The sequence below is a fragment of the Amia ocellicauda genome (genome assembly GCF_036373705.1).
Source record: "Amia ocellicauda isolate fAmiCal2 chromosome 11 unlocalized genomic scaffold, fAmiCal2.hap1 SUPER_11_unloc_6, whole genome shotgun sequence".
NCBI classification, from domain to species: Eukaryota; Metazoa; Chordata; class Actinopteri; order Amiiformes; family Amiidae; genus Amia; species Amia ocellicauda.
In genome coordinates this window covers 50,137-122,225 of record NW_027102664.1, presented here as the reverse complement: position 1 = coordinate 122,225, position 72,089 = coordinate 50,137, and the positions used below count along the sequence as shown (strand labels likewise).

General features: G+C 43.8%; 8 non-coding genes across 8 annotated transcripts; all 8 read right to left on the bottom strand.

Moving 5' to 3' along the window:
• Nucleotides 1–3,228: 3,228 nt before the first annotated feature.
• trnav-aac (transfer RNA valine (anticodon AAC)) lies at nucleotides 3,229–3,301 on the bottom strand. The gene has a single exon. It is a non-coding gene; the product is annotated as a tRNA-Val (tRNA).
• Nucleotides 3,302–19,184: 15,883 nt separating this feature from the next.
• Nucleotides 19,185–19,257, bottom strand: trnav-aac (transfer RNA valine (anticodon AAC)). The gene has a single exon. It is a non-coding gene; the product is annotated as a tRNA-Val (tRNA).
• A 15,876-nt stretch (nucleotides 19,258–35,133) lies between these two features.
• On the bottom strand, nucleotides 35,134–35,206 carry trnav-aac (transfer RNA valine (anticodon AAC)). The gene has a single exon. It is a non-coding gene; the product is annotated as a tRNA-Val (tRNA).
• Nucleotides 35,207–36,449: 1,243 nt separating this feature from the next.
• trnav-cac (transfer RNA valine (anticodon CAC)) lies at nucleotides 36,450–36,523 on the bottom strand. The gene has a single exon. It is a non-coding gene; the product is annotated as a tRNA-Val (tRNA).
• Nucleotides 36,524–37,092: 569 nt separating this feature from the next.
• Nucleotides 37,093–37,165, bottom strand: trnav-aac (transfer RNA valine (anticodon AAC)). The gene has a single exon. It is a non-coding gene; the product is annotated as a tRNA-Val (tRNA).
• A 15,913-nt stretch (nucleotides 37,166–53,078) lies between these two features.
• On the bottom strand, nucleotides 53,079–53,151 carry trnav-aac (transfer RNA valine (anticodon AAC)). Its single transcript has one exon. It is a non-coding gene; the product is annotated as a tRNA-Val (tRNA).
• A 6,595-nt stretch (nucleotides 53,152–59,746) lies between these two features.
• On the bottom strand, nucleotides 59,747–59,819 carry trnav-cac (transfer RNA valine (anticodon CAC)). The gene has a single exon. It is a non-coding gene; the product is annotated as a tRNA-Val (tRNA).
• Nucleotides 59,820–63,167: 3,348 nt separating this feature from the next.
• On the bottom strand, nucleotides 63,168–63,240 carry trnav-aac (transfer RNA valine (anticodon AAC)). Its single transcript has one exon. It is a non-coding gene; the product is annotated as a tRNA-Val (tRNA).
• Nucleotides 63,241–72,089: the final 8,849 nt, after the last annotated feature.

Sequence of the window (72,089 nt, the reverse complement as noted above, 5' to 3'; positions counted from 1 at the left end):
AGCGCTACCGGTGGGAGGTGGTTATTTAGATCATTGACCATCTGTAACAGGTCGGGGTTCACCGGTAAGTCTGTTAATTCACATTCTATCGGTGGTAATTGGGGGTTATTTAAATCATTTATCATTTGTAATAGTTCCAGGTTCATTGGGACATCAGAGGAGTTCACAACAGGGCCGGGGATGTTCTCTCGGGAAGGTCTTTTTGGGGCCCTAGCTTGTTCATAATCCTTTAGTTTGTGAGTTCTTTTACCAAGTCAGGACATTTTTTAATTTATTTTTTATTTTTCCAACAACCCACAATAGTAAGGCGTTTTGTGTCTATTAAAACATTAAATACGGTACAATTCGTTAGTAAGGGTATTAATAAGGGTGTTTTGGCTCTCTATCACCAGGTTTTGCCCCACTAACACAAGTCTTTGATTTTGTAACAAAGTATGTAGCAACTCATGCCGACCTTCAGGATGTAGCTCCGGGGGCTGGTGGCCTGGCTCAGCTTCAAAGGATGGTCGCTCCGGTAAATCTCGGTCGAAGGAGGCAGGGAGCGAGCGTATACTCATGGACGGAGACCAAGAAGGCCTTTGCGGTGACACCCTGGCCAAGCGCGGGGTACTGTTCCGCGTTTCTGTAGCCAAGAAACGGGTCTGGGGGGACGATGTTGAAACCAGGCCGTCGTTGGGTGGTGTGTCAGCCCTGACTGACGGCGACCCCTGAGGTTGTTGGATGCCTGTATTTGTTCCGCCTGACAATGCGGCAGGCTGAATCTGGGGTGTTGAATTACTCCCAGAAGGCTGTGGCCTGAGTAGATGTTGGGGGGTCTCCAAGACCACCGTGGGGGATCCTCTCGGTGATCTCACCGGGGAAGATGTTTGATCCCACTTAGACGGGGTAATTGTCCTCAATAGCTCATTCACAGAATGACTATCCCAAGAGTCTTGGGAAGAATAAAAATATACATTACATTTACATCTTTAAACGGCGACAGAAATCAAACTTAAAACAACATGTCCAGGACATTCAAAACCTTTAGCTTTTTTAGACCTTTGAAAATAGCCTTAGACATTCACTACAACGCCTTATTATTTACAGACAATATATTTATTAGGACTTGATAATAAATGTAAAACAGAGAAGCCGCTGTAAATAAACTGTTTCTTAAATGTTTCTTTAAAAACTGTAATATTGTTAATAAAACACACACACACACAACAACATTTCATTTTTAAACGAACCTTCCAAGTGTAAACGCTTCCTGATCCCGGGACTTCCTGTTTCACAAACGTTTTCACGATCTGTTTAAATATTAAATACAATGAACACCTTCAAGACTTTTCCTACAACCACTTTAAAACAGAAGTATAATAGCGGGATATAAGCCAAACAACTTACTAAACCCTTTCGGACGGCTTTACTTCCTAACCAGACGGTACAGCAATCGGTCATTTCTAAACACGTTCCCCAGAAACAAGCCTAGACCTGTCCGGACTTCTAAAGATCTTTCCCAGAACCCCCCGCCCTACAGGAAACGGTCACCCATCGCTTAAATATTAGCCCTCAACGGGCAAACAAAGCTCTTTTAAAAACATTAAAGTTTGAAAGATCTTACTTACCTCCACAGAATAATCGTTTCTTATGTTTTTCGGCTGGTTTAGCTTTTTGCACCGCTGTGAAGGTAAGAGACATGTTTAACCTTTAACCACACCGCTTTATAAAAAGCTTTAACCTCTTACAGGCTGCAGATATATACTCACAGCTATCAGATACCGGGGCTGACGGCCTTTCAGATTCTTGAAAGGTTACGGTTCTCGAAGGTAAAACGAAACAAGCCCTCGATGTGGAAGGCCTTTCGTTGTCTCGAACCACGTTTCTTAATACTGTTAGACAGGATAATTTTTTTAAATTAACAAAACTGGACTCAAACATCTTACAGAAACGTTATACAAACAAACAGGGGTTTAGTTCTTACCCGGTCGGCAGACAGCCTGTCTAGGGACAACCACTTCTCTTGGTCGATCCTCGGAGACATTAATCACAGGCCTTTCGATAGTTTCTGTGTAATTAAAGAGACCGGCATTATTATATATTAAAACGTTTTCATAACTCTAATGAGCCGCTTCAAAACCACACACACCCATACATAAGAACCCATGAGCGCAAACACAAAAATCTTACCGTCGTTGTTCCAGATGATCTCCTCAGCGTTGGGAATTAACTCCTGTTGACTGGCTGAAAAATAATTTTACAGAACTTAAAACAGATGTTATAGCCTTATTTACAATACATGCACACAACACGCTCTGAGTCAATGAAAATAATCTGAAGACTTGCCTAAAAACTCGTTTAAATCGAATCGCTGATGTTGTTTCCGGACATTGTTGATCTTTAGTCTTAAATCGAAAGGTCAGTGTGAGTCTGTCGAGCTGAAGACCAGACCTTCATACTTATAGTGATGGCCACATGCCGGATCTGCTTGTAAGGCATTGTTCTGGTCTGGCCTTTGTGCCACCCTGTTACCAATTAACATATCAAAACCAACCAATAAAATGACACTGCATCAAATTTCAAATAGAAACCAAGATGGAGACGATCTCTCTCCTCTCTACTCTAAACTTTTATTAGAACCTTTTGGTCTCTCAAAAAAACATTTTTAAGCATCAAGACCTATAGTCAACAACCACTAAGAATATTTCAGGCCTTTATAAGCGCTAAAAAACAACCTGAGCCTAGAAAATAACTATAAAGATCAAAAATAACTAGCGCTTTTACAGTGATTTTTTTATTTATTTTTTATAGCGATGCTTTGTTTGGTATTAAACAAGTCACAAACTACTCAGAACAGCGTTTATCCCCGCAAAAGAGATATTTGGGTTTATTTTACAAAGCTTATAAATTATATAGGTTAAAAGTATTCTGAATGTTTTGATATCACACGCCATACCTACTGTTGTCTTCTACACCTTACGGTAGCAACAAATCTAACTACTGCTTTACTTTAACAATAATAATGACGGCGACCACGATGACAACAAGAACAACAACAACAACATCATCATCATCATCATCATCAGATTTTAATTAAAAGTGGCTACACCAGCGTTTACAATTTCAACCTGTCGACGGACGGACGCTCTGAGAGCACCGATTTCGGGCACTCCAATGAAGAAAAGACACCCACCGCCTCCGGGGAACCACGAGGGCAAGCAGGACGAAAAGGGCCGGCCCAAAGCAGGCTGTTTCCACCCGGTTTCGAACCGGGGACCTTTCGCGCGTTAGGCAAATGTGATAACCGCTACACTACAGAAACTGACAACGCCGCCTCTTGCTTCAAACGGTTACCGTTGGAGCCTGCTGGTAAAACAGGCTCAGGCGTTTCAGGTCGGCTAGACTGTGAGATGGCGTCTGAAGTGCCGCGAAAGGATGCCATTTTCACAGACCTGTTTGGCATTGCTTAAGGGCACATCAGGACACTTCGGAAACTCTTTCAAAGGCAGGACGCCCTGCGCTCTGACAGTGCCTGCACTTAACCCAACAAGGTGATGCTGAATGGCTTGTTCAAACGGCTGGTGGTCTTCCGTCACCACCAGACTATGAGAGCTATACTGCGCCTTCAACTACATAAGAGTAGATAGTAGGGTTTTTTGGGCGCGGCCTATTTTGTTATGACGTATGCCCTAAGCTTATTAATATTCCTACGTCATAATTGGGGGGCGTGATTTTAGGTAGAGTTATTTCCTTAATTATTCCTACGTCATATCCGTCAGAAAGTGTGCACCCATAAAACCCTGAACAACAAGGCCACCCATAAATACCCCCACCCCTCTGAAGGCAACGCCCCGAAACTCTCCTCTCTATTTAAGAACCCGCGCTTCTTTTAGGCAATACCTCTTTAATTCTCAGCTTCTGAAACATCCCGCTTCTTCAACATGTCCAGCGACATCAACATGAAACCCCGCAAGAAACAATCCCGGGCAAGGGTTATTGTACTCACCAATTTGAAGATTGAACGCTCCTGGGTGTTGTTCTGGGGGGCTCGACGGGGTTACCGCTTTAAAAGGGATCCCAGCTATGTTGGAGTGGAGCTTCTTGCTTTGGGAGAGAAGGAGGGTACGTTGGAACCTTTTGAGACGGTAATTGAATACTCTTATGAGGACTGGTTGAAGGTGATGGCCTGGAGAGATCTGGGGCTTGTGGATAAGACTCTAGAAGGCTTGCAAGAGGGTCCAAGAGAATGCGAAATGGAGTCTCCGACTCAGGGTTTTGAAAGGTGTGAATGGGAAAGCTTGCAGAACTACGACAGACGACGTGTGGGGTTTTGGAGGGGGGTCTGACGGCTCAGGGGCTACTCTCTTCTAAGAGGGCGGTGTGTCGTGACGTAGTGAAGAGATAGGATAAAAGGTGCAACAATTCATTCATGGTTTAAAATTAAAGAGAATGTCTTACCCGAAAGCTGCGGACGTCGACAGGCTCTACAGGCCTCTTCAAACCCGGGATCACCCCTGGTTCTATTCCCCAGATTTTGTATACACTCTGGAACCCTTTGACTGTGGTTACTCTCCAAGACCTCAGACCCCGGTCCCTCAGGACGAAACAACATGCGGTGCGATGGATGTCCAAATGAGTCTCGGGGATCCCCAGCCTCTGGAGCTCATGGAGGGCCTCGATTTTGCCGAACTGTCTACCGTCTGTGCGTCTCAGGAGGGGGTCAGTCCAATGGATGGAGAAACACCCCACAAACCACCAGGCGACCCAATGAGCATCGGACTGTCCCGGGGGCGTGATGAAGACGCAGGATTTATGCCCGGGGTATGTGACCAAGTAAGCAGAGTGGTTAAAAGCACCCTGGTGTATATTCTGAGTGCTCTCATCGACCGAGCTCTGAAAGAAGTCTGTCGGGGGTGTGAAGTGAATCACCCCAGTCAGTTGAGACACAGTTGTTTGTTTGAACCAGACCGTTACTATTTCCTGTTCTATTTCAACGTGTTTTACAGAAGACTGAACAAACCGTGGCTGAAACCGGCACTAATCAAGGCGCTCTCTTACTCCCACATACATGTCACTGTGGGACAAGTCCAGAAAATCATAGATGAGATTTTGCTGGAGCTGAAAAAGGAGCCGTTTATAATAGAGAAACTTGGGCAGCTGCTCAATGACCTGGATGAGCCGAGTAGAAAAACCGCTGGCAAGCTAAAAGCTTATTTCTTCCGTAAAGAAGTTAAAGCTGGGGGCAGCGACGAAGAATTCGACATCTACGCCACTGATTCAGACTCTGACCTGAACTAAGGGACTTTGAACATGGGGAATGTTCTGGACTGGTTCTGCAACTGGTTCTGTCATCAACACTCTGCAGCTAACCTGAGAGCGCTATTACACCATGTGCTTGACAGAAAAGTAGCCAACGCGAGCCTTTTCTCTACAGATTTAACCATCGATGAGGATCAACTTTCAAACCTGGAAAAGTGAATGGCTGCTGTAACAAAGACCGGGGGGTACGAACACTGGGATGAAGGGCTCAAGGGGGCCAAGAATGATATTAGGCCATTTCATCAACATCTGTATGACCTTTTACTGAGCATGTTTAATACACCTCTGTTTAATTTTAAAATAGGTCATAATGTTGTTTTATTTACATATGTAACTGAGGTGTGTGCCTACAAGATAAAGAAACAGGTATATTTGTTGATATAGATCAAGTAACCAATCATCTGATTTCTTTTTGTCTGGACCGTAGAAAAAATTGTTGTGTATGTTATACTTTTCTCAAATGTCTTAAAAGGGGTATCTGCTCTCCTGAAGTTGAATAAAAAACCTTGTATAAAAACTTTGCGCATAGTGTGGGTCTGTGTGGTTATTTGACAGAATGACTCGGCAAGCTCCCCAAATGCAGGAACTATACTACAACCCAGCCAAGATTGGGGGTTTGGCGGGTAAGAAGGGTTTTCAAAGAGGACTCGCTGAGGCCGGAGTGAAGGTTAATGTTGTGGTTGTTTCAGAATGGTTACGGGAACAAGACGCCTATACCTTTCATAAACCTCTCAGGATTAAGTTTAAAAGAAACCGCGTATATGCAACTGACAGACTCACAATGGCAAATGGATCTAGTCGATATGTCAAATTTATCAAAACATAACAATGGTCACAAATTGATGTTGATGTGTATCGATGTGTTATCAAAATATGCCTGGGCTCGCATTCTACATAATAAAACAGGTCGGGCGGTCACAAGGGCCTTTGAGGATATATTGTCCAAGGGTCGATGTCCTAAAAAACTGCAGACTGATAAAGGAAAAGAGTTTCTCAACAGAGAATTTCAGAATCTACTGAAGAGACACAAAATACATCATTTCACCACCGGTAATGAGCTTAGGGCATCGGTAGTGGAGAGGTTTAACCGCACCATAAAGACCAAAATGTGGAGATATTTTACAGCGGTCAACACGTTCAAGTATTTTGATAAAGTTCAGGATTTTATCGATGCTTACAACCAAGGGTATCACACCAGTATTAAAATGAAGCCTATAGATGTTGATCAAAGTAATTCTTTTAAGGTCTATAAAAAATTATACGGACCATTTATTAAGAAGGGAAAAACTACTTATAAGTTCAACATCGGTGATGTGGTTCGCGTTTCAAAGCTAAGGAGTACTTTTGCCAATGGTTATGAAGAAACATTTTCTGACGAATATTTTACAGTTACCGAACAGTTGGCTAGAGACCCACCCGTGTACCGGTTAAAAGACTATGACGGGGAGAATATAGAAGGAACGTTTTACGAAGCTGAGTTACAAAAACTTATTGTGGGTAAAGACAGTGTATACAGAGTTGAAAAGATATTAGCTTAAAAAACCCAGAACCGGAAAAAATATGTGTTGATGAAATGGCTTGGATGGCCTGAAAAGTTCAATAGTTGGGTCCCGGAACAACAGGTTTGCGATATTCAATCCTTATAACAACTTGCCCGCGGGTGTGTTGTGGGCATTACTTTCGATACTCAAGATGGAATCAGGAGGCTTCTACGTGACTCTACCCAGTAACGCCTCTCTCGATATATACCCTAAAAATGAAATATCCAGTTACACGGTACAATTTGGAAAATCTATAGATCTAAGGGGGTCGTGGGAAGTGGGGTTGGCGGAAATACAGTATCCTTACACTTGGGCTGTTTTACAAGATAAGGATGCCACCTTCGCCATTTTTGATGATGTTAAAAAGAGTCAATGGACATTCACGATACAAGGAGGTTATTATGACAATGTGGATAAAATATTAGATGAGATGCATAAACAGTTCTCAGAAGGCACCCCCAACATCAAGCTATATTACAACCCTATTAAAAACAGAGTGTACAAGGTGTCAAAACCAGGTATTAGCATTCAAACCAGCGGCCAACTGGGGCGTATATTTGGGATCTATTCTGACACAGAGAGCAGGTTCTCAGAAGTGGTGGGGCGGCTTTTACACTCTTTATGTGTATACGGATATCATAACCCACCAGAGGGTCGGGGATAGTTATGTCCCCCTTTTGAGAAATGTACTTATTAAAGGTAAAAGCAATGACATGGTCACAATTACTTATGACAAGCCACACTACGTACCAGTCTCAAAGACCCAATTTGACAACATCACGATCGAAGTAAAATCGGATCAGAATATCAACGTACCCTTCCGCTTCAGTAAAGTTATTGTCAAACTACATTTTCGACCCCTGAAACAGTTTGTACATTATTAAAATGGCTACCTCGAGGGGTTATGTAGATCCTAGCGCCTATGTGGATTATTACAAGATGCAAGCCGGGAACGGCTTGCCCGGTTTTGTAGGAGCCCCCACAATGTATGGCGCCGGTCTAGGAGGACTCTTTCATGGTCTCTTTAGAATGGCCGTACCCCTGCTTAAGAGAGGCTTTGCTATAGCCAGACCCCACTTGAAATCAGCGGCTAAAAATATTGTTAGTGACGTGTTCACCAATGTTATGAACCGGGCAGCTAGCCATGAGCATCAGGAGGGTTCGGGTCTCATGGTAATGGCGAGGAGGGGGGGTAAAAGAAGAAACAGCATGTGTCCACCAGGGCGACGAAGATCCGTGGCTAACAAAAAACGAAGAATCTCTCATTCTCCAACATATCGTGGAAACACTCGGAGAAGGAAGCAGCACAAGAAAAAACCTGCAAAAAGAAAGTCTCAAAGAAAGAAAAATAGAGCCTCAGGATACATCTTTTAAACATGTCTTTTGTCCACAGTCTATCGGAAGAATGCGTCAAATCAGAACTGGATCTGTTTACAGTTCCATACACTCAAACGAGTATAGATAAGATCATATATGTAGAGATTCCCCCTCTTTCTGCAATTTCAGACATGGCCCCTCTGGAGTTTTTTATAGCTGGCAATGGCGAGGATTATATTGATTTGAAAAACACATTTATTTTAATTAACTGTAAAGTGACTGATTAGGATGGCGATGCAATCGAGAAGACGGCCAACGCTGGGGTCATCAATTTTCACAGGTGGATGTGACCCTGGGAGATCGGCTCATTAGTCAAAGCAGCAATACTTACCCCTATAGAGCCATGATGGAGTGTATCCTTAATTATAATGAGGAGACCCTAAGCAAACAGTTCAGCCTTTCTTCAAAGACATCCCGGAAGCTATGGACGACAAGGATCCAGAGGGACTCAATAAGGGTTTGCAAAAAAGAACGGCCTCTTCAACAGAAGGGAGGACCTTTGAGCTAATGGGGCATATCCATGCAGACATATTTTTCCAAGAAAAACTCATGCTCAACGGGGTAGACATTAAAATTAAAATGATCCGTAGTAAAAGTGCTTTTTGTCTGATGACCCCTGATACTGAAAAATATAAACTGACCATATTATCGGCCTCGCTGTTTGTGAAAAAAGTGTCCGTCTCCCCGGCGGTTAAACTAGGACACGCGCAGGCGTTAATGACGGCAAACGCCAAGTACCCGATCGAAAGAGTCTATATGAAAGTCCACAGTATCCCCGCAGGGACACGGGTGATGAACCAGGAAAATCTGTTTCTAGGACAGCTCCCAAAACAGGTTATTATAGGTCTCGAAGATAATGATGCATTTACCGGGGTTTACAACAAGAACCCCTTTAACTTTAAACATTATAACGCGGAATTTATAGCGTTGTACGTCGATGGTGTGCAGGTTCCATCCAGACCTTTTCAACCTGACTTTGAAAACGGCAATGCGGTTCGTGAATATGACAGTCTAGTACTGGCTACGGGTCGCCATCTCAAGGATCAAACTCTGCTGATCGATCGCCGGGAATACTGCAGCGGTTACACCCTGTACGGTTTCAACCTGACCCCTGACGAAGAGTGTGGACAACATTTTTCACTGATGAAGACGGGCAATATGCGTTTGGAGATGCGTTTCAAGCAGCCTCTACCACGCACTGTAAATATGGTCGTGTATGCAGTGTTTGACAACATTATTGAGGTGAATCAGAGGAGAAACGTTATGTATGATTATTATTAAAATGAACACCAGAGAGCTCAACCACATCATGAATGCCCTGGCCAGCTCACGGAAACTGTTTCAAGGAGTCTACACCTGCGATCAGCTGCCTAAATTTAAGATCAAGAATTTACCTGCAATGTACATAATCAACACACACCCTAAAAATATGCCCGGAGAACATTGGCTGGCTATTTATCTAAGGGAGGACCACCGTGGTGAATTTTTTGATTCCTATGCAAACCCCCCGGATTTCAGACCTTTCCCTCGGAAGATCAATAACTTTCTGCTCAACAACTGTCAAGAAACCATTTACAGCGGTCGTCAAGTACAAAGTCTTCAGACCTTCACTTGTGGTCAACACTGTGTGTTTTTCTTATATCATAGATCTAAAGGAAGGTCATACCCCGATATTATGGCCTTGTACAGTGAGGATTTAGGCCAAAATGATAAAAAAGTGGCAGAGTTTGTCAGGACACTGTGGACCCCCCCTTATAACACAATGACTTACGACCCTAGCCAGCCGTGTATACAGATGGGGTGTTCTTGTGAGGATTTTAAAAGATGTCATGCGTGTTAAGGTGAAAAAATAATGAAAACAGCCTTTGAATCATTAGTTTTGTTTTTATTCAACACAATTCTTATACAAAGCAGGGGTTATGGTATAAATAAATGTACAACATTTGAAAAATAAAAAATAAAAATAAAAAATTGTTTGTCGGGTCATTATTTACAGGGGAGACAAATAAAAACATGAGATTAATAAGCTTCCCAACGATGGATAGATCCTGAGGATGGTCGCTCAGCACGGACAGAGTAATGAGATATCGGAGTCAGATCAGGCTCCACCTCTTTACACAGACGGATTTTTTGTCGCGTTTCCTGGTTAGGAACTGTTGATTGGGGCATGTTCAGACAGGCCATCGCCTGTAGGAAAGCATTCCAGCCTACAGGTCGGCGACTATCGGGTACCTTATTAGTGCTAGTGACACTCTTCAACAAATCAAACATGTGTGAACCTTTGATCAGTTGTCCTTTAAAAACAAATTCACCCTGTTCATTCCAAGCCGTTACCCGCAGTTTCTGAACCATTTTGTGCAGGATATATTGTGCATGTCTTTTGCTTCTGGCCGGCATGTTTCTCAAAACATCCGTTACAACATCTCCCTCTGAACTCTCTACAGGTTCGGTCACCGCAACATCTTTATCAACCGTTCCCCCCGCATCAGCCCCAGAACCATTTTCTTGAGAGGCCATGGTTAAAGTTAAAATGTTTTGATCTTTTTCACCCTGTCTAACCAGACGGAGGTAGCGCTGTAACGTGTTGGTATACAACTGGGCTTTGGAATACTGATTTAAATCGGCCCTGGCCTGTATAGCTTTCATTTCAGAGTCCAGGTTGTTTTCGGCCGTTTGTCTAATGGGCTCTGGCCCGACAACATTTTTTCTCAGTTTCTCAAGCTGCTCCTGAGGGATCAAAAAAATTTTCTGAGCATATTCCATTATTAACCCACTCTGGAAGCTAGAAGACTGGTTAGGAAAGGCACGGCTATGCTCAACAGCGGTCCTATAAAACCCCCGGTTTGATTAATCTTCTTTCTTTTTCTTTTAATAGAATACTTCTTATTAGCGATGATCTTGATAACCGCTTTTTGTTTTTTGAGTTTAGAATGTTGAGAAGGGGTTAGGGGTATATTACCGCGTAAGATGTTAAAAGCTATTTCACACAGGGTCTCGATCAAATCCGAGGGGGCCCCTGCCAGCACAGCTTTCCTATGGCGCGGGCTCCCCTCAAATAACATTTGCAAAAGCGGCAGATTTCTTTTAATCCGAACAGACATTCTTATTTATTTCCTTTTCTTTAGCACATAGACTGCCGGCCAATCGTGCGGGCACAAACCTGTTCTTAGGCGAAAGTCTTCTGGGGTTTGTGCATTTAATTTCGCAATCAAGTACCCGTAGGGTTTTTTGGTGGCATCCTCAAATGCCTCCAAAAAGAACTTGGTCTGGTTAGGGTACATTTGACGAGCCAAGACGGTGACCTGTAGTTTATCTCTGGGGTTTTTAAAAAGAATTATATAATTGGCATATAAATTAATAGTGCGGCTTTTTTTACCTTGAAAAAATAGATTTTTAACTAAATAAATAATACTTTAATTCCTATGATGAGTGTACTTTGTGAAAGCTTTTTCCACTTCACTGTTGTCACCGGCCTGCTCCATCAGGTCATCAAGGATCACTAGGTTAGTTTGACCGGGCGGGAACAAGTCATCGCCACACAACGAGGCGGGGAGACCTTGCACAAATTTCAGATTATTTTTTTTCGAAGCCAAATCATCGTAGAGAGGTTGCCAGCAAGAGTAACACCACACTATGTTGTCAAGAGCTTGGGACACGGTTGCGTCCACATCTTCTATGATGTTCTTTATAAGATAGCTCTTCCCCGAATTGGAGGGACCGGCTATAATACAGGAGAAAGGGTGTTGAAGTCTGTTATCAAAACCACCGCTAATATCCATAAGGCAGAGTGGTATAATCAGTCTTCAACACTCTTTTATTGTACACCACTCTGAACCGTTTGTTTAGTGATCTATTTTCCAACGTGTACCCCTTTTTATTGCGATAGATCTGATTTCCGGCTGTAATAATCTCACGAGGAGGCGCGTCTTTCTCGTTACAAAACTTTCTACCAGGGTCGTCAGAGACTTGATGTTAATGAGCTTGTTGTTACAATGGTTCAGAGTGAAACCCTTAACTTTCATACAGGTCTTACCCGCAGCCGTTCTGTATGCGTAAGTCTTAGGACCCCCTGAAACAAACTCCACTATGTGGTCCTGAGGATCTAGTTCGCTCGTTAACTCCCCAAGGTAGTCCCCGAGGGGAGGGACCCAATCCCCTGGCCTGGTGACAAAGATTACAGAGTCAGTATCATGATAGAGCGTGCGTTCCTGCAACTGATCCATTAAGTTGTACAGTTCAAGCCGGGCGTAAGCCGTGGTAAAAACCGCTATGAAAACATTAACGTTCCCCTGTTTGGTGGGGAAATCTTTAGGGGCCCTCCACTGGACCTGTGCCACGTGGTCATTTAAGAATTGAAAGTGTGATACTGCATGTTGTTTGGAAAACATAAATTCTATGAACAGTTCAGGGGTTTTAATCAAGGTTGTGTTTAGACGGTAATTTCTTTCCCCAAACTTACCCCACAGACTGTTTAAAATCAGTTTGGACATTTGTCTCTTGGCGGGGTTTACAGTTATGTTCCCCGGCTCTAGACGGATCCCTTCCTTTTCAAAATATTGCTGAACGTATCGCTCTTTGGCCGCGGAGTCAACACACCATGAGGGATAGCCCGATGCCTCCTGTTTCCCTTTCAGATGGGTCATAATGTAATCAGCAAAAAGAGTATCAGTTTTTTCAGAAAAATGCCAAACCTCATACACCTTACCGACTCTGTAACCTTTCTCCACCGCCTTGTCAAGCTCAATGCTACACCAGACACCCGTCAGCGCTCTCTCTTCATCACTGTGCAGACAAGAGGTAGTTTGATTTTCAGTTTCCACACACGTTCTACACAGAGGGAACATCAATTTTCCCGAACACCTGTAAGGCAACACGGGTAAGAACAGCTCGCGAGGAGGGTACATGGTGACTTTGATCAAACTAAAGTAATGTCCGATTTCGAGAAAGTCACGATAAACAATGGTTGGACGCCCCACCGGGTACATTTTGGTCTTGTTGACATAAGGGTACAGACTGGTGAAATCATAGTAATCTACTCTCTCACCCTCCTTTACCTCATAATGTAAACAGAGGGCATTGGTACAACCCCCAAATAACGCATCCCGGGGCTCTAGACATTCAGGAAAGTCCAAGGTTTCCATAAACCGTTGTACCCCCGCATCCTGTTGCTTCAGGGTCGTCCACTCGTGTTCCCAAATCACCAGCACGTTCAAACCATAGGTGTTTTTTAAAGTTTCAATTCGTTCCTGGAAATCATAGTACATATCACCGCAGAGTTTTAGTGTTACGGGGTTAAAGGTGTTTGGGTCGAAGCACTGAGGACAGCCATGGTAAATACAACCGGCAAACTCATAAGCGGTACGCCGCCCGGACACGTCGCTAAAACCGTCTAAGTAGTAAGGCCCCATTTTTACTTCCCCTTGATTTAAAGCATGTCTGATGAAGATGTTATCCCGGGCACTCAGGTATTCCACCCACTGTATGAAGACAGTCGAAAAGTTCTTTTGTCTAGCACGATAGTTGTCAGAAGTGGTGACCGCTATAGTGTTTTTCTGCAAGAAATTGGACCGATACATTTTCATGCAGAGAGACGCTATGGTCACACTTTGCAAAGGGTTGAGACCCGATGTGTTGATAACCTCGGCGCGGAAACGCACACAGGCTTCTTTAAGGATCACCACATCATTTTTATAATAAGCGGCCATCTCTTCTCGGAAATCAAAAACACCTCCCTTAACCGTATTGTACCATTTAAAGAATTCCTCCCTCTCATGAGACATCATAGTATCAACCCCATAATAAGAGGCGGGCGGGTAGGACCCTTGATAATTTTGAGTGTCCTTAGTATTAAAAAAATGGCAGAACCAACCTTTCTTCTGAGCCTCAAAACCCAGAGCCTTAGGCAAAGCGCTCAATTTCATGGGGAGGAAATTTAACAAGTCTATGTAACGTTAGTTGAAAGCTTCGTCGGTGAAACACATGATCTTGCTACCCTGAGCTATTATTTTTGGGGTCACCCCATTTTCCACCAGATACTTCATCAAAATGTAAGAATCATAACCCTTAGCATTGTGGGCAATAAATGTGTAATTGAGGTATTTTGGACCTCGATACCGCGTAAAGAAATCCCTGACACAACTCTCACCGCTAGCTGACCACTCACGATCCAACATGTCAATACAGTGTATATAATTAGCAACGTGGACCCCGTTTTCTTGCCGGCATTCAAAATCAAAAAAGACATACCAGTTGTGCGGCGGCTCCTTTTTAACCGGCTGAATAAAGCACTGGTGTTCGGACCCCGGGGTTAAATCAGCATTACAGATCCTGCATCTCGGCTCCAGACATTTGTGTGGTTTAACCTCATGAAAACGGTACTGGAGGCAACACTGCGGGCAACATTTAGTTTGATCACAATAACTCCATTTTTTAACCCCTCTCAGCAGCGGCCCTCTGTACCTTATGCTCGGAAAAACAGAACGCTGAGAGACAAATCCTTAAGCAATCTTTACATCGGATGGTAGGGGCCAAACCCTTACGACATTGCGGATTGAAACAGACGTTACAGTAACCGTCACAGCGGTGCTTAAGCTTATCATTGAAGGCCTTATAACACCAATGACAAACATACGAACAACCCAAAAAAGCCGTCAAACTCTTTATTCCAAAGTAATGACTATCACTTAGGAAGAGAAACAGTGTCTGTGTATGGGTTTCAGGATGTGTCTGAAATTTCACAAATACTTTCCTTTACCTCACAACGGAACCACACAACAATTTTTAAAGACAACAACTCCTCAAACTTGGTGATGTCTGAAAAGGCAACCATCTGTTGAGAGTTTAAGCCGGCCCTCTGATGAAGCATTAAAGCCTCTTGCAGAGCTTGGGGTTCAGGCATGTCGGGGGTGAGTAGTTTTATTAAACTGTAAGCAAAACAGAGCTTATTGTCCCCACTGGAACTCACCACTAATTGCCTGAGCTTGGTCCTAATTATGTCGTTCTTCAAGCATTTCGACAGTCTTCTAAGCGCCCCACCCTCAGGGTTACGAACCACATTCATTACCAGAGACAGACTTTCATCAGCTAAGATGGCTGCGTTACTTTGCAATAACGCTTCGATTTTAGCCAGACGTCTAAATTATCTCCACTCAGCATTACAGATAGGTTGCTAAACAAATCATCCCCTCTGAGTTCTAACTGTACAACATCTCGAGGTCTGACCCTTTCAGCAACCTGTTCAAGCATTTTCTGCAAGGCCTCGTGTATGTTGACAAATATTTCTGCATAATTGTCACAATTTAAAAGTTCTGCAAAATTAAAACGCTGAATCATTTCAAAATTGTTATAGGCCGGTCTATCTATAATCACGGGATCACTGGTACTCTTGGACACATCATCATTTTGAACAAAGCCTTCACCCCCTACATTCTCACAGAGCATGTCCTCCACAGCCTTATCAGTCTCAGAACCCTCCACATTCCGAACACCCCCACTGCTGACATCTACAAAACCCCCTTTTTGAGGAGGCTCATTTACAGCCTGTAAAAGTCCTTCAAAGATATCCAACCGGTTAATGTCAAGACCCTCCTCTATAGTGATGGCTGCTTCTGCCGCCATCCTGTGTTCTAATTGTCTCAAATCATTTATAATAGGGGCAGAATTTGGTAGGGGTAGCTCCTCCAAAGCCTCCACCATTTCAAACAAATCGGGGTGAACTAGGGGGTGAACCTCTATAAGCGCTACCGGTGGGAGGTGGTTATTTAGATCATTGACCATCTGTAACAGGTCGGGGTTCACCGGTAAGTCTGTTAATTCACATTCTATTGGTGGTAATTGGGGGTTATTTAAATCATTTATCATTTGTAATAGTTCCAGGTTCATTGGGACATCAGAGGAGTTCACAACAGGGCCGGAGATGTTCTCTCGGGAAGGTCTTTTTGGGGCCCTAGCTTGTTCATAATCCTTTAGTTTGTGAGTTCTTTTACCAAGTCAGGACATTTTTTAATTTATTTTTTATTTTTCCAACAACCCACAATAGTAAGGCGTTTTGTGTCTATTAAAACATTAAATACGGTACAATTCGTTAGTAAGGGTATTAATAAGGGTGTTTTGGCTCTCTATCACCAGGTTTTGCCCCACTAACACAAGTCTTTGATTTTGTAACAAAGTATGTAGCAACTCATGCCGACCTTCAGGAAGTAGCTCCGGGGGCTGGTGGCCTGGCTCAGCTTCAAAGGATGGTCGCTCCGGTAAATCTCGGTCGAAGGAGGCAGGGAGCGAGCGTATACTCATGGACGGAGACCAAGAAGGCCTTTGCGGTGACACCCTGGCCAAGCGCGGGGTACTGTTCCGCGTTTCTGTAGCCAAGAAACGGGTCTGGGGGGACGATGTTGAAACCAGGCCGTCGTTGGGTGGTGTGTCAGCCCTGACTGACGGCGACCCCTGAGGTTGTTGGATGCCTGTATTTGTTCCGCCCGACAATGCGGCGGGCTGAATCTGGGGTGTTGAATTACCCCCAGAAGGCTGTGGCCTGAGTAGATGTTGGGGGGTCTCCAAGACCACCGTGGGGGATCCTCTCGGTGATCTCACCGGGGAAGATGTTTGAACCCACTTAGACGGGGTAATTGTCCTCAATAGCTCATCCACAGAATGACTATCCCAAGAGTCTTGGGAAGAATAAAAATATACATTACATTTACATCTTTAAACGGTGACAGAAATCAAACTTAAAACAACATGTCCAGGACATTCAAAACCTTTAGCTTTTTTAGACCTTTGAAAATAGCCTTAGACATTCACTACAACGCCTTATTATTTACAGACAATATATTTATTAGGACTTGATAATAAATGTAAAACAGAGAAGCCGCTGTAAATAAACTGTTTCTTAAATGTTTCTTTAAAAACTGTAATATTGTTAATAAAACACACACACACACAACAACATTTCATTTTTAAACGAACCTTCCAAGTGTAAACGCTTCCTGATCCCGGGACTTCCTGTTTCACAAACGTTTTCACGATCTGTTTAAATATTAAATACAATGAACACCTTCAAGCCTTTTCCTACAACCACTTTAAAACAGAAGTATAATAGCGGGAGATAAGCCAAACAACTTACTAAACCCTTTCGGACGTCTTTACTTCCTAACCAGACGGTACGGCAATCGGTCATTTCTAAACACGTTCCCCAGAAACAAGCATAGACCTGTCCGGACTTCTAAAGATCTTTCCCAGAACCCCCCGCCCTACAGGAAACGGTCACCCATCGCTTAAATATTAGCCATCAACGGGCAAACAAAGCCCTTTTAAAAACATTAAAGTTTGAAAGATCTTACTTACCTCCACAGAATAATCGTTTCTTATGTTTTTCGGCTGGTTTAGCTTTTTGCACCGCTGTGAAGGTAAGAGACATGTTTAACCTTTAACCACACCGCTTTATAAAAAGCTTTAACCTCTTACAGGCTGCAGACATATACTCACAGCTATCAGATACCGGGGCTAACGGCCTTTCAGATTCTTGAAAGGTTACGGTTCTCGAAGGTAAAACGAAACAAGCCCTCGATGTGGAAGGCCTTTCGTTGTCTCGAACCACGTTTCTTAATACTGTTAGACAGGATAATTTTTTAAAATTAACAAAACTGGACTCAAACATCTTACAGAAACGTTATACAAACAAACAGGGGTTTAGTTCTTACCCGGTCGGCAGACAGCCTGTCTAGGGACAACCACTTCTCTTGGTCGATCCTCGGAGACATTAATCACAGGCCTTTCGATAGTTTCTGTGTAATTAAAGAGACCGGCATTAATATATATTAAAACGTTTTCATAACTCTAATGAGCCGCTTCAAAACCACACACACCCATGCATAAGAACCCATGAGCGCAAACACAAAAATCTTACCGTCGTTGTTCCAGATGATCTCCTCAGCGTTGGGAATTAACTCCTGTTGACTGGTTGAAAAATAATTTTACAGAACTTAAAACAGATGTTATAGCCTTATTTACAATACATGCACACAACACGCTCTGAGTCAATGAAAATAATCTGAAGACTTGCCTAAAAACTTGTTTAAATCGAATCGCTGATGTTGTTTCCGGACATTGTTGATCTTTAGTCTTAAATCGAAAGGTCAGTATGAGTCTGTCGAGCTGAAGACCAGACCTTCATACTTATACTGATGGCCACATGCCGGATCTGTTTGTAAGGCATTGTTCTGGTCTGGCCTTTGTGCCACCCTGTTACCAATTAACATATCAAAACCAACCAATAAAATGACACTGCATCAAATTTCAAATAGAAACCAAGATGGAGACGATCTCTCTCCTCTCTACTCTAAACTTTTATTAGAACCTTTTGGTCTCTCAAAAAAACATTTTTAAGCATCAAGACCTATAGTCAACAACCACTAAGAATATTTCAGGCCTTTATAAGCGCTAAAAAACAACCTGAGCCTAGAAAATAACTATAAAGATCAAAAATAACTAGCGCTTTTACAGTGATTTTTTTTTTTTTTTTTATAGCGATGCTTTGTTTGGTATTAAACAAGTCACAAACTACTCAGAACAGCGTTTATCCCCGCAAAAGAGATATTTGGGTTTATTTTACAAAGCTTATAAATTATATAGGTTAAAAGTATTCTGAATGTTTTGATATCACACGCCATACCAACTGTTGTCTTCTACACCTTACGGTAGCAACAAATCTAACTACTGCTTTACTTTAACAATAATAATGACGGCGACTACGACGACAACAAGAACAACAAGAACAACAACAACAACATCATCATCATCATCATCAGATTTTAATTAAAAGTGGCTACACCAGCGTTTACAATTTCAACCTGTCGACGGACGGACGCTCTGAGAGCACCGATTTCGGGCACTCCAATGAAGAAAAGCCACCCACCGCCTGAGGGGAACCACGAGGGCAAGCAGGACGAAAAGGGCCGGCCCAAAGCAGGCTGTTTCCACCCGGTTTCGAACCGGGGACCTTTCGCGCGTTAGGCAAATGTGATAACCGCTACACTACAGAAACTGACAACGCCGCCTCTTGCTTCAAACGGTTACCGTTGGAGCCTGCTGGTAAAACAGGCTCAGGCGTTTCAGGTCGGCTAGACTGTGAGATGGCGTCTGAAGTGCCGCGAAAGGATGCCATTTTCACAGACCTGTTTGGCATTGCTTAAGGGCACATCAGGACACTTCGGAAACTCTTTCAAAGGCAGGACGCCCTGCGCTCTGACAGTGCCTGCACTTAACCCAACAAGGTGATGCTGAATGGCTTGTTCAAACGGCTGGTGGTCTTCCGTCACCACCAGACTATGAGAGCTATACTGCGCCTTCAACTACATAAGAGTAGATAGTAGGGTTTTTTGGGCGCGGCCTATTTTGTTATGACGTATGCCCTAAGCTTATTAATATTCCTACGTCATAATTGGGGGGCGTGATTTTAGGTAGAGTTATTTCCTTAATTATTCCTACGTCATATCCGTCAGAAAGTGTGCACCCATAAAACCCTGAACAACAAGGCCACCCATAAATACCCCCACCCCTCTGAAGGCAACGCCCCGAAACTCTCCTCTCTATTTAAGAACCCGCGCTTCTTTTAGGCAATACCTCTTTAATTCTCAGCTTCTGAAACATCCCGCTTCTTCAACATGTCCAGCGACATCAACATGAAACCCCGCAAGAAACAATCCCGGGCAAGGGTTATTGTACTCACCAATTTGAAGATTGAACGCTCCTGGGTGTTGTTCTGGGGGGCTCGACGGGGTTACCGCTTTAAAAGGGATCCCAGCTATGTTGGAGTGGAGCTTCTTGCTTTGGGAGAGAAGGAGGGTACGTTGGAACCTTTTGAGACGGTAATTGAATACTCTTATGAGGACTGGTTGAAGGTGATGGCCTGGAGAGATCTGGGGCTTGTGGATAAGACTCTAGAAGGCTTGCAAGAGGGTCCAAGAGAATGCGAAATGGAGTCTCCGACTCAGGGTTTTGAAAGGTGTGAATGGGAAAGCTTGCAGAACTACGACAGACGACGTGTGGGGTTTTGGAGGGGGGTCTGACGGCTCAGGGGCTACTCTCTTCTAAGAGGGCGGTGTGTCGTGACGTAGTGAAGAGATAGGATAAAAGGTGCAACAATTCATTCATGGTTTAAAATTAAAGAGAATGTCTTACCCGAAAGCTGCGGACGTCGACAGGCTCTACAGGCCTCTTCAAACCCGGGATCACCCCTGGTTCTATTCCCCAGATTTTGTATACACTCTGGAACCCTTTGACTGTGGTTACTCTCCAAGACCTCAGACCCCGGTCCCTCAGGACGAAACAACATGCGGTGCGATGGATGTCCAAATGAGTCTCGGGGATCCCCAGCCTCTGGAGCTCATGGAGGGCCTCGATTTTGCCGAACTGTCTACCGTCTGTGCGTCTCAGGAGGGGGTCAGTCCAATGGATGGAGAAACACCCCACAAACCACCAGGCGACCCAATGAGCATCGGACTGTCCCGGGGGCGTGATGAAGACGCAGGATTTATGCCCGGGGTATGTGACCAAGTAAGCAGAGTGGTTAAAAGCACCCTGGTGTATATTCTGAGTGCTCTCATCGACCGAGCTCTGAAAGAAGTCTGTCGGGGGTGTGAAGTGAATCACCCCAGTCAGTTGAGACACAGTTGTTTGTTTGAACCAGACCGTTACTATTTCCTGTTCTATTTCAACGTGTTTTACAGAAGACTGAACAAACCGTGGCTGAAACCGGCACTAATCAAGGCGCTCTCTTACTCCCACATACATGTCACTGTGGGACAAGTCCAGAAAATCATAGATGAGATTTTGCTGGAGCTGAAAAAGGAGCCGTTTATAATAGAGAAACTTGGGCAGCTGCTCAATGACCTGGATGAGCCGAGTAGAAAAACCGCTGGCAAGCTAAAAGCTTATTTCTTCCGTAAAGAAGTTAAAGCTGGGGGCAGCGACGAAGAATTCGACATCTACGCCACTGATTCAGACTCTGACCTGAACTAAGGGACTTTGAACATGGGGAATGTTCTGGACTGGTTCTGCAACTGGTTCTGTCATCAACACTCTGCAGCTAACCTGAGAGCGCTATTACACCATGTGCTTGACAGAAAAGTAGCCAACGCGAGCCTTTTCTCTACAGATTTAACCATCGATGAGGATCAACTTTCAAACCTGGAAAAGTGAATGGCTGCTGTAACAAAGACCGGGGGGTACGAACACTGGGATGAAGGGCTCAAGGGGGCCAAGAATGATATTAGGCCATTTCATCAACATCTGTATGACCTTTTACTGAGCATGTTTAATACACCTCTGTTTAATTTTAAAATAGGTCATAATGTTGTTTTATTTACATATGTAACTGAGGTGTGTGCCTACAAGATAAAGAAACAGGTATATTTGTTGATATAGATCAAGTAACCAATCATCTGATTTCTTTTTGTCTGGACCGTAGAAAAAATTGTTGTGTATGTTATACTTTTCTCAAATGTCTTAAAAGGGGTATCTGCTCTCCTGAAGTTGAATAAAAAACCTTGTATAAAAACTTTGCGCATAGTGTGGGTCTGTGTGGTTATTTGACAGAATGACTCGGCAAGCTCCCCAAATGCAGGAACTATACTACAACCCAGCCAAGATTGGGGGTTTGGCGGGTAAGAAGGGTTTTCAAAGAGGACTCGCTGAGGCCGGAGTGAAGGTTAATGTTGTGGTTGTTTCAGAATGGTTACGGGAACAAGACGCCTATACCTTTCATAAACCTCTCAGGATTAAGTTTAAAAGAAACCGCGTATATGCAACTGACAGACTCACAATGGCAAATGGATCTAGTCGATATGTCAAATTTATCAAAACATAACAATGGTCACAAATTGATGTTGATGTGTATCGATGTGTTATCAAAATATGCCTGGGCTCGCATTCTACATAATAAAACAGGTCGGGCGGTCACAAGGGCCTTTGAGGATATATTGTCCAAGGGTCGATGTCCTAAAAAACTGCAGACTGATAAAGGAAAAGAGTTTCTCAACAGAGAATTTCAGAATCTACTGAAGAGACACAAAATACATCATTTCACCACCGGTAATGAGCTTAGGGCATCGGTAGTGGAGAGGTTTAACCGCACCATAAAGACCAAAATGTGGAGATATTTTACAGCGGTCAACACGTTCAAGTATTTTGATAAAGTTCAGGATTTTATCGATGCTTACAACCAAGGGTATCACACCAGTATTAAAATGAAGCCTATAGATGTTGATCAAAGTAATTCTTTTAAGGTCTATAAAAAATTATACGGACCATTTATTAAGAAGGGAAAAACTACTTATAAGTTCAACATCGGTGATGTGGTTCGCGTTTCAAAGCTAAGGAGTACTTTTGCCAATGGTTATGAAGAAACATTTTCTGACGAATATTTTACAGTTACCGAACAGTTGGCTAGAGACCCACCGGTGTACCGGTTAAAAGACTATGACGGGGAGAATATAGAAGGAACGTTTTACGAAGCTGAGTTACAAAAACTTATTGTGGGTAAAGACAGTGTATACAGAGTTGAAAAGATATTAGCTGAAAAAACCCAGAACCGGAAAAAATATGTGTTGATGAAATGGCTTGGATGGCCTGAAAAGTTCAATAGTTGGGTCCCGGAACAACAGGTTTGCGATATTCAATCCTTATAACAACTTGCCCGCGGGTGTGTTGTGGGCATTACTTTCGATACTCAAGATGGAATCAGGAGGCTTCTACGTGACTCTACCCAGTAACGCCTCTCTCGATATATACCCTAAAAATGAAATATCCAGTTACACGGTACAATTTGGAAAATCTATAGATCTAAGGGGGTCGTGGGAAGTGGGGTTGGCGGAAATACAGTATCCTTACACTTGGGCTGTTTTACAAGATAAGGATGCCACCTTCGCCATTTTTGATGATGTTAAAAAGAGTCAATGGACATTCACGATACAAGGAGGTTATTATGACAATGTGGATAAAATATTAGATGAGATGCATAAACAGTTCTCAGAAGGCACCCCCAACATCAAGCTATATTACAACCCTATTAAAAACAGAGTGTACAAGGTGTCAAAACCAGGTATTAGCATTCAAACCAGCGGCCAACTGGGGCGTATATTTGGGATCTATTCTGACACAGAGAGCAGGTTCTCAGAAGTGGTGGGGCGGCTTTTACACTCTTTATGTGTATACGGATATCATTACCCACCAGAGGGTCGGGGATAGTTATGTCCCCCTTTTGAGAAATGTACTTATTAAAGGTAAAAGCAATGACATGGTCACAATTACTTATGACAAGCCACACTACGTACCAGTCTCAAAGACCCAATTTGACAACATCACGATCGAAGTAAAATCGGATCAGAATATCAACGTACCCTTCCGCTTCAGTAAAGTTATTGTCAAACTACATTTTCGACCCCTGAAACAGTTTGTACATTATTAAAATGGCTACCTCGAGGGGTTATGTAGATCCTAGCGCCTATGTGGATTATTACAAGATGCAAGCCGGGAACGGCTTGCCCGGTTTTGTAGGAGCCCCCACAATGTATGGCGCCGGTCTAGGAGGACTCTTTCATGGTCTCTTTAGAATGGCCGTACCCCTGCTTAAGAGAGGCTTTGCTATAGCCAGACCCCACTTGAAATCAGCGGCTAAAAATATTGTTAGTGACGTGTTCACCAATGTTATGAACCGGGCAGCTAGCCATGAGCATCAGGAGGGTTCGGGTCTCATGGTAATGGCGAGGAGGGGGGGTAAAAGAAGAAACAGCATGTGTCCACCAGGGCGACGAAGATCCGTGGCTAACAAAAAACGAAGAATCTCTCATTCTCCAACATATCGTGGAAACACTCGGAGAAGGAAGCAGCACAAGAAAAAACCTGCAAAAAGAAAGTCTCAAAGAAAGAAAAATAGAGCCTCAGGATACATCTTTTAAACATGTCTTTTGTCCACAGTCTATCGGAAGAATGCGTCAAATCAGAACTGGATCTGTTTACAGTTCCATACACTCAAACGAGTATAGATAAGATCATATATGTAGAGATTCCCCCTCTTTCTGCAATTTCAGACATGGCCCCTCTGGAGTTTTTTATAGCTGGCAATGGCGAGGATTATATTGATTTGAAAAACACATTTATTTTAATTAACTGTAAAGTGACTGATTAGGATGGCGATGCAATCGAGAAGACGGCCAACGCTGGGGTCATCAATTTTCACAGGTGGATGTGACCCTGGGAGATCGGCTCATTAGTCAAAGCAGCAATACTTACCCCTATAGAGCCATGATGGAGTGTATCCTTAATTATAATGAGGAGACCCTAAGCAAACAGTTCAGCCTTTCTTCAAAGACATCCCGGAAGCTATGGACGACAAGGATCCAGAGGGACTCAATAAGGGTTTGCAAAAAAGAACGGCCTCTTCAACAGAAGGGAGGACCTTTGAGCTAATGGGGCATATCCATGCAGACATATTTTTCCAAGAAAAACTCATGCTCAACGGGGTAGACATTAAAATTAAAATGATCCGTAGTAAAAGTGCTTTTTGTCTGATGACCCCTGATACTGAAAAATATAAACTGACCATATTATCGGCCTCGCTGTTTGTGAAAAAAGTGTCCGTCTCCCCGGCGGTTAAACTAGGACACGCGCAGGCGTTAATGACGGCAAACGCCAAGTACCCGATCGAAAGAGTCTATATGAAAGTCCACAGTATCCCCGCAGGGACACGGGTGATGAACCAGGAAAATCTGTTTCTAGGACAGCTCCCAAAACAGGTTATTATAGGTCTCGAAGATAATGATGCATTTACCGGGGTTTACAACAAGAACCCCTTTAACTTTAAACATTATAACGCGGAATTTATAGCGTTGTACGTCGATGGTGTGCAGGTTCCATCCAGACCTTTTCAACCTGACTTTGAAAACGGCAATGCGGTTCGTGAATATGACAGTCTAGTACTGGCTACGGGTCGCCATCTCAAGGATCAAACTCTGCTGATCGATCGCCGGGAATACTGCAGCGGTTACACCCTGTACGGTTTCAACCTGACCCCTGACGAAGAGTGTGGACAACATTTTTCACTGATGAAGACGGGCAATATGCGTTTGGAGATGCGTTTCAAGCAGCCTCTACCACGCACTGTAAATATGGTCGTGTATGCAGTGTTTGACAACATTATTGAGGTGAATCAGAGGAGAAACGTTATGTATGATTATTATTAAAATGAACACCAGAGAGCTCAACCACATCATGAATGCCCTGGCCAGCTCACGGAAACTGTTTCAAGGAGTCTACACCTGCGATCAGCTGCCTAAATTTAAGATCAAGAATTTACCTGCAATGTACATAATCAACACACACCCTAAAAATATGCCCGGAGAACATTGGCTGGCTATTTATCTAAGGGAGGACCACCGTGGTGAATTTTTTGATTCCTATGCAAACCCCCCGGATTTCAGACCTTTCCCTCGGAAGATCAATAACTTTCTGCTCAACAACTGTCAAGAAACCATTTACAGCGGTCGTCAAGTACAAAGTCTTCAGACCTTCACTTGTGGTCAACACTGTGTGTTTTTCTTATATCATAGATCTAAAGGAAGGTCATACCCCGATATTATGGCCTTGTACAGTGAGGATTTAGGCCAAAATGATAAAAAAGTGGCAGAGTTTGTCAGGACACTGTGGACCCCCCCTTATAACACAATGACTTACGACCCTAGCCAGCCGTGTATACAGATGGGGTGTTCTTGTGAGGATTTTAAAAGATGTCATGCGTGTTAAGGTGAAAAAATAATGAAAACAGCCTTTGAATCATTAGTTTTGTTTTTATTCAACACAATTCTTATACAAAGCAGGGGTTATGGTATAAATAAATGTACAACATTTGAAAAATAAAAAATAAAAATAAAAAATTGTTTGTCGGGTCATTATTTACAGGGGAGACAAATAAAAACATGAGATTAATAAGCTTCCCAACGATGGATAGATCCTGAGGATGGTCGCTCAGCACGGACAGAGTAATGAGATATCGGAGTCAGATCAGGCTCCACCTCTTTACACAGACGGATTTTTTGTCGCGTTTCCTGGTTAGGAACTGTTGATTGGGGCATGTTCAGACAGGCCATCGCCTGTAGGAAAGCATTCCAGCCTACAGGTCGGCGACTATCGGGTACCTTATTAGTGCTAGTGACACTCTTCAACAAATCAAACATGTGTGAACCTTTGATCAGTTGTCCTTTAAAAACAAATTCACCCTGTTCATTCCAAGCCGTTACCCGCAGTTTCTGAACCATTTTGTGCAGGATATATTGTGCATGTCTTTTGCTTCTGGCCGGCATGTTTCTCAAAACATCCGTTACAACATCTCCCTCTGAACTCTCTACAGGTTCGGTCACCGCAACATCTTTATCAACCGTTCCCCCCGCATCAGCCCCAGAACCATTTTCTTGAGAGGCCATGGTTAAAGTTAAAATGTTTTGATCTTTTTCACCCTGTCTAACCAGACGGAGGTAGCGCTGTAACGTGTTGGTATACAACTGGGCTTTGGAATACTGATTTAAATCGGCCCTGGCCTGTATAGCTTTCATTTCAGAGTCCAGATTGTTTTCGGCCGTTTGTCTAATGGGCTCTGGCCCGACAACATTTTTTCTCAGTTTCTCAAGCTGCTCCTGAGGGATCAAAAACATTTTCTGAGCATATTCCATTATTAACCCACTCTGGAAGCTAGAAGACTGGTTAGGAAAGGCACGGCTATGCTCAACAGCGGTCCTATAAAACCCCCGGTTTGATTAATCTTCTTTCTTTTTCTTTTAATAGAATACTTCTTATTAGCGATGATCTTGATAACCGCTTTTTGTTTTTTGAGTTTAGAATGTTGAGAAGGGGTTAGGGGTATATTACCGCGTAAGATGTTAAAAGCTATTTCACACAGGGTCTCGATCAAATCCGAGGGGGCCCCTGCCAGCACAGCTTTCCTATGGCGCGGGCTCCTCTCAAATAACATTTGCAAAAGCGGCAGATTTCTTTTAATCCGAACAGACATTCTTATTTATTTCCTTTTCTTTAGCACATAGACTGCCGGCCAATCGTGCGGGCACAAACCTGTTCTTAGGCGAAAGTCTTCTGGGGTTTGTGCATTTAATTTCGCAATCAAGTACCCGTAGGGTTTTTTGGTGGCATCCTCAAATGCCTCCAAAAAGAACTTGGTCTGGTTAGGGTACATTTGACGAGCCAAGACGGTGACCTGTAGTTTATCTCTGGGGTTTTTAAAAAGAATTATATAATTGGCATATAAATTAATAGTGCGGCTTTTTTTACCTTGAAAAAATAGATTTTGAACTAAATAAATAATACTTTAATTCCTATGATGAGTGTACTTTGTGAAAGCTTTTTCCACTTCACTGTTGTCACCGGCCTGCTCCATCAGGTCATCAAGGATCACTAGGTTAGTTTGACCGGGCGGGAACAAGTCATCGCCACACAACGAGGCGGGGAGACCTTGCACAAATTTCAGATTATTTTTTTTCGAAGCCAAATCATCGTAGAGAGGTTGCCAGCAAGAGTAACACCACACTATGTTGTCAAGAGCTTGGGACACGGTTGCGTCCACATCTTCTATGATGTTCTTTATAAGATAGCTCTTCCCCGAATTGGAGGGACCGGCTATAATACAGGAGAAAGGGTGTTGAAGTCTGTTATCAAAACCACCGCTAATATCCATAAGGCAGAGTGGTATAATCAGTCTTCAACACTCTTTTATTGTACACCACTCTGAACCGTTTGTTTAGTGATCTATTTTCCAACGTGTACCCCTTTTTATTGTGATAGATCTGATTTCCGGCTGTAATAATCTCACGAGGAGGCGCGTCTTTCTCGTTACAAAACTTTCTACCAGGGTCGTCAGAGACTTGATGTTAATGAGCTTGTTGTTACAATGGTTCAGAGTGAAACCCTTAACTTTCATACAGGTCTTACCCGCAGCCGTTCTGTATGCGTAAGTCTTAGGACCCCCTGAAACAAACTCCACTATGTGGTCCTGAGGATCTAGTTCGCTCGTTAACTCCCCAAGGTAGTCCCCGAGGGGAGGGACCCAATCCCCTGGCCTGGTGACAAAGATTACAGAGTCAGTATCATGATAGAGCGTGCGTTCCTGCAACTGATCCATTAAGTTGTACAGTTCAAGCCGGGCGTAAGCCGTGGTAAAAACCGCTATGAAAACATTAACGTTCCCCTGTTTGGTGGGGAAATCTTTAGGGGCCCTCCACTGGACCTGTGCCACGTGGTCATTTAAGAATTGAAAGTGTGATACTGCATGTTGTTTGGAAAACATAAATTCTATGAACAGTTCAGGGGTTTTAATCAAGGTTGTGTTTAGACGGTAATTTCTTTCCCCAAACTTACCCCACAGACTGTTTAAAATCAGTTTGGACATTTGTCTCTTGGCGGGGTTTACAGTTATGTTCCCCGGCTCTAGACGGATCCCTTCCTTTTCAAAATATTGCTGAACGTATCGCTCTTTGGCCGCGGAGTCAACACACCATGAGGGATAGCCCGATGCCTCCTGTTTCCCTTTCAGATGGGTCATAATGTAATCAGCAAAAAGAGTATCAGTTTTTTCAGAAAAATGCCAAACCTCATACACCTTACCGACTCTGTAACCTTTCTCCACCGCCTTGTCAAGCTCAATGCTACACCAGACACCCGTCAGCGCTCTCTCTTCATCACTGTGCAGACAAGAGGTAGTTTGATTTTCAGTTTCCACACACGTTCTACACAGAGGGAACATCAATTTTCCCGAACACCTGTAAGGCAACACGGGTAAGAACAGCTCGCGAGGAGGGTACATGGTGACTTTGATCAAACTAAAGTAATGTCCGATTTCGAGAAAGTCACGATAAACAATGGTTGGACGCCCCACCGGGTACATTTTGGTCTTGTTGACATAAGGGTACAGACTGGTGAAATCATAGTAATCTACTCTCTCACCCTCCTTTACCTCATAATGTAAACAGAGGGCATTGGTACAACCCCCAAATAACGCATCCCGGGGCTCTAGACATTCAGGAAAGTCCAAGGTTTCCATAAACCGTTGTACCCCCGCATCCTGTTGCTTCAGGGTCGTCCACTCGTGTTCCCAAATCACCAGCACGTTCAAACCATAGGTGTTTTTTAAAGTTTCAATTCGTTCCTGGAAATCATAGTACATATCACCGCAGAGTTTTAGTGTTACGGGGTTAAAGGTGTTTGGGTCGAAGCACTGAGGACAGCCATGGTAAATACAACCGGCAAACTCATAAGCGGTACGCCGCCCGGACACGTCGCTAAAACCGTCTAAGTAGTAAGGCCCCATTTTTACTTCCCCTTGATTTAAAGCATGTCTGATGAAGATGTTATCCCGGGCACTCAGGTATTCCACCCACTGTATGAAGACAGTCGAAAAGTTCTTTTGTCTAGCACGATAGTTGTCAGAAGTGGTGACCGCTATAGTGTTTTTCTGCAAGAAATTGGACCGATACATTTTCATGCAGAGAGACGCTATGGTCACACTTTGCAAAGGGTTGAGACCCGATGTGTTGATAACCTCGGCGCGGAAACGCACACAGGCTTCTTTAAGGATCACCACATCATTTTTATAATAAGCGGCCATCTCTTCTCGGAAATCAAAAACACCTCCCTTAACCGTATTGTACCATTTAAAGAATTCCTCCCTCTCATGAGACATCATAGTATCAACCCCATAATAAGAGGCGGGCGGGTAGGACCCTTGATAATTTTGAGTGTCCTTAGTATTAAAAAAATGGCAGAACCAACCTTTCTTCTGAGCCTCAAAACCCAGAGCCTTAGGCAAAGCGCTCAATTTCATGGGGAGGAAATTTAACAAGTCTATGTAACGTTAGTTGAAAGCTTCGTCGGTGAAACACATGATCTTGCTACCCTGAGCTATTATTTTTGGGGTCACCCCATTTTCCACCAGATACTTCATCAAAATGTAAGAATCATAACCCTTAGCATTGTGGGCAATAAATGTGTAATTGAGGTATTTTGGACCTCGATACCGCGTAAAGAAATCCCTGACACAACTCTCACCGCTAGCTGACCACTCACGATCCAACATGTCAATACAGTGTATATAATTAGCAACGTGGACCCCGTTTTCTTGCCGGCATTCAAAATCAAAAAAGACATACCAGTTGTGCGGCGGCTCCTTTTTAACCGGCTGAATAAAGCACTGGTGTTCGGACCCCGGGGTTAAATCAGCATTACAGATCCTGCATCTCGGCTCCAGACATTTGTGTGGTTTAACCTCATGAAAACGGTACTGGAGGCAACACTGCGGGCAACATTTAGTTTGATCACAATAACTCCATTTTTTAACCCCTCTCAGCAGCGGCCCTCTGTACCTTATGCTCGGAAAAACAGAACGCTGAGAGACAAATCCTTAAGCAATCTTTACATCGGATGGTAGGGGCCAAACCCTTACGACATTGCGGATTGAAACAGACGTTACAGTAACCGTCACAGCGGTGCTTAAGCTTATCATTGAAGGCCTTATAACACCAATGACAAACATACGAACAACCCAAAAAAGCCGTCAAACTCTTTATTCCAAAGTAATGACTATCACTTAGGAAGAGAAACAGTGTCTGTGTATGGGTTTCAGGATGTGTCTGAAATTTCACAAATACTTTCCTTTACCTCACAACGGAACCACACAACAATTTTTAAAGACAACAACTCCTCAAACTTGGTGATGTCTGAAAAGGCAACCATCTGTTGAGAGTTTAAGCCGGCCCTCTGATGAAGCATTAAAGCCTCTTGCAGAGCTTGGGGTTCAGGCATGTCGGGGGTGAGTAGTTTTATTAAACTGTAAGCAAAACAGAGCTTATTGTCCCCACTGGAACTCACCACTAATTGCCTGAGCTTGGTCCTAATTATGTCGTTCTTCAAGCATTTCGACAGTCTTCTAAGCGCCCCACCCTCAGGGTTACGAACCACATTCATTACCAGAGACAGACTTTCATCAGCTAAGATGGCTGCGTTACTTTGCAATAACGCTTCGATTTTAGCCAGACGTCTAAATTATCTCCACTCAGCATTACAGATAGGTTGCTAAACAAATCATCCCCTCTGAGTTCTAACTGTACAACATCTCGAGGTCTGACCCTTTCAGCAACCTGTTCAAGCATTTTCTGCAAGGCCTCGTGTATGTTGACAAATATTTCTGCATAATTGTCACAATTTAAAAGTTCTGCAAAATTAAAACGCTGAATCATTTCAAAATTGTTATAGGCCGGTCTATCTATAATCACGGGATCACTGGTACTCTTGGACACATCATCATTTTGAACAAAGCCTTCACCCCCTACATTCTCACAGAGCATGTCCTCCACAGCCTTATCAGTCTCAGAACCCTCCACATTCCGAACACCCCCACTGCTGACATCTACAAAACCGCCTTTTTGAGGAAGCTCATTTAAAGCCTGTAAAAGTCCTTCAAAGATATCCAAGACCCTCCTCTATAGTGATGGCTGCTTCTGCCGCCATCCTGTGTTCTAATTGTCTCAAATCATTTATAAAAGGGGCAGAATTTGGTTGGGGTAGCTCCTCCAAAGCCTCCACCATTTCAAACAAATCGGGGTGAACTAGGGGGTGAACCTCTATAAGCGCTACCGGTGGGAGGTGGTTATTTAGATCATTGACCATCTGTAACAGGTCGGGGTTCACCGGTAATTCTGTTAATTCACATTCTATCGGTGGTAATTGGGGGTTATTTAAATCATTTATCATTTGTAATAGTTCCAGGTTCATTGGGACATCAGAGGAGTTCACAACAGGGCCGGGGATGTTCTCTCGGGAAGGTCTTTTTGGGGCCCTAGCTTGTTCATAATCCTTTAGTTTGTGAGTTCTTTTACCAAGTCAGGACATTTTTTAATTTATTTTTTATTTTTCCAACAACCCACAATAGTAAGGCGTTTTGTGTCTATTAAAACATTAAATACGGTACAATTCGTTAGTAAGGGTATTAATAAGGGTGTTTTGGCTCTCTATCAGCAGGTTTTGCCCCACTAACACAAGTCTTTGATTTTGTAACAAAGTATGTAGCAACTCATGCCGACCTTCAGGAAGAAGCTCCGGGGGCTGGTGGCCTGGCTCAGCTTCAAAGGATGGTCGCTCCGGTAAATCTCGGTCGAAGGAGGCAAGGAGCGAGTGTATACTCATGGACGGAGACCAAGAAGGCCTTTGCGGTGACACCCTGGCCAAGCGCGGGGTACTGTTCCGCGTTTCTGTAGCCAAGAAACGGGTCTGGGGGGACGATGTTGAAACCAGGCCGTCGTTGGGTGGTGTGTCAGCCCTGACTGACGGCGACCCCTGAGGTTGTTGGATGCCTGTATTTGTTCCGCCCGACAATGCGGCGGGCTGAATCTGGGGTGTTGAATTACCCCCAGAAGGCTGTGGCCTGAGTAGATGTTGGGGGGTCTCCAAGACCACCGTGGGGGATCCTCTCGGTGATCTCACCGGGAAAGATGTTTGATCCCACTTAGACGGGGTAATTGTCATCAATAGCTCATTCACAGAATGACTATCCCAAGAGTCTTGGGAAGAATAAAAATATACATTACATTTACATCTTTAAACGGCGACAGAAATCAAACTTAAAACAACATGTCCAGGACATTCAAAACCTTTAGCTTTTTTAGACCTTTGAAAATAGCCTTAGACATTCACTACAACGCCTTATTATTTACAGACAATATACTTATTAGGACTTGATAATAAATTTAAAACAGAGAAGCCGCTGTAAATAAACTGTTTCTTAAATGTTTCTTTAAAAACTGTAATATTGTTAATAAAACACACACACACACAACAACATTTCATTTTTAAACGAACCTTCCAAGTGTAAACGCTTCCTGATCCCGGGACTTCCTGTTTCACAAACGTTTTCACGATCTGTTTAAATATTAAATACAATGAACACCTTCAAGCCTTTTCCTACAACCACTTTAAAACAGAAGTATAATAGCGGGAGATAAGCCAAACAACTTACTAAACCCTTTCGGACGGCTTTACTTCCTAACCAGACGGTACGGCAATCGGTCATTTCTAAACACGTTCCCCAGAAACAAGCCTAGACCTGTCCGGACTTCTAAAGATCTTTCCCAGAACCCCCAGCCCTACAGGAAACGGTCACCCATCGCTTAAATATTAGCCCTCAACGGGCAAACAAAGCCCTTTTAAAAACATTAAAGTTTGAAAGATCTTACTTACCTCCACAGAATAATCGTTTCTTATGTTTTTCGGCTGGTTTAGCTTTTTGCACCGCTGTGAAGGTAAGAGACATGTTTAACCTTTAACCACACCGCTTTATAAAAAGCTTTAACCTCTTACAGGCTGCAGATATATACTCACAGCTATCAGATACCGGGGCTGACGGCCTTTCAGATTCTTGAAAGGTTACGGTTCTCGAAGGTAAAACGAAACAAGCCCTCGATGTGGAAGGCCTTTCGTTGTCTCGAACCACATTTCTTAATACTGTTAGACAGGATAATTTTTTTAAATTAACAAAACTGGACTCAAACATCTTACAGAATCGTTATACAAACAAACAGGGGTTTAGTTCTTACCCGGTCGGCAGACAGCCTGTCTAGGGATAACCACTTCTCTTGGTCGATCCTCGGAGACATTAATCACAGGCCTTTCGATAGTTTCTGTGTAATTAAAGAGACCGGCATTAATATATATTAAAACGTTTTCATAACTCTAATGAGCCGCTTCAAAACCACACACACCCATGCATAAGAACCCATGAGCGCAAACACAAAATTCTTACCGTCGTTGTTCCAGATGATCTCCTCAGCGTTGGAATGAACTCCTGTTGACTGGCTGAAAAATAATTTTACAGAACTTAAAACAGATGTTATAGCCTTATTTACAATACATGCACACAACACGCTCTGAGTCAATGAAAATAATCTGAAGACTTGCCTAAAAACTCGTTTAAATCGAATCGCTGATGTTGTTTCCGGACATTGTTGATCTTTAGTCTTAAATCGAAAGGTCAGTATGAGTCTGTCGAGCTGAAGACCAGACCTTCATACTTATACTGATGGCCACATGCCGGATCTGCTTGTAAGGCATTGTTCTGGTCTGGCCTTTGTGCCGCCCTGTTACCAATTAACATATCAAAACCAACCAATAAAATGACACTGCATCAAATTTCAAATAGAAACCAAGATGGAGACGATCTCTCTCCTCTCTACTCTAAACTTTTATTAGAACCTTTTGGTCTCTCAAAAAAACATTTTTAAGCATCAAGACCTATAGTCAACAACCACTAAGAATATTTCAGGCCTTTATAAGCACTAAAAAACAACCTGAGCCTAGAAAATAACTATAAAGATCTAAAATAACTAGCGCTTTTACAGTGATTTTTTTTTTTTTTTAATAGCGATGCTTTGTTTGGTATTAAACAAGTCACAAACTACTCAGAACAGCGTTTATCCCCGCAAAAGAGATATTTGGGTTTATTTTACAAAGCTTATAAATTATATAGGTTAAAAGTATTCTGAATGTTTTGATATCACACGCCATACCAACTGTTGTCTTCTACACCTTACGGTAGCAACAAATCTAACTACTGCTTTACTTTAACAATAATAATGACGGCGACCACGATGACAACAAGAACAACAACAACAAGAACAACAACAACAACATCATCATCATCATCATCATCAGATTTTAATTAAAAGTGGCTACACCAGCGTTTACAATTTCAACCTGTCGACGGACGGACGCTCTGAGTGCATCGATTGCGGGCACTCCAATGAAGAAAAGACACCCACCGCCTCCGGGGAACCACGAGGGCAAGCATGACGAAAAGGGCCAGCCCACAGTAGGCTGTTTCCACCCGGTTTCGAACCGGGGACCTTTCGCGCGTTAGGCGAACGTGATAACCGCTACACTACGGAAACTGACACCGCTGCCTCTTGCTTCAAATGGTTACCGTTAAAGCCTGCTGGTAAAACGGGCTCAGGTGTTTCAGGTCGGCTAGGCTGTGAGATGGCGTCTGAAGTGCGGCGAAAGGATGCCATTTTCACTGACCTGTTTGGCATTGCTAAAGGGCACATCAGGACACTTCGGAAACTCTTTTAAAGGCAGGACGCCCTGCGCTCTGACAGTGCCTGCACTTAACCCAACAAGATGATGCTGAATGGCTTGTTCAAACGTCTGGTGGTCTTCCTTCACCACCAGACTATCAGAGCTATTGTGCCTTCTACACCTTACGGTAGCAACAAATCTAACTACTGCTTTACTTTAACATTAATAATGACGGCGACTACGACGACAACAAGAATAACAACAACAACATCTTCATCATCAGATTTTAATTAAAAGTGGCTACACCAGCGTTTACAATTTCAACCTGTCGACGGACGGACGCTCTGAGTGCACCGATTTCGGGACACTTCGGAAACTCTTTCAAAGGAAGAACGCCCTGAGCTATGACGAGACTTACACTTACCCTAACAAGGTGATGCTCAATGGCTTGTTCAAACAGCTGCTGCTCGTCTTGTGCCACCATCAGACAATCACAAAGCTATTGTGCCTTCTACACCTTACGGTAGCAACAAATCTAACTACTGCTTTACTTTAACAATAATAATGACGGCGACCACGACGACAACAAGAAAAACAAAAGAACAACAACAACAACAAGAACAAGAACAACAACATCATCATCATCATCATCATATTTTAATTAAAAGTGGCTACACCAGCGTTTACAATTTCAACCTGTCGACGGACGGACGCTCTGAGTGCACCGATTTCGGGACACTTAGGATACTCTATCAAAGGCAGGTCGCCCTGCGCTCTGACAGTGCCTGCACTCAGCCCAACAAGGTGATGCTGAATGGCTTGTTCAAACGGCTGGAGGTCTTCCGTCACCACCAGACTATCAGAGCTATACTGCGCCTTCGACTACATAAGAGTAACAGCAATGTCGCTGATCCTGCTACGGTCGTATTGTAACAGCTACAACATGTATCGATTTTAAAAGTGTGAGTTCCAGCGCCTCGCAAAGCTACCCTTCTGCGATCGTTTGTTCTCAAGGTCAGGATTTCTTGCCACTCCGAGGAAGAGAAAACGACGGCCGGCCTTGGGGCAGAGAGATGGCGACGGGTAACATGGCACTGGCACGCGTGCACCGCGGGTTGTTTCCGCCCGGTTTCGAACCGGGGACCTTTCGCGTGTGAGGCGAACGTGATAGCCACTACACTACGGAAAACGACCCGTCCTGGCGTTTCGAATGGCTCCCATCGAAGCAGGCTGATAAAACGCGCACAGGCGTTTCCCGTGGGCCAGCCTGTGAGATAAAGGTTTCTATTTTCACTGACCTATTTTGCATTGCTAAAGGGCACATCAGGACACTTTGGAAACTCTTTCAAAGGCAGGACGCCCTGCGCTCTGACAGTGCCTGCACTTAGCCCAACAAGGTGATGCTGAATGGCTTGTTCAAACGTCTGGTGGTCTTCCTTCACCACCAGACTATCAGAGCTATTGTGCCTTCTACACCTTACGGTAGCAACAAATCTAACTACTGCTTTACTTTAACAATAATAATGACGGCGACTACGACGACAACAAGAACAACAAGAACAACAACAACAACATCATCATCATCATCATCATCAGATTTTAATTAAAAGTGGCTACACCAGCGTTTACAATTTCAACCTGTCGACGGACGGACGCTCTGAGAGCACCGATTTCGGGCACTCCAATGAAGAAAAGCCACCCACCGCCTGCGGGGAACCACAAGGGCAAGCAGGACGAAAAGGGCCGGCCCAAAGCAGGCTGTTTCCGCCCGGTTTCGAACCGGGGACCTTTCGCGCGTTAGGCGAATGTGATAACCGCTACACTACGGAAACTGACAACGCCGCCTCTTGCTTCAAACGGTTACCGTTGGAGCCTGCTGGTAAAACGGGCTCAGGCGTTTCAGGTCGGCTAGACTGTGAGATGGCGTCTGAAGTGCCGCGAAAGGATGCCATTTTCACAGACCTGTTTGGCATTGCTAAAGGGCACATCAGGACACTTCGGAAACTCTTTCAAAGGCAGGACGCCCTGCGCTCTGACAGTGCCTGCACTTAACCCAACAAGGTGATGCTGAATGGCTTGTTCAAACGGCTGGTGGTCTTCCGTCACCACCAGACTATGAGAGCTATACTGCGCCTTCAACTACATAAGAGTAGATAGTAGGGTTTTTTGGGCGCGGCCTATTTTGTTATGACGTATGCCCTAAGCTTATTAATATTCCTACGTCATAATTGGGGGGCGTGATTTTAGGTAGAGTTATTTCCTTAATTATTCCTACGTCATATCCGTCAGAAAGTGTGCACCCATAAAACCCTGAACAACAAGGCCACCCATAAATACCCCCACCCCTCTGAAGGCAACGCCCCGAAACTCTCCTCTCTATTTAAGAACCCGCGCTTCTATTAGACAATACCTCTTTAATTCTCAGCTTCTGAAACATCCCGCTTCTTCATCATGTCCAGCGACATCAACATGAAACCCCGCAAGAAACAATCCCGGGCAAGGGTTCCTGTACTCACCAATTTGAAGATTGAACGCTCCTGGGTGTTGTTCTGGGGGGCTCGACGGGGTTACCGCTTTAAAAGGGATCCCAGCTATGTTGGAGTGGAGCTTCTTGCTTTGGGAGAGAAGGAGGGTACGTTGGAACCTTTTGAGACGGTAATTGAATACTCTTATGAGGACTGGTTGAAGGTGATGGCCTGGAGAGATCTGGGGCTTGTGGATAAGACTCTAGAAGGCTTGCAAGAGGGTCCAAGAGAATGCGAAATGGAGTCTCCGACTCAGGGTTTTGAAAGGTGTGAATGGGAAAGCTTGCAGAACTACGACAGACGACGTGTGGGGTTATGGAGGGGGGTCTGACGGCTCAGGGGCTACTCTCTTCTAAGAGGGTGGTGTGTCGTGATGTAGTGAAGAGATAGGATAAAAGGTGCAACAATTCATTCATGGTTTAAAATTAAAGAGAATGTCTTACCCGAAAGCTGCGGACGTCGACAGGCTCTACAGGCCTCTTCAAACCCGGGATCACCCCTGGTTCTATTCCCCAGATTTTGTATACACTCTGGAACCCTTTGACTGTGGTTACTCTCCAAGACCTCAGACCCCGGTCCCTCAGGACGAAACAACATGCGGTGCGATGGATGTCCAAATGAGTCTCGGGGATCCCCAGCCTCTGGAGCTCATGGAGGGCCTCGATTTTGCCGAACTGTCTACCGTCTGTGCGTCTCAGGAGGGGGTCAGTCCAATGGATGGAGAAACACCCCACAAACCACCAGGCGACCCAATGAGCATCGGACTGTCCCGGGGGCGTGATGAAGACGCAGGATTTTTGCCCGGGGTATGTGACCAAGTAAGCAGAGTGGTTAAAAGCACCCTGGTGTATATTCTGAGTGCTCTCATCGACCGAGCTCTGAAAGAAGTCTGTCGGGGGTGTGAAGTGAATCACCCCAGTCAGTTGAGACACAGTTGTTTGTTTGAACCAGACCGTTACTATTTCCTGTTCTATTTCAACGTGTTTTACAGAAGACTGAACAAACCGTGGCTGAAACCGGCACTAATCAAGGCGCTCTCTTACTCCCACATACATGTCACTGCGGGACAAGTCCAGAAAATCATAGATGAGATTTTGCTGGAGCTGAAAAAGGAGCCGTTTATAATAGAGAAACTTGGGCAGCTGCTCAATGACCTGGATGAGCCGAGTAGAAAAACCGCTGGCAAGCTAAAAGCTTATTTCTTCCGTAAAGAAGTTAAAGCTGGGGGCAGCGACGAAGAATTCGACATCTACGCCACTGATTCAGACTCTGACCTGAACTAAGGGACTTTGAACATGGGGAATGTTCTGGACTGCTTCTGCAACTGGTTCTGTCATCAACACTCTGCAGCTAACCTGAGAGCGCTATTACACCATGTGCTTGACAGAAAAGTAGCCAACGCGAGCCTTTTCTCTACAGATTTAACCATCGATGAGGATCAACTTTCAAACCTGGAAAAGTTAATGGCTGCTGTAACAAAGACCGGGGGGTACGAACACTGGGATGAAGGGCTCAAGGGGGCCAAGAATGATATTAGGCCATTTCATCAACATCTGTATGACCTTTTACTGAGCATGTTTAATACACCTCTGTTTACTTTTAAAATAGGTCATATTGTTGTTTTATTTACATATGTAACTGAGGTGTGTGCCTACAAGATAAAGAAACAGGTATATTTGTTGATATAGATCAAGTAACCAATCATCTGATTTCTTTTTGTCTGGACCGTAGAAAAAATTGTTGTGTATGTTATACTTTTCTCAAATGTCTAAAAAGGGGTATCTGCTCTCCTGAAGTTGAATAAAAAACCTTGTATAAAAACTTTGCGCATAGTGTGGGTCTGTGTGGTTATTTGACAGAATGACTCGGCAAGCTCCCCAAATGCAGGAACTATACTACAACCCAGCCAAGATTGGGGGTTTGGCGGGTAAGAAGGGTTTTCAAAGAGGACTCGCTGAGGCCGGAGTGAAGGTTAATGATGTGGTTGTTTCAGAATGGTTACGGGAACAAGACGCCTATACCTTACATAAACCTCTCAGGATTAACTTTAAAAGAAACCGCGTATATGCAACTGACATAGATTCACAATGGCAAATGGATCTAGTCGATATGTCAAATTTATCAAAACATAACAATGGTCACAAATTGATGTTGATGTGTATCGATGTGTTATCAAAATATGCCTGGGCTCGCATTCTACATAATAAAACAGGTCGGGCGGTGACAAGGGCCTTTGAGGATATATTGTCCCAGGGTCGATGTCCTAAAAAACTGCAGACTGATAAAGGAAAAGAGTTTCTCAACAGAGAATTTCAGAATCTACTGAAGAGACACAAAATACATCATTTCACCACCGGTAATGAGCTTAGGGCATCGGTATTGGAGAGGTTTAACCGCACCATAAAGACCAAAATGTGGAGATATTTTACAGCGGTCAACACGTTCAAGTATTTTGATAAAGTTCAGGATTTTATCGATGCTTACAACCAAGGGTATCACACCAGTATTAAAATGAAGCCATTAGATGTTGATCAAAGTAATTCTTTTAAGGTCTATAAAAAATTATACGGACCATTTATTAAGAAGGGAAAAACTACTTATTAGTTCAACATCGGTGATGTGGTTCGCGTTTCAAAGCTAAGGAGTACTTTTGCCAAAGGTTATGAACAAACATTTTCTGACGAATATTTTACAGTTACCGAACAGTTGGCTAGAGACCCCCCCGTGTACCGGTTAAAAGACTATGACAGGGAGGATATAGAAGGAACGTTTTACGAAGCCGAGTTACAAAAAATTATTGTGGGTAAAGACAGTGTATACAGAGTTGAAAAGATATTAGCTGAAAAAACCCAGAACCGGAAAAAATATGTGTTGATGAAATGGCTTGGATGGCCTGAAAAGTTCAATAGTTGGGTCCCGGAACAACAGGTTTGCGATATTCAATCCTTATAACAACATGCCCGCGGGTGTGTTGGGGGCATTACTTTCGATTCTCAAGATGGAATCAGGAGGCTTCTACGTGACTCTACCCAGTAATGCCTCTCTCGATATATATCCTAAAAATGAAATATCCAGTTACACGGTACAATTTGGAAAATCTATAGATCTAAGGGGGTCGTGGGAAGTGGGGTTGGCGGAAATACAGTATCCTTACACTTGGGCTGTTTTACAAGATAAGGATGCCACCTTCGCCATTTTTGATGATGTTAAAAAGAGTCAATGGACATTCACGATACAAGGAGGTTATTATGACAATGTGGATAGATGAGATGCATAAACAGTTCTCAGAAGGCACCCCCAACATCAAGCTATATTACAACCCTATTAAAAACAGAGTGTACAAGGTGTCAAAACCAGGTATTAGCATTCAAACCAGCGGCCAACTGGGGCGTATATTTGGGTTCTATTCTGACACAGAGAGCAGGTTCTCAGAAGTGGTGGGGCGGCTTTTACACTCTTTATGTGTATACGGATATCATAACCCACCAGAGGGTCGGGGATAGTTATGTCCCCCTTTTGAGAAATGTACTTATTAAAGGTAAAAGCAATGACATGGTCACAATTACTTATGACAAACCACACTACGTACCAGTCTCAAAGACCCACTTTGACAACATCACGATCGAAGTATAATCGGATCAGAATATCAACGTACCCTTCCGCTTCGGTAAAGTTAATGTCAAACTACATTTTCGACCCCTGAAACAGTGTGTACATTATTAAAATGGCTACCTCGAGGGGTTATGTAGATCCTAGCGCCTATGTGGATTATTACAAGATGCAAGATGGAACGGCTTGCCCGGTATTGTAGGAGCCCCCACAATGTATGGCGCCGGTCGAGGAGGACTCTTTCGTGGTCTCTTTAGAATGGCCATACCCCTGCTTAAGAGAGGCTTTGCTATAGCCATACCCCACTTGAAATCAGCGGCTAAAAATATTGTTAGTGACGTGTTCACCAATGTTATGAACCGGGCAGCTAGCCATGAGCATCAGGAGGGTTCGGGTCTCATGGTAATGGCGAGGAAGGGGGGTAAAAGAAGAAACAGCATGTGTCCACCAGGGGGCGACAAAGATCCGTGGCTAACAAAAAACGAAGAATCTCTCATTCTCCAACATATCGTGGAAACACTCGGAGAAGGAAGCAGCACAAGAAAAAACCTGCATAAAGAAAGTATCAAAGAAAGAAAAATAGAGCCTCAGGATACATCTTTTAAACATGTCTTTTGTCCACAGTCTATCGGAAGAATGCGTCAAATCAGAACTGGATCTGTTTACAGTTCCATACACTCAAACGAGTATAGATAAGAGCATATATGTAGAGATTCCCCCTCTTTCTGCAATTTCAGACACGGCCCCTCTGGAGTTTTTTATAGCTGGCAATGGCGAGGATTATATTGATTTGAATAACACATTTATTTTAATGAACTGTAAAGTGACTGATGAGGATGGCGATGCAATCGAGAAGACGACCAACGCTGGGGTCATCAATTACCCGGTGGCCACCATGTTTTCACAGGTGGATGTGACCCTGGGAGATCGGCTCATTAGTCAAAGCAGCAATACTTACCCCTATAGAGCCATGATGGAGTGTATCCTTAATTATAGTGAGGAGACCCTAAGCAAACAGTTCAGCCCCGGCCTTTTCTTCAAAGACATCCCGGAAGCTATGGACGACAAGGATCCAGAGGGACTCAATAAGGGTTTGCAAAAAAGAACGGCCTCTTCAACAGAAGGGAGGACCTTTGAGCTAATGGGGCATATCCATGCAGACATATTTTTCCAAGAAAAACTCATGCTCAACGGGGTAGACATTAAAATTAAAATGATCCGTAGTAAAAGTGCTTTTTGTCTGATGACCCCTGATACTGAAAAATATAAACTGACCATATTATCGGCCTCGCTGTTTGTGAAAAAAGTGTCCGTCTCCCCGGCGGTTAAACTAGGACACGCGCAGGCGTTAATGACGGCAAACGCCAAGTACCCGATCGAAAGAGTCTATATGAAAGTCCACAGTATCCCCGCAGGGACACGGGTGATGAACCAGGAAAATCTGTTTCTAGGACAGCTCCCAAAACAGGTTATTATAGGTCTCGAAGATAATGATGCATTTACCGGGGTTTACAACAAGAACCCCTTTAACTTTAAACATTATAACGCGGAATTTATAGCGTTGTACGTCGATGGTGTGCAGGTTCCATCCAGACCTTTTCAACCTGACTTTGAAAACGGCAATGCGGTTCGTGAATATGACAGTCTAGTACTGGCTACGGGTCGCCATCTCAAGGATCAAACTCTGCTGATCGATCGCCGGGAATACTGCAGCGGTTACACCCTGTACGGTTTCAACCTGACCCCTGACGAAGAGTGTGGACAACATTTTTCACTGATGAAGACGGGCAATATGCGTTTGGAGATGCGTTTCAAGCAGCCTCTACCACGCACTGTAAATATGGTCGTGTATGCAGTGTTTGACAACATTATTGAGGTGAATCAGAGGAGAAACGTTCTGTATGATTATTATTAAAATGAACACCAGAGAGCTCAACCACATCATGAATGCCCTGGCCGGCTCACGGAAACTGTTTCAAGGAGTCTACGCCTGCGATCAGCTGCCTAAATTTAAGATCAAGAATTTACCTGCAATGTACATAATCAACACACACCCTAAAAATATGCCCGGAGAACATTGGCTGGCTATTTATCTAAGGGAGGACCACCGTGGTGAATTTTTTGATTCCTATGCAAACCCCCCGGATTTCAGACCTTTCCCTCGGAAGATCAATAACTTTCTGCTCAACAACTGTCAAGAAACCATTTACAGCGGTCGTCAAGTACAAAGTCTTCAGACCTTCACTTGTGGTCAACACTGTGTGTTTTTCTTATATCATAGATCTAAAGGAAGGTCATACCCCGATATTATGGCCTTGTACAGTGAGGATTTAGGCCAAAATGATAAAAAAGTGGCAGAGTTTGTCAGGACACTGTGGACCCCCCCTTATAACACAATGACTTACGACCCTAGCCAGCCGTGTATACAGATGGGGTGTTCTTGTGAGGATTTTAAAAGATGTCATGCGTGTTAAGGTGAAAAAATAATGAAAACAGCCTTTGAATCATTAGTTTTGTTTTAATTCAACACAATTCTTATACAAAGCAGGGGTTATGGTATAAATAAATGTACAACATTTGAAAAATAAAAAATAAAAATAAAAAATTGTTTGTCGGGTCATTATTTACAGGGGAGACAAATAAAAACATGAGATTAATAAGCTTCCCAACGATGGATAGATCCTGAGGATGGTCGCTCAGCACGGTCAGAGTAATGAGATATCGGAGTCAGATCAGGCTCCACCTCTTTACACAGACGGATTTTTTGTCGCGTTTCCTGGTTAGGAACTGTTGATTGGGGCATGTTCAGACAGGCCATCGCCTGTAGGAAAGCATTCCAGCCTACAGGTCGGCGACTATCGGGTACCTTATTAGTGCTAGTGACACTCTTCAACAAATCAAACATGTGTGAACCTTTGATCAGTTGTCCTTTAAAAACAAATTCACCCTGTTCATTCCAAGCCGTTACCCGCGGTTTCTGAAGCATTTTGTGCAGGATATATTCTGCATGTCTTTTGCTTCTGGCCGGCATGTTTCTCAAAACATCCGTTACAACATCTCCCTCTGAACTCTCAACAGGTTCGGTCACCGCAACATCTTTATCAACCGTTCCCCCCGCATCAGCCCCAGAACCATTTTCTTGAGAGGCCATGGTTAAAGTTAAAATGTTTTGATCTTTTTCACCCTGTCTAACCAGACGGAGGTAGCGCTGTAACGTGTTGGTATACAACTGGGCTTTGGAATACTGATTTAAATCGGCCCTGGCCTGTATAGCTTTCATTTCAGAGTCCAGGTTGTTTTCGGCCGTTTGTCTAATGGGCTCTGGCCCGACAACATTTTTTCTCAGTTTCTCAAGCTGCTCCTGAGGGATCAAAAACATTTTCTGAGCATATTCCATTATTAACCCACTCTGGAAGCTAGAAGACTGGTTAGGAAAGGCACGGCTATGCTCAACAGCGGTCCTATAAAACCCCCGGTTTGATTAATCTTCTTTCTTTTTCTTTTAATAGAATACTTCTTATTAGCGATGATCTTGATAACCGCTTTTTGTTTTTTGAGTTTAGAATGTTGAGAAGGGGTTAGGGGTATATTACCGCGTAAGATGTTAAAAGCTATTTCACACAGGGTCTCGATCAAATCCGAGGGGGCCCCTGCCAGCACAGCTTTCCTATGGCGCGGGCTCCTCTCAAATAACATTTGCAAAAGCGGCAGATTTCTTTTAATCCGAACAGACATTCTTATTTATTTCCTTTTCTTTAGCACATAGACTGCCGGCCAATCGGGCGGGCACAAACCTGTTCTGAGGCGAAAGTCTTCTGGGGTTTGTGCTTTTAAGTCCGCAATCAAGTACCCGTAGGGTTTTTTGGTGGCATCCTCAAATGCCTCCAAAAAGAACTTGGTCTGGTTAGGGTACATTTGACGAGCCAAGACGGTGACCTGTAGTTTATCTCTGGGGTTTTTAAAAAGAATTATATAATTGGCATTTAAATTAATAGTGCGGCTTTTTTTACCTTGAAAAAATAGATTTTGAACTAAATAAATAATACTTTAATTCCTATGATGAGTGTACTTTGTGAAAGCTTTTTCCACTTCACTGTTGTCACCGGCCTGCTCCATCTGGTCATCAAGGATCACTAGGTTAGTTTGACCGGGCGGGAACAAGTCATCGCCACACAACGAGGCGGGGAGACCTTGCACAAATTTCAGATTATTTTTTTTCGAAGCCAAATCATCGTAGAGAGGTTGCCAGCAAGAGTAACACCACACTATGTTGTCAAGAGCTTGGGACACGGTTGCGTCCACATCTTCTATGATGTTCTTTATAAGATAGCTCTTCCCCGAATTGGAGGGACCGGCTATAATACAGGAGAAAGGGTGTTGAAGTCTGTTATCAAAACCACCGCTAATATCCATAAGGCAGAGTGGTATAATCAGTCTTCAACACTCTTTTATTGTACACCACCCTGAATCGTTTGTTTAGTGATCTATTTTCCAACGTGTACCCCTTTTTATTGCGATAGATCTGATTTCCGGCTGTAATAATCTCACGAGGAGGCGCGTCTTTCTCGGTTAAAAAACTTTCTACCAGGGTCGTCAGAGACTTGATGTTAATGAGCTTGTTGTTACAATGGTTCAGAGTGAAACCCTTAACTTTCATACAGGTCTTACCCGCAGCCGTTCTGTATGCGTAAGTCTTAGGACCCCCTGAAACAAACTCCACTATGTGGTCCTGAGGATCTAGTTCGCTCGTTAACTCCCCAAGGTAGTCCCCGAGGGGAGGGACCCAATCCCCTGGCCTGGTGACAAAGATTACAGAGTCAGTATCATGATAGAGCGTGCGTTCCTGCAACTGATCCATTAAGTTGTACAGTTCAAGCCGGGCGTAAGCCGTGGTAAAAACCGCTATGAAAACATTAACGTTCCCCTGTTTGGTGGGGAAATCTTTAGGGGCCCTCCACTGGACCTGTGCCACGTGGTCATTTAAGAATTGAAAGTGTGATACTGCATGTTGTTTGGAAAACATAAATTCTATGAACAGTTCAGGGGTTTTAATCAAGGTTGTGTTTAGACGGTAATTTCTTTCCCCAAACTTACCCCACAGACTGTTTAAAATCAGTTTGGACATTTGTCTCTTGGCGGGGTTTACAGTTATGTTCCCCGGCTCTACACGGATCCCTTCCTTTTCAAAATATTGCTGAACGTATCGCTCTTTGGCCGCGGAGTCAACACACCATGAGGGATAGCCCGATGCCTCCTGTTTCCCTTTCAGATGGGTCATAATGTAATCAGCAAAAAGAGTATCAGTTTTTTCAGAAAAATGCCAAACCTCATACACCTTACCGACTCTGTAACCTTTCTCCACCGCCTTGTCAAGCTCGATGCTACACCAGACACCCGTCAGCGCTCTCTCTTCATCACTGTGCAGACAAGAGGTAGTTTGATTTTCAGTTTCCACACACGTTCTACACAGAGGGAACATCAATTTTCCCGAACACCTGTAAGGCAACACGGGTAAGAACAGCTCGCGAGGAGGGTACATGGTGACTTTGATCAAACTAAAGTAATGTCCGATTTCGAGAAAGTCACGATAAACAATGGTTGGACGCCCCACCGGGTACATTTTGGTCTTGTTGACATAAGGGTACAGACTGGTGAAATCATAGTAATCTACTCTCTCACCCTCCTTTACCTCATAATGTAAACAGATGGCATTGGTACAACCCCCAAATAACGCATCCCGGGGCTCTAGACATTCAGGAAAGTCCAAGGTTTCCATAAACCGTTGTACCCCCGCATCCTGTTGCTTCAGGGTCGTCCACTCGTGTTCCCAAATCACCAGCACGTTCAAACCATAGGTGTTTTTTAAAGTTTCAATTCGTTCCTGGAAATCATAGTACATATCACCGCAGAGTTTTAGTGTTACGGGGTTAAAGGTGTTTGGGTCAAAGCACTGAGGACAGCCATGGTAAATACAACCGGCAAACTCATAAGCGGTACGCCGCCCGGACACGTCGCTAAAACCGTCTAAGTAGTAAGGCCCCATTTTTACTTCCCCTTGATTTAAAGCATGTCTGATGAAGATGTTATCCCGGGCACTCAGGTATTCCACCCACTGCATGGAGACAGTCGAAAAGTTCTTTTGTCTAGCACGATTGTTGTCAGAAGTGGTGACCGCTATAGTGTTTTTCTGCAAGAAATTGGACCGATACATTTTCATGCAGAGAGACGCTATGGTCACACTTTGCAAAGGGTTGAGACCCGATGTGTTGATAACCTCGGCGCAGAAACGCACACAGGCTTCTTTAAGGATCACCACATCATTTTTACAATAAGCGGCCATCTCTTCTCGGAAATCAAAAACACCTCACTTAACCGTATTGTACCATTTAAAGAATTCCTCCCTCTCATGAGACATCATAGTATCAACCCCATAATAAGAGGCGGGCGGGTAGGACCCTTGATAATTTTGAGTGTCCTTAGTATTAAAAAAATGGCAGAACCAACCTTTCTTCTGAGCCTCAAAACCCAGAGCCTTAGGCAAAGTGCTCAATTTCATGGGGAGGAAATTTAACAAGTCTATGTAACGTTAGTTGAAAGCTTCGTCGGTGAAACACATGATCTTGCTACCCTGAGCTATTATTCTTGGGGTCACCCCATTTTCCACCAGATACTTCATCAAAATGTAAGAATCATAACCCTTAGCATTGTGGGCAATAAATGTGTAATTGAGGTATTTTGGACCTCGATACCGCGTAAAGAAATCCCTGACACAACTCTCACCGCTAGCTGACCACTCACGATCCAACATGTCAATACAGTGTATATAATTAGCAACGTGGACCCCGTTTTCTTGCCGGCATTCAAAATCAAAAAAGACATACCAGTTGTGCGGCGGCTCCTTTTTAACCGGCTGAATAAAGCACTGGTGTTCGGACCCCGGGGTTAAATCAGCATTACAGATCCTGCATCTCGGCTCCAGACATTTGTGTGGTTTAACCTCATGAAAACGGTACTGGAGGCAACACTGCGGGCAACATTTAGTTTGATCACAATAACTCCATTTTTTAACCCCTCTCAGCAGCGGCCCTCTGTACCTTATGCTCGGAAAAACAGAACGCTGAGAGACAAATCCTTAAGCAATCTTTACATCGGATGGTAGGGGCCAAACCCTTACGACATTGCGGATTGAAACAGACGTTACAGTAACCGTCACAGCGGTGCTTAAGCTTATCATTGAAGGCCTTATAACACCAATGACAAACATACGAACAACCCAAAAAAGCCGTCAAACTCTTTATTCCAAAGTAATGACTATCACTTAGGAAGAGAAACAGTGTCTGTGTATGGGTTTCAGGATGTGTCTGAAATTTCACAAATACTTCCTTTACCTCACAACGGTACCACACAACAATTTTTAAAGACAACAACTCCTCAAACTTGGTGATGTCTGAAAAGGCAACCATCTGTTGAGAGTTTAAGCCGGCCCTCTGATGAAGCATTAAAGCCTCTTGCAGAGCTTGGGGTTCAGGCATGTCGGGGGTGAGTAGTTTTATTAAACTGTAAGCAAAACAGAGCTTATTGTCCCCACTGGAACTCACCACTAATTGCCTGAGCTTGGTCCTAATTATGTCGTTCTTCAAGCATTTCGACAGTCTTCTAAGCGCCCCACCCTCAGGGTTACGAACCACATTCATTACCAGAGACAGACTTTCATCAGCTAAGATGGCTGCGTTACTTTGCAATAACGCTTCGATTTTAGCCAGACGTCTAAATTATCTCCACTCAGCATTACAGATAGGTTGCTAAACAAATCATCCCCTCTGAGTTCTAACTGTACAACATCTCGAGGTCTGACCCTTTCAGCAACCTGTTCAAGCATTTTCTGCAAGGCCTCGTGTATGTTGACAAATATTTCTGCATAATTGTCACAATTTAAAAGTTCTGCAAAATTAAAACGCTGAATCATTTCAAAATTGTTATAGGCCGGTCTATCTATAATCACGGGATCACTGGTACTCTTGGACACATCATCATTTTGAACAAAGCCTTCACCCCCTACATTCTCACAGAGCATGTCCTCCACAGCCTTATCAGTCTCAGAACCCTCCACATTCCGAACACCCCCACTGCTGACATCTACAAAACCCCCTTTTTGAGGAGGCTCATTTAAAGCCTGTAAAAGTCCTTCAAAGATATCCAACCGGTTAATGTCAAGACCCTCCTCTATAGTGATGGCTGCTTCTGCCGCCATCCTGTGTTCTAATTGTCTCAAATCATTTATAATAGGGGCAGAATTTGGTCGGGGTAGCTCCTCCAAAGCCTCCACCATTTCAAACAAATCGGGGTGAACTAGGGGGTGAACCTCTATAAGCGCTACCGGTGGGAGGTGGTTATTTAGATCATTGACCATCTGTAACAGGTCGGGGTTCACCGGTAAGTCTGTTAATTCACATTCTATCGGTGGTAATTGGGGGTTATTTAAATCATTTATCATTTGTAATAGTTCCAGGTTCATTGGGACATCAGAGGAGTTCACAACAGGGCCGGGGATGTTCTCTCGGGAAGGTCTTTTTGGGGCCCTAGCTTGTTCATAATCCTTTAGTTTGTGAGTTCTTTTACCAAGTCAGGACATTTTTTAATTTATTTTTTATTTTTCCAACAACCCACAATAGTAAGGCGTTTTGTGTCTATTAAAACATTAAATACGGTACAATTCGTTAGTAAGGGTATTAATAAGGGTGTTTTGGCTCTCTATCACCAGGTTTTGCCCCACTAACACAAGTCTTTGATTTTGTAACAAAGTATGTAGCAACTCATGCCGACCTTCAGGAAGTAGCTCCGGGGGCTGGTGGCCTGGCTCAGCTTCAAAGGATGGTCGCTCCGGTAAATCTCGGTCGAAGGAGGCAGGGAGCGAGCGTATACTCATGGACGGAGACCAAGAAGGCCTTTGCGGTGACACCCTGGCCAAGCGCGGGGTACTGTTCCGCGTTTCTGTAGCCAAGAAACGGGTCTGGGGGGACGATGTTGAAACCAGGCCGTCGTTGGGTGGTGTGTCAGCCCTGACTGACGGCGACCCCTGAGGTTGTTGGATGCCTGTATTTGTTCCGCCCGACAATGCGGCGGGCTGAATCTGGGGTGTTGAATTACCCCTAGAAGGCTGTGGCCTGAGTAGATGTTGGGGGGTCTCCAAGACCACCGTGGGGGATCCTATCGGTGATCTCACCGGGGAAGATGTTTGATCCCACTTAGACGGGGTAATTGTCCTCAATAGCTCATCCACAGAATGACTATCCCAAGAGTCTTGGGAAGAATAAAAATATACATTACATTTACATCTTTAAACGGTGACAGAAATCAAACTTAAAACAACATGTCCAGGACATTCAAAACCTTTAGCTTTTTTAAACCTTTGAAAATAGCCTTAGACATTCACTACAACGCCTTATTATTTACAGACAATATATTTATTAGGACTTGATAATAAATGTAAAACAGAGAAGCCGCTGTAAATAAACTGTTTCTTAAATGTTTCTTTAAAAACTGTAATATTGTTAATAAAACACACACACACACAACAACATTTCATTTTTAAACGAACCTTCCAAGTGTAAACGCTTCCTGATCCCGGGACTTCCTGTTTCACAAACGTTTTCACGATCTGTTTAAATATTAAATACAATGAACACCTTCAAGCCTTTTCCTACAACCACTTTAAAACAGAAGTATAATAGCGGGAGATAAGCCAAACAACTTACTAAACCCTTTCGGACGTCTTTACTTCCTAACCAGACGGTACGGCAATCGGTCATTTCTAAACACGTTCCCCAGAAACAAGCATAGACCTGTCCGGACTTCTAAAGATCTTTCCCAGAACCCCCCGCCCTACAGGAAATGGTCACCCATCGCTTAAATATTAGCCATCAACGGGCAAACAAAGCCCTTTTAAAAACATTAAAGTTTGAAAGATCTTACTTACCTCCACAGAATAATCGTTTCTTATGTTTTTCGGCTGGTTTAGCTTTTTGCACCGCTGTGAAGGTAAGAGACATGTTTAACCTTTAACCACACCGCTTTATAAGAAGCTTTAACCTCTTACAGGCTGCAGACATATACTCACAGTTATCAGATACCGGGGCTAACGGCCTTTCAGATTCTTGAAAGGTTACGGTTCTCGAAGGTAAAACGAAACAAGCCCTCGATGTGGAAGGCCTTTCGTTGTCTCGAACCACGTTTCTTAATACTGTTAGACAGGATAATTTTTTAAAATTAACAAAACTGGACTCAAACATCTTACAGAAACGTTATACAAACAAACAGGGGTTTAGTTCTTACCCGGTCGGCAGACAGCCTGTCTAGGGACAACCATTTCTCTTGGTCGATCCTCGGAGACATTAATCACAGGCCTTTCGATAGTTTCTGTGTAATTAAAGAGACCGGCATTAATATATATTAAAACGTTTTCATAACTCTAATGAGCCGCTTCAAAACCACACACACCCATGCATAAGAACCCATGAGCGCAAACACAAAAATCTTACCGTCGTTGTTCCAGATGATCTCCTCAGCGTTGGGAATTAACTCCTGTTGACTGGTTGAAAAATAATTTTACAGAACTTAAAACAGATGTTATAGCCTTATTTACAATACATGCACACAACACGCTCTGAGTCAATGAAAATAATCTGAAGACTTGCCTAAAAACTCGTTTAAATCGAATCGCTGATGTTGTTTCCGGACATTGTTGATCTTTAGTCTTAAATCGAAAGGTCAGTATGAGTCTGTCGAGCTGAAGACCAGACCTTCATACTTATACTGATGGCCACATGCCGGATCTGTTTGTAAGGCATTGTTCTGGTCTGGCCTTTGTGCCACCCTGTTACCAATTAACATATCAAAACCAACCAATAAAATGACACTGCATCAAATTTCAAATAGAAACCAAGATGGAGACGATCTCTCTCCTCTCTACTCTAAACTTTTATTAGAACCTTTTGGTCTCTCAAAAAAACATTTTTAAGCATCAAGACCTATAGTCAACAACCACTAAGAATATTTCAGGCCTTTATAAGCGCTAAAAAACAACCTGAGCCTAGAAAATAACTATAAAGATCAAAAATAACTAGCGCTTTTACAGTGATTTTTTTTTTTTTTTTTATAGCGATGCTTTGTTTGGTATTAAACAAGTCACAAACTACTCAGAACAGCGTTTATCCCCGCAAAAGAGATATTTGGGTTTATTTTACAAAGCTTATAAATTATATAGGTTAAAAGTATTCTGAATGTTTTGATATCACACGCCATACCAACTGTTGTCTTCTACACCTTACGGTAGCAACAAATCTAACTACTGCTTTACTTTAACAATAATAATGACGGCGACCACGATGACAACAAGAACAACAACAACAAGAACAACAACAACAACATCATCATCATCATCATCGTCAGATTTTAATTAAAAGTGGCTACACCAGCGTTTACAATTTCAACCTGTCGACGGACGGACGCTCTGAGTGCATCGATTGCGGGCACTCCAATGAAGAAAAGACACCCACCGCCTCCGGGGAACCACGAGGGCAAGCATGACGAAAAGGGCCAGCCCACAGTAGGCTGTTTCCGCCCGGTTTCGAACCGGGGACCTTTCTCGCGTTAGGCGAACGTGATAACCACTACACTACGGAAACTGACACCGCTGCCTCTTGCTTCAAATGGTTACCGTTAAAGCCTGCTGGTAAAACGGGCTCAGGTGTTTCAGGTCGGCTAGGCTGTGAGAAGTGCGGCGAAAGGATGCCATTTTCACAGACCTGTTTGGCATTGCTAAAGGGCACATCAGGACACTTCGGAAACTCTTTCAAAGGCAGGACGCCCTGCGCTCTGACAGTGCCTGCACTTAACCCAACAAGGTGATGCTGAATGGCTTGTTCAAACGGCTGGTGGTCTTCCGTCACCACCAGACTATGAGAGCTATACTGCGCCTTCAACTACATAAGAGTAGATAGTAGGGTTTTTTGGGCGCGGCCTATTTTGTTATGACGTATGCCCTAAGCTTATTAATATTCCTACGTCATAATTGGGGGGCGTGATTTTAGGTAGAGTTATTTCCTTAATTATTCCTACGTCATATCCGTCAGAAAGTGTGCACCCATAAAACCCTGAACAACAAGGCCACCCATAAATACCCCCACCCCTCTGAAGGCAACGCCCCGAAACTCTCCTCTCTATTTAAGAACCCGCGCTTCTTTTAGGCAATACCTCTTTAATTCTCAGCTTCTGAAACATCCCGCTTCTTCAACATGTCCAGCGACATCAACATGAAACCCCGCAAGAAACAATCCCGGGCAAGGGTTCCTGTACTCACCAATTTGAAGATTGAATGCTCCTGGGTGTTGATCTGGGGGGCTCGACGGGGTTACCGCTTTAAAAGGGATCCCAGCTATGTTGGAGTGGAGCTTCTTGCTTTGGGAGAGAAGGAGGGTACGTTGGAACCTTTTGAGACGGTAATTGAATACTCTTATGAGGACTGGTTGAAGGTGATGGCCTGGAGAGATCTGGGGCTTGTGGATAAGACTCTAGAAGGCTTGCAAGAGGGTCCAAGAGAATGCGAAATGGAGTCTCCGACTCAGGGTTTTGAAAGGTGTGAATGGGAAAGCTTGCAGAACTACGACAGACGACGTGTGGGGTTTTGGAGGGGGGTCTGACGGCTCAGGGGCTACTCTCTTCTAAGAGGGCGGTGTGTCGTGACGTAGTGAAGAGATAGGATAAAAGGTGCAACAATTCATTCATGGTTTAAAATTAAAGAGAATGTCTTACCCGAAAGCTGCGGACGTCGACAGGCTCTACAGGCCTCTTCAAACCCGGGATCACCCCTGGTTCTATTCCCCAGATTTTGTATACACTCTGGAACCCTTTGACTGTGGTTACTCTCCAAGACCTCAGACCCCGGTCCCTCAGGACGAAACAACATGCGGTGCGATGGATGTCCAAATGAGTCTCGGGGATCCCCAGCCTCTGGAGCTCATGGAGGGCCTCGATTTTGCCGAACTGTCTACCGTCTGTGCGTCTCAGGAGGGGGTCAGTCCAATGGATGGAGAAACACCCCACAAACCACCAGGCTACCCAATGAGCATCGGACTGTCCCGGGGGCGTGATGAAGACGCAGGATTTATGCCCGGGGTATGTGACCAAGTAAGCAGAGTGGTTAAAAGCACCCTGGTGTATATTCTGAGTGCTCTCATCGACCGAGCTCTGAAAGAAGTCTGTCGGGGGTGTGAAGTGAATCACCCCAGTCAGTTGAGACACAGTTGTTTGTTTGAACCAGACCGTTACTATTTCCTGTTCTATTTCAACGTGTTTTACAGAAGACTGAACAAACCGTGGCTGAAACCGGCACTAATCAAGGCGCTCTCTTACTCCCACATACATGTCACTGTGGGACAAGTCCAGAAAATCATAGATGAGATTTTGCTGGAGCTGAAAAAGGAGCCGTTTATAATAGAGAAACTTGGGCAGCTGCTCAATGACCTGGATGAGCCGAGTAGAAAAACCGCTGGCAAGCTAAAAGCTTATTTCTTCCGTAAAGAAGTTAAAGCTGGGGGCAGCGACGAAGAATTCGACATCTACGCCACTGATTCAGACTCTGACCTGAACTAAGGGACTTTGAACATGGGGAATGTTCTGGACTGCTTCTGCAACTGGTTCTGTCATCAACACTCTGCAGCTAACCTGAGAGCGCTATTACACCATGTGCTTGACAGAAAAGTAGCCAACGCGAGCCTTTTCTCTACAGATTTAACCATCGATGAGGATCAACTTTCAAACCTGGAAAAGTGAATGGCTGCTGTAACAAAGACCGGGGGGTACGAACACTGGGATGAAGGGCTCAAGGGGGCCAAGAATGATATTAGGCCATTTCATCAACATCTGTATGACCTTTTACTGAGCATGTTTAATACACCTCTGTTTAATTTTAAAATAGGTCATATTGTTGTTTTATTTACATATGTAACTGAGGTGTGTGCCTACAAGATAAAGAAACAGGTATATTTGTTGATATAGATCAAGTAACCAATCATCTGATTTCATTTTGTCTGGACCGTAGAAAAAATTGTTGTGTATGTTATACTTTTCACAAATGTCTTAAAAGGGGTATCTGCTCTCCTGAAGTTGAATAAAAAACCTTGTATAAAAACTTTGCGCATAGTGTGGGTCTGTGTGGTTATTTGACAGAATGACTCGGCAAGCTCCCCAAATGCAGGAACTATACTACAACCCAGCCAAGATTGGGGGTTTGGCGGGTAAGAAGGGTTTTCAAAGAGGACTCGCTGAGGCCGGAGTGAAGGTTAATGATGTGGTTGTTTCAGAATGGTTACGGGAACAAGACGCCTATACCTAACATAAACCTCTCAGGATTAACTTTAAAAGAAACCGCGTATATGCAACTGACATAGACTCACAATGGCAAATGGATCTAGTCGATATGTCAAATTTATCAAAACATAACAATGGTCACAAATTGATGTTTATGTGTATCGATGTGTTATCAAAATATGCCTGGGCTCGCATTCTACATAATAAAACAGGTCGGGCGGTGACAAGGGCCTTTGAGGATATATTGTCCCAGGGTCGATGTCCTAAAAAACTGCAGACTGATAAAGGAAAAGAGTTTCTCAACAGAGAATTTCAGAATCTACTGAAGAGACACAAAATACATCATTTCACCACCGGTAATGAGCTTAGGGCATCGGTATTGGAGAGGTTTAACCGCACCATAAAGACCAAAATGTGGAGATATTTTACAGCGGTCAACACGTTCAAGTATTTTGATAAAGTTCAGGATTTTATCGATGCTTACAACCAAGGGTATCACACCAGTATTAAAATGAAGCCTAAAGATGTTGATCAAAGTAATTCTTTTAAGGTCTATAAAAAATTATACGGACCATTTATTAAGAAGGGAAAAACTACTTATAAGTTCAACATCGGTGATGTGGTTCGCGTTTCAAAGCTAAGGAGTACTTTTGCCAAAGGTTATGAAGAAACATTTTCTGACGAATATTTTACAGTTACCGAACAGTTGGCTAGAGACCCACCCGTGTACCGGTTAAAAGACTATGACGGGGAGGATATAGAAGGAACGTTTTACGAAGCCGAGTTACAAAAAATTATTGTGGGTAAAGACAGTGTATACAGAGTTGAAAAGATATTAGCTGAAAAAACCCAGAACCGGAAAAAATATGTGTTGATGAAATGGCTTGGATGGCCTGAAAAGTTCAATAGTTGGGTCCCGGAACAACAGGTTTGCGATATTCAATCCTTATAACAACTTGCCCGCGGGTGTGTTGTGGGCATTACTTTCGATACTCAAGATGGAATCAGGAGGCTTCTACGTGACTCTACCCAGTAACGCCTCTCTCGATATATACCCTAAAAATGAAATATCCAGTTACACGGTACAATTTGGAAAATCTATAGATCTAAGGGGGTCGTGGGAAGTGGGGTTGGCGGAAATACAGTATCCTTACACTTGGGCTGTTTTACAAGATAAGGATGCCACCTTCGCCATTTTTGATGATGTTAAAAAGAGTCAATGGACATTCACGATACAAGGAGGTTATTATGACAATGTGGATAAAATATTAGATGAGATGCATAAACAGTTCTCAGAAGGCACCCTCAACATCAAGCTATATTACAACCCTATTAAAAACAGAGTGTACAAGGTGTCAAAACCAGGTATTAGCATTCAAACCAGCGGCCAACTGGGGCGTATATTTGGGATCTATTCTGACACAGAGAGCAGGTTCTCAGAAGTGGTGGGGCGGCTTTTACACTCTTTATGTGTATACGGATATCATAACCCACCAGAGGGTCGGGGATAGTTATGTCCCCCTTTTGAGAAATGTACTTATTAAAGGTAAAAGCAATGACATGGTCACAATTACTTATGACAAGCCACACTACGTACCAGTCTCAAAGACCCAATTTGACAACATCACGATCGAAGTAAAATCGGATCAGAATATCAACGTACCCTTCCGCTTCAGTAAAGTTATTGTCAAACTACATTTTCGACCCCTGAAACAGTTTGTACATTATTAAAATGGCTACCTCGAGGGGTTATGTAGATCCTAGCGCCTATGTGGATTATTACAAGATGCAAGCCGGGAACGGCTTGCCCGGTTTTGTAGGAGCCCCCACAATGTATGGCGCCGGTCTAGGAGGACTCTTTCATGGTCTCTTTAGAATGGCCGTACCCCTGCTTAAGAGAGGCTTTGCTATAGCCAGACCCCACTTGAAATCAGCGGCTAAAAATATTGTTAGTGACGTGTTCACCAATGTTATGAACCGGGCAGCTAGCCATGAGCATCAGGAGGGTTCGGGTCTCATGGTAATGGCGAGGAGGGGGGGTAAAAGAAGAAACAGCATGTGTCCACCAGGGCGACGAAGATCCGTGGCTAACAAAAAACGAAGAATCTCTCATTCTCCAACATATCGTGGAAACACTCGGAGAAGGAAGCAGCACAAGAAAAAACCTGCAAAAAGAAAGTCTCAAAGAAAGAAAAATAGAGCCTCAGGATACATCTTTTAAACATGTCTTTTGTCAACAGTCTATCGGAAGAATGCGTCAAATCAGAACTGGATCTGTTTACAGTTCCATACACTCAAACGAGTATAGATAAGATCATATATGTAGAGATTCCCCCTCTTTCTGCAATTTCAGACACGGCCCCTCTGGAGTTTTTTATAGCTGGCAATGGCGAGGATTATATTGATTTGAATAACACATTTATTTTAATGAACTGTAAAGTGACTGATTAGGATGGCGATGCAATCGAGAAGACGGCCAACGCTGGGGTCATCAATTAATCAATTACCCGGTGGCCACCATGTTTTCACAGGTGGATGTGACCCTGGGAGATCGGCTCATTAGTCAAAGCAGCAATACTTACCCCTATAGAGCCATGATGGAGTGTATCCTTAATTATAGTGAGGAGACCCTAAGCAAACAGTTCAGCCCCGGCCTTCTCTTCAAAGACATCCCGGAAGCTATGGACGACAAGGATCCAGAGGGACTCAATAAGGGTTTGCAAAAAAGATCGGCCTCTTCAACAGAAGGGAGGACCTTTGAGCTAATGGGGCATATCCATGCAGACATATTTTTCCAAGAAAAACTCATGCTCAACGGGGTAGACATTAAAATTAAAATGATCCGTAGTAAAAGTGCTTTTTGTCTGATGACCCCTGATACGGAAAAATATAAACTGACCATATTATCGGCCTCGCTGTTTGTGAAATAAGTGTCCGTCTCCCCGGCGGTTAAACTAGGACACGCGCTGGCGTTAGTGACGGCAAACGCCAAGTACCCGATCGAAAGAGTCTATATGAAAGTCCACAGTATCCCCGCAGGGACACGGGTGATGAACCAGGAAAATCTGTTTCTAGGACAGCTCCCAAAACAGGTTATTATAGGTCTCGTGGATAATGATGCATTTACCGGGGTTTACAACAAGAACACCTTTAACTTTAAACATTATAACGCGGAATTTATAGCATTGTACGTCGATGGTGTGCAGGTTCCATCCAGACCTTTTCAACCTGACTTTGAAAACGGCAATGCGGTTCGTGAATATTACAGTCTAGTACTGGCTACGGGTCGCCATCTCAAGGATCAAACTCTGCTGATCGATCGCCGGGAATACTGCAGCGGTTACACCCTGTATGGTTTCAACCTGACCCCTGACGAAGAGTGTGGACAACATATTTCACTGATGAAGACGGGCAATATGCGTTTGGAGATGCGTTTCAAGCAGCCTCTACCACACACTGTAAATATGGTCGTGTATGCTGTGTTTGACAACATTATTGAGGTGAATCAGAGGAGAAACGTTCCGTATGATTATTATTAAAATGAACACCAGAGAGCTCAACCACATCATGAATGCCCTGGCCGGCTCACGGAAACTGTTTCAAGGAGTCTACGCCTGCGATCAGCTGCCTAAATTTAAGATCAAGAATTTACCTGCAATGTACATAATCAACACACACCCTAAAAATATGCCCGGAGAACATTGGCTGGCTATTTATCTAAGGGAGGACCACCGTGGTGAATTTTTTGATTCCTATGCAAACCCCCCGGATTTCAGACCTTTCCCTCGGAAGATCAATAACTTTCTGCTCAACAACTGTCAAGAAACCATTTACAGCGGTCGTCAAGTACAAAGTCTTCAGACCTTCACTTGTGGTCAGCACTGTGTGCACTAGCACGCATGCACCGCGGGTTGTTTCCGCCCGGTTTCGAACCAGGGACCTTTCGCGTGTGAGGCGAACGTGATAGCCACTACACTACGGAAACCGACCTGTCCTGGTGTTTCGAATGGCTCCCATCGAAGCCGGCTGGTAAAACGCGCACAGGCGTTTCCCGTGGGCCAGCCTGTGAGATAAAGGTTTCTACACTCACCTAAAGGATTATTAGGAACACCTGTTCAATAACCAACCAATCATATGGCAGTTGCTTCAATGCATTTAGGGGTGTGGTCCTGGTCAAGACAATCTCCTGAACTCCAAACTGAAAGTCTGAATGGGAAAGAAAGGTGATTTAAGCAATTTTGAGCGTGGCATGGTTGTTGGTGCCAGACGGGCTGGTCTGAGTATTTCACAATCTGCTCAGTTACTGGGATTTTCACGCACAACCATTTCTAGGGTTTACAAAGAATGGTGTGAAAAGGGAAAAACATCCAGTATGCGGCAGTCCTGTGGGCGAAAATGCCTTGTTGATGCTAGAGGTCAGAGGAGAATGGGCCGACTGATTCAAGCTGATAGAAGAGCAACTTTGACTGAAATAACCACTCGTTACAACCGAGGTATGCAGCAAAGCATTTGTGAAGCCACAACACGTACAACCTTGAGGCGGATGGGCTACAACAGCAGAAGACCCCACCGGGTACCACTCATCTCCACTACAAATAGGAAAAAGAGGCTACAATTTGCACAAACTCACCAAAATTGGACAGTTGTTGCCTGGTCTGATGAGTCTCGATTTCTGTTGAGACATTCAGATGGTAGAGTCAGAATTTGACGTAAACAGAATGAGAACATGGATCCATCATGCCTTGTTACCACTGTGCAGGCTGGTGGTGGTGGTGTAATGGTGTGGGGGATGTTTTCTTGGCACACTTTAGGCTCCTTAGTGCCAATTGGGCATCGTTTAAATGCCACGGCCTACCTGAGCATTGTTTCTGACCATGTCCATCCCTTTATGACCACCATGTACCCATCCTCTGATGGCTACTTCCAGCAGGATAATGCACCATGTCACAAAGGTTGAATCATTTCAAATTGGTTTCTTGAACATGACAATGAGTTCACTGTACTAAACTGGCCCCCACAGTCACCAGATCTCAACCCAATAGAGCATCTTTGGGATGTGGTGGAACGGGAGCTTCGTGCCCTGGATGTGCATCCCACAAATCTCCATCAACTGCAAGATGCTATCCTATCAATATGGGCCAACATTTCTAAAGAATGCTTTCAGCACCTTGTTGAATCAATGCCACGTAGAATTAAGTCAGTTCTGAAGGCGAAAGGGTGTCAAACATAGTATTAGTATGGTGTTCCTAATAATCCTTTAGGTGAGTGTATTTTCACTGACCTATTTTGCATTGCTCAAGGACACATCAGGACACTTTGGAAACTCTTTCAAAGGAAGAACGCCCTGAGCTATGACAAGACTTACACTTACCCCAACAAGGTGATGCTCAATGGCTTGTTCAAACAGCTGCTGCTCGTCTTGTGCCACCATCAGACAATCACAGAGCTATTGTGCCTTCTACACCTTACGGTAGCTTTACTTTAACAATAATAATGACGGCGACCACGACGACAAAAAGAAAAACAAGAACAACAACAACAACAACAAGAACAATAACATCATCATCAGATTTTAATTAAAAGTGGCTACACCAGCGTTTACAATTTCAACCTGTCGACGGACGGACGCTCTGAGTCCAACAATTTCGGGAACTCCAATGAAGAAAAGCCACCTACTGCCTCTGGGGAACCACGAGGGCAAGCAGGACGAAAAGGGCCGGCCCACAGCAGGCTCTTTCCGCCCGGTTTCAAACCGGGGACCTTTCGTGCGTTAGGCGAACGTGATAGCCACTACACTACGGAAACCAACCCGTCCTGGTGTTTCGAATAACTCCTATCGAAGCCGGCTGGTAAAACGCACACAGGCGTTTCCCGTGGGCCAGCCTGTGAGATAAAGGTTTCTATTTTCACTGACCTATTTTGCATTGCTCAAGGGCACATCAGGACACTTTGGAAACTCTTTCAAAGGAAGAACGCCCTGAGCAATGACAAGACTTACACTTACCCCAACAAGGTGATGCTCAATGGCTTGTTCAAACAGCTGCTGCTCGTCTTGTGCCACCATCAGACAATCACAGAGCTATTGTGCCTTCTGCACCTTACGGTAGCAACAAATCTAACTACTGCTTTACTTTAACATTAATAATGACGGCGACTACGACGACAACAAGAACAACAACAACAACAACAACATCAACAAGAACAACAACAACATCATCATCATCATCATCAGATTTTAATTAAAAGTGGCTACACCAGCGTTTACAATTTCAACCTGTCGACGGACGGACGCTCTGAGTGCACCGATTTCGGGATACTTCGGAAACTCTTTCAAAGGCAGGACGCCCTGCGATCAGACAGTGCCTGCACTTAGCCCAACAAGGTGATGCTGAATGGCTTGTTCAAACGGCTGGTGGTCTTCCGTCACCACCAGACTATCAGAGCTATTTTGCGCCTTCAACTACATAAGAGTAACAGCAATGTCACCGATCCTGCTACGGTCGTATTGCAACAGCAACGACATGTATCGATTTTAAAAGTGTCAGTTCCAGCGCCTCGCAAAGCTACCCTTCTGCGATCATTTGTTCTCAAGGTCAGGATTTCTTGCCACTCCGAGGAAGAGAAAACGACGGCCGGCCATGGGGCAGAGAGATGAGGACGGGTAACACGGCACTGGCACGCGTGCACTGCGGGTTGTTTCCGCCCAGTTTCGAACCAGGGACTTCTCGCGTGTGAGGCGAACATGATAGCCACTACACTACAGAAACCAACCTGTCCTGGGGTTTCGATTGGCTCCCATCGAAGCAGGCTGGTAAAACGCGCACAGGCGTTTCCCGTGGGCCTGCCTGTGAGATAAAGGTTTCTATTTTCACTGACCTATATTGCATTGCTCAAGGGCACATCAGGACACTTTGGAAACTCTTTTAAAGGAAGAATGCCCTGAGCTATGACAAGACTTACACTTACCCCAACAAGGTGATGCTCAATGGCTTGTTCAAACAGCTGCTGCTCGTCTTGTGCCACCATCAGACAATCACAGAGCTATTGTGCCTTCTACACCTTACGGTAGCAACAAATCTAACTACTGCTTTACTTTAACAATAATAATGACGGCGACCACGATGACAACAAGAACAACAACAACAACATCATCATCATCATCATCATCAGATTTTAATTAAAAGTGGCTACACCAGCGTTTACAATTTCAACCTGTCGACGGACGGACGCTCTGAGAGCACCGATTTCGGGCACTCCAATGAAGAAAAGCTACCCACCGCCTCCGGGGAACCACGAGGGCAAACAGGACGAAAAGGGCCGGCCCACAGCAGGCTGTTTCCGCCCGGTTTCGAACCGGGGACCTTTCGCGTGTTAGGCGAACGTGATAACCGCTACACTACGGAAACTGACACCGCCGCGTCTTGCTTCAAACGGTTACCGTTGAAGCCTGCTGGTAAAACGGGCTCAGGCATTTCAGGTCGGCTAGACTGTGAGATGGCGTCTGAAGTGCCGCGAAAGGATGCCATTTTCACAGACCTGTTTGGCATTGCTAAAGGGCACATCAGGACACTTCGGAAACTCTTTCAAAGGCAGGACGCCCTGCGCTCTGACAGTGCCTGCACTTAGCCCAACAAGGTGATGCTGAATGGCTTGTTCAAACGGCTGGTGGTCTTCCGTCACCACCAGACTATCAGAGCTATACTGCGCCTTCAACTACATAAGAGTAGATAGTAGGGTTTTTTGGGCGCGGCCTATTTTGTTATGACGTATGCCCTAAGCTTATTAATATTCCTACGTCATAATTGGGGGGCGTGATTTTAGGTAGAGTTATTTCCTTAATTATTCCTACGTCATATCCGTCAGAAAGTGTACACCCATAAAACCCTGAACATCAAGGCCACCCATAAATACCCCCACCCCTCTGAAGGCAACGCCCCGAAACTCTCCTCTCTATTTAAGAACCCGCGCTGCTTTTAGGCAATACCTCTTTAATTCTCAGCATCAGAAACATCCCGCTTCTTCAACATGTCCAGCGACATCAACATGAAACCCCGCAAGAAACAATCCCGGGCAAGGGTTCCTGTACTCACCAATTTGAAGATTGAACGCTCCTGGGTGTTGTTCTGGGGGGCTCGACGGGGTTACCGCTTTAAAAGGGATCCCAGCTATGTTGGAGTGGAGCTTTTTGCTTTGGGAGAGAAGGAGGGTACGTTGGAACCTTTTGAGACGGTAATTGAATACTCTTATGAGGACTGGTTGAAGGTGATGGCCTGGAGAGATCTGGGGCTTGTGGATAAGACTCTAGAAGGCTTGCAAGAGGGTCCAAGAGAATGCGAAATGGAGTCTCCGACTCAGGGTTTTGAAAGGTGTGAATGGGAAAGCTTGCAGAACTACGGTAGAGTGGTGAAGAGTCTATCTCTAACTACAGATCGTAAGGTTTTGTTTAGCAGTACCCTGATTACAAACCCTATTGAAGGGGGTGTGGAGGATCCAGAAAAACAGGTTACTGAAATTATGTTTGACGCCGTGGACTGGCCGTTCTTGAAAGAGGTCATAAACTGTATAAATGATGGTTTTGACATCTTGACCAAATGTTCGCAACTGGATTTGGTTAGAAGGAGAATATGCTGGATTATGGATTATATATCCCCCTTGAATGACGACGACGATCATAAAACAGACGACGTGTGGGGTTTTGGAGGGGGGTCTGACGGCTCAGGGGCTACTCTCTTCTAAGAGGGCGGTGTGTCGTGACGTAGTGAAGAGATAGGATAAAAGGCGCAACAATTCAATCATGGTTGAAAATTAAAGAGAATGTCTTACCTGAAAGCTGCGGACGTCGACAGGCTCTACAGGCCTCTTCAAACCCGGGATCACCCCTGGTTCTATTCCCCAGATTTTGTATACACTCTGGAACCCTTTGACTGCGGTTACTCTCCAAGACCTCAGACCCTGGACTGCTTCTGCAACTGGTTCTGTCATCAACACTCTGCAGCTAACCTGAGAGCGCTATTACACCATGTGCTTGACAGAAAAGTAGCCAACGCGAGCCTTTTCTCTACAGATTTAACCATCGATGAGGATCAACTTTCAAACCTGGAAAAGTTAATGGCTGCTGTAACAAAGACCGGGGGGTACGAACACTGGGATGAAGCGCTCAAGGGGGCCAAGAATGATATTAGGCCATTTCATCAACATCTGTATGACCTTTTACTGAGCATGTTTAATACACCTCTGTTTACTTTTAAAATAGGTCATATTGTTGTTTTATTTACATATGTAACTGAGGTGTGTGCCTACAAGATAAAGAAACAGGTATATTTGTTGATATAGATCAAGTAACCAATCATCTGATTTCTTTTTGTCTGGACCGTAGAAAAAATTGTTGTGTATGTTATACTTTTCTCAAATGTCTAAAAAGGGGTATCTGCTCTCCTGAAGTTGAATAAAAAACCTTGTATAAAAACTTTGCGCATAGTGTGGGTCTGTGTGGTTATTTGACAGAATGACTCGGCAAGCTCCCCAAATGCAGGAACTATACTACAACCCAGCCAAGATTGGGGGTTTGGCGGGTAAGAAGGGTTTTCAAAGAGGACTCGCTGAGGCCGGAGTGAAGGTTAATGATGTGGTTGTTTCAGAATGGTTACGGGAACAAGACGCCTATACCTTACATAAACCTCTCAGGATTAACTTTAAAAGAAACCGCGTATATGCAACTGACATAGACTCACAATGGCAAATGGATCTAGTCGATATGTCAAATTTATCAAAACATAACAATGGTCACAAATTGATGTTGATGTGTATCGATGTGTTATCAAAATATGCCTGGGCTCGCATTCTACATAATAAAACAGGTCGGGCGGTGACAAGGGCCTTTGAGGATATATTGTCCCAGGGTCGATGTCCTAAAAAACTGCAGACTGATAAAGGAAAAGAGTTTCTCAACAGAGAATTTCAGAATCTACTGAAGAGACACAAAATACATCATTTCACCACCGGTAATGAGCTTAAGGCATCGGTAGTGGAGAGGTTTAACCGCACCATAAAGACCAAAATGTGGAGATATTTTACAGCGGTCAACACGTTCAAGTATTTTGATAAAGTTCAGGATTTTATCGATACTTACAACCAAGGGTATCACACCAGTATTAAAATGAAGCCTATAGATGTGGATCAAAGTAATTCTTTTAAGGTCTATAAAAAATTATACGGACCATTTATTAAGAAGGGAAAAACTACTTATAAGTTCAACATCTGTGATGTGGTTCGCGTTTCAAAGCTAAGGAGTACTTTTACAGTTACCAAACAGTTGGCTAGAGACCCCCCCGTGTACCGGTTAAAAGACTATGACGGGGAGAATATAGAAGGAACGTTTTACGAAGCCGAGTTACAAAAAATTATTGTGGGTAAAGACAGTGTATACAGAGTTGAAAAGATATTAGCTGAAAAAACCCAGAACCGGAAAAAATATGTGTTGATGAAATGGCTTGGATGGCCTGAAAAGTTCAATAGTTGGGTCCCGGAACAACAGGTTTGCGATATTCAATCCTTATAACAACATGCCCGCGGGTGTGTTGGGGGCATTACTTTCGATACTCAAGATCGAATCAGGAGGCTTCTACGTGACTCTACCCAGTAACGCCTCTCTCGATATATACCCTAAAAATGAAATATTTGGAATTTGGAAAATCTATAGATCTAAGGGGGTCGTGGGAAGTGGGGTTGGCGGAAATACAGTATCCTTACACTTGGGCTGTTTTACAAGATAAGGATGCCACTTTCGCCATTTTTGATGATGTTAAAAAGAGTCAATGGACATTCACGATACAAGGAGGTTATTATGACAATGTGGATAAAATATTAGATGAGATGCATAAACAGTTCTCAGAAGGCACCCCCAACATCAAGCTATATTACAACCCTATTAAAAACAGAGTGTACAAGGTGTCAAAACCAGGTATTAGCATTCAAACCAGCGGCCAACTGGGGCGTATATTAGGGTTCTATTCGGACACAGAGAGCAGGTTCTCAGAAGTGGTGTGGCGGCTTTTACACTCTTTATGTGTATACGGATATCATAACCCACCAGAGGGTCTGGGATAGTTATGTCCCCCTTTTGAGAAATGTACTTATTAAAGGTAAAAGCAATGACATGGTCACAATTACTTATGACAAGCCACACTACGTACCAGTCTCAAAGACCCACTTTGACAACATCACGATCGAAGTAAAATCGGATCAGAATATCAACGTACCCTTCCGCTTCGGTAAAGTTAATGTCAAACTACATTTTCGACCCCTGAAACAGTGTGTACATTATTAAAATGGCTACCTCGAGGGGTTATGTAGATCCTAGCGCCTATGTGGATTATTACAAGATGCAAGATGGAACGGCTTGCCCGGTTTTGTAGGAGCCCCCACAATGTATGGCGCCGGTCTAGGAGGACTCTTTCATGGTCTCTTTAGAATGGCCGTACCCCTGCTTAAGAGAGGCTTTGCTATAGCCAGACCCCACTTGAAATCAGCGGCTAAAAATATTGTTAGTGACGTGTTCACCAATGTTATGAACCGGGCAGCTAGCCATGAGCATCAGGAGGGTTCGGGTCTCATGGTAATGGCGAGGAGGGGGGGTAAAAGAAGAAACAGCATGTGTCCACCAGGGCGACGAAGATCCGTGGCTAACAAAAAACGAAGAATCTCTCATTCTCCAACATATCGTGGAAACACTCGGAGAAGGAAGCAGCACAAGAAAAAACCTGCAAAAAGAAAGTCTCAAAGAAAGAAAAATAGAGCCTCAGGATACATCTTTTAAACATGTCTTTTTTCCACAGTCTATCGGAAGTATGCGTCAAATCAGAACTGGATCTGTTTACAGTTCCATACACTCAAACGAGTATAGATAAGATCATATATGTAGAGATTCCCCCTCTATCTGCAATTTCAAACACGGCCCCTCTGGAGTTTTTTATAGCTGGCAATGGCGAGGATTATATTGATTTGAATAACACATTTATTTTAATGAACTGTAAAGTGACTGATTAGGATGGCGATGCAATCGAGAATACGGCCATCGCTGGGGTCATCAATTACCCGGTGGCCACCATGTTTTCACAGGTGGATGTGACCCTAAGAGATCGGCTCATTAGTCAAAGCAGCAATACTTACCCCTATAGAGCCATGATGGAGTGTAAACTTAATTATAGTGAGGAGACCCTAAGCAAACAGTTCAGCCCCGGCCTTTTCTTCAAAGACATCTCGGAAGCTATGGACGACAAGGATCCAGAGGGACTCAATAAGGGTTTGCAAAAAAGAACGGCCTCTTCAACAGAAGGGAGGACCTTTGAGCTAATGGGGCATATCCATGCAGACATATTTTTCCAAGAAAAACTCATGCTCAACGGGGTAGACATTAAAATTAAAATGATCCGTAGTAAAAATGCTTTTTGTCTGATGACCCCTGATACGGAAAAATATAAACTGACCATATTATCGGCCTCGCTGTTTGTGAAAAAAGTGTCCGTCTCCCCGGCGGTTAAACTAGGACACGCGCAGGCGTTAATGACGGCAAACGCCGAGTACCCGATCGAAAGAGTCTATATGAAAGTCCACAGTATCCCCGCAGGGACACGGGTGATGAACCAGGAAAATCTGTTTCTAGGACAGCTCCCAAAACAGGTTATTATAGGTCTCGTGGATAATGATGCATTTACCGGGGTTTACAACAAGAACCCCTTTAACTTTAAACATAACGCGGAATTTATAGCGTTGTACGTCGATGGTGTGCAGGTTCCATCCAGACCTTTTCAACCTGACTTTGAAAACGGCAATGCGGTTCGTGAATATGACAGTCTAGTACTGGCTACGGGTCGCCATCTCAAGGATCAAACTCTGCTGATCGATCGCCGGGAATACTGCAGCGGTTACACCCTGTACGGTTTCAACCTGACCCCTGACGAAGAGTGTGGACAACATTTTTCACTGATGAAGACGGGCAATATGCGTTTGGAGATGCGTTTCAAGCAGCCTCTACCACGCACTGTAAATATGGTCGTGTATGCTGTGTTTGACAACATTATTGAGGTGAATCGGAGGAGAAACGTTCCGTATGATTATTATTAAAATGAACACCAGAGAGTTCAACCACAACATGAATGCCCTGGCCGGCTCACGGAAACTGTTTCAAGGAGTCTACGCCTGCGATCAGCTGCCTAAATTTAAGATCAAGAATTTACCTGCAATGTACATAATCAACACACACCCTAAAAATATGCCCGGAGAACATTGGCTGGCTATTTATCTAAGGGAGGACCACCGTGGAGAATTTTTTGATTCCTATGCAAACCCCCCGGATTTCAGACCTTTCCCTCGGAAGATCAATAACTTTCTGCTCAACAACTGTCAAGAAACCATTTACAGCGGTCGTCAAGTACAAAGTCTTCAGACCTTCACTTGTGGTCAACACTGTGTGTTTTTCTTATATCATAGATCTAAAGGAAGGTCATACCCCGATATTATGGCCTTGTACAGTGAGGATTTAGGCCAAAATGATAAAAAAGTGGCAGAGTTTGTCAGGACACTGTGGACCCCCCCTTATAACACAATGACTTACGACCCTAGCCAGCCATGTATACAGATGGGGTGTTCTTGTGAGGATTTTAAAAGATGTCATGCGTGTTAAGGTGAAAAAATAATGAAAACAGCCTTTGAATCATTAGTTTTGTTTTTATTCAACACAATTCTTATACAAAGCAGGGTTTATGGTATAAATAAATGAACAACATTTGAAAAAAAAAAAAATTGTTTGTCGGGTCATTATTTACAGGGGAGACAAATAAAAACATGAGATTAATAAGCTTCCCAACGATGGATAGATCCTGAGGATGGTCGCTCAGCACGGTCAGAGTAATGAGATATCGGAGTCAGATCAGGCTCCACCTCTTTACACAGACGGATTTTTTGTCGCGTTTCCTGGTTAGGAACTGTTGATTGGGGCATGTTCAGACAGGCCATCGCCTGTAGGAAAGCATTCCAGCCTACAGGTCGGCGACTATCGGGTACCTTATTAGTGCTAGTGACACTCTTCAACAAATCAAACATGTGTGAACCTTTGATCAGTTGTCCTTTAAACAAACAAATTCACCCTGTTCATTCCAAGCCGTTACCCGCGGTTTCTGAACCATTTTGTGCAGGATATATTCTGCATTTCTTTTGCTTCTGGCCGGCATGTTTCTCAAATCATCCGTTACAACATCTCCCTCTGAACTCTCAACAGGTTCGGTCACCGCAACATCTTTATCAACCGTACCCCCCGCATCAGCCCCAGAACCATTTTCTTGAGAGGCCATGGTTAAAGTTAAAATGTTTTGATCTTTTTCACCCTGTCTAACCAGACGGAGGTAGCGCTGTAACGTGTTGGTATACAACTGGGCTTTGGAATACTGATTTAAATCGGCCCTGGCCTGTATAGCTTTCATTTCAGAGTCCAGGTTGTTTTCGGCCGTTTGTCTAATGGGCTCTGGCCCGACAACATTTTTTCTCAGTTTCTCAAGCTGCTCCTGAGGGATCAAAAACATTTTCTGAGCATATTCCATTATTAACCCACTCTGGAAGCTAGAAGACTGGTTAGGAAAGGCACGGCTATGCTCAACAGCGGTCCTATAAAACCCCCGGTTTGATTAATCTTCTTTCTTTTTCTTTTAATAGAATACTTCTTATTAGCGATGATCTTGATAACCGCTTTTTGTTTTTTGAGTTTAGAATGTTGAGAAGTGGTTAGGGGTATATTACCGCGTAAGATGTTAAAAGCTATTTCACACAGGGTCTCGATCAAATCCGAGGGGGCCCCTGCCAGCACAGCTTTCCTATGGCGCGGGCTCCCCTCAAATAACATTTGCAAAAGTGGCAGATTTCTTTTAATCCGAACAGACATTCTTATGTATTTCCTTTACTTTAGCACATACACTGCCGGCCAATCGGGCGGGCACAAACCTGTTCTGAGGCGAAAGTCTTCTGGGGTTTGTGCTTTTAAGTCCGCAATCAAGTCCCCATAGGGTTTTTTGGTGGCATCCTCAAATGCCTCCAAAAAGAACTTGGTCTGGTTAGGGTACATTTGACGAGCCAAGACGGTGACCTGTAGTTTATCTCTGGGGTTTTTAAAAATAATTATATAATTGGCATTTAAATTAATAGTGCGGCTTTTTTTACCTTGAAAAAATAGATTTTGAACTAAATAAATAATACTTAAATTCCTATGATGAGTGTACTTTGTGAAAGCTTTTTCCACTTCACTGTTGTCACCGGCCTGCTCCATCAGGTCATCAAGGATCACTAGATTAGTTTGACCGGGCGGGAACAAGTCATCGTCACACAACGAGGCGGGGAGACCTTGCACAAATTTCAGATTATTTTTTTTCGAAGCCAAATCATCGTAGAGAGGTTGCCAGCAAGAGTAACACCACACTATGTTGTCAAGAGCTTGGGACACGGTTGTGTCCACATCTTCTATGATGTTCTTTATAAGATAGCTCTTCCCCGAATTGGAGGGACAGGCTATAATACAGGAGAAAGGGTGTTATCAAAACCACCGCTAATATCCATAAGGCAGAGTGGTATAATCAGTCTTCAACACTCTTTTATTGTACACCACCCTGAACCGTTTGTTTAGTGATCTATTTTCCAACGTGTACCCCTTTTTATTTCGATAGATCTGATTTCCGGCTGTAATAATCTCACGAGGAGGCGCGTCTTTCTTGTTACAAAACTTTCTACCAGGGTCGTCAGAGACTTGATGTTAATGAGCTTGTTGTTACAATGGTTCAGAGTGAAACCCTTAACTTTCATACAGGTCTTACCCGCAGCCGTTCTGTAGGCAAAAGTCTTAGGACCCCCTGAAACAAACTCCTGAGGATCTAGTTCGCTCGTTAACTCCCCAAGGTAGTCCCCGAGGGGAGGGACCCAATCCCCTGGCCTGGTGACAAAGATTACAGAGTCAGTATCATGATAGAGCGTGCGTTCCTGCAACTGATCCATTAAGTTGTACAGTTCAAGCCGGGCGTAAGCCGTGGTAAAAACCGCTATGAAAACATTAACGTTCCCCTGTTTGGTGGGGAAATCTTTAGGGGCCCTCCACTGGACCTGTGCCACGTGGTCATTTAAGAATTGAAAGTGTGATACTGCATGTTGTTTGGAAAACATAAATTCTATAAACTGTTCAGGGGTTTTAATCAAGGTTGTGTTTAGACGGTAATTTCTT